The sequence below is a fragment of the Pteropus medius genome, unplaced genomic scaffold, assembly GCF_902729225.1.
Source record: "Pteropus medius unplaced genomic scaffold, Ma_sr-lr_union100, whole genome shotgun sequence".
Taxonomy (NCBI): Eukaryota; Metazoa; Chordata; class Mammalia; order Chiroptera; family Pteropodidae; genus Pteropus; species Pteropus medius.
Window position 1 is genome coordinate 507847 of NW_024346062.1, and position 72089 is coordinate 579935.

The 72089-nt window shown below is 39.4% G+C and overlaps 2 protein-coding genes and 1 pseudogene across 2 annotated transcripts in view; 1 reads left to right on the plus strand and 2 right to left on the minus strand.

The window, feature by feature from the left end:
* Positions 1 to 2206: 2206 nt before the first annotated feature.
* On the plus strand, positions 2207 to 2325 carry LOC120612701 (uncharacterized; annotated as a pseudogene).
* A 10791-nt stretch (positions 2326 to 13116) lies between these two features.
* Positions 13117 to 22750, minus strand: OTP (orthopedia homeobox). Its single transcript, XM_039875190.1, has 3 exons — positions 22552 to 22750; positions 20887 to 21296; positions 13117 to 15179 (listed from the first exon to the last, which is right to left on the minus strand). Exons 1-3 carry the CDS (start codon positions 22586 to 22588, stop codon positions 14649 to 14651), a joined length of 978 nt encoding a protein of 325 aa, XP_039731124.1. The 5' UTR covers positions 22589 to 22750; the 3' UTR covers positions 13117 to 14648.
* Positions 22751 to 61810: 39060 nt separating this feature from the next.
* The window catches only part of TBCA (tubulin folding cofactor A), a 61864-nt gene continuing 51585 nt past the window's right edge, over positions 61811 to 72089 (minus strand). Inside the window, exons 3-4 of the mRNA XM_039874888.1 lie at positions 64058 to 64144; positions 61811 to 62077 (exon numbers count right to left, since the gene is read on the minus strand). Coding sequence (XP_039730822.1) covers positions 61997 to 62077; positions 64058 to 64144 — 168 coding nt within the window. The 3' untranslated portion in view covers positions 61811 to 61996. The remainder of the gene's footprint in view (positions 62078 to 64057; positions 64145 to 72089) is intronic.

Below are 72089 nucleotides of genomic sequence, written 5' to 3' on the forward strand. Positions count from 1 at the left end.
GTTGTCTCTTTACCTTGTTGATGATTTCTTTTGCTGTGCAGAAGCTTTTTAGTTTGATGTAGTCCCATTCATGTATTTTTGCTTTTACTTCCCTTGCCTTTGAGGTCAAATTCATAAAATCCTCTTTAAGTCCAAGGTCCTTGAGTTTGGTTCCTATGTTTTCTTCTATGCATTTTATTGTTTCAGGTCTTATATTCAGGTCCTTAATCCATTTTGAGTTAAATTTGATGTGTGGTAATAGACAACAGTCTAGTATCATTCTTTAGTAGATGGCTTTCCAGTTTTCCCAGCACCATTTATTAAAGAGGCTTTCCTTTCTCCACTGTATGTTTTTGGCTTCTTTGTCGAAAATTATTTGCCCATATAAATATGGGTTTACTTCTGGACTCTTGATTCTGTTCCACTGGTCCATGTGTCTGTTTCACTACCAATACCATGCCGTTTTGATTACTGTCGCTTTGTAGTATAATTTGAAGTCGTGCAGAGTGATGCCTCCAGCTTTGTTATTTTTCCTCAGGATGGCTTTAGCAATTTGGGGACTTTTGTGCTTCCATACAAATCTGATGATTTTTTGTTCTATTTCTTTAAAAAATGCCAATGAGATTTTGATGGGGATTGCATTAAATCTGTGTAATGCTTTAGGTAATATGGTCATTTTAACTATGTTGATTCTTCCAATCCAAGAACACAGATATCTCTTCATTTCTTTGTATCTTCTTCGATTTCTTTTAATAGGGTCTTGTAGTTTTCATTATATAGTTCCTTCATACGTTTTGTTAAATTTATTCCTAGGTATTTTATTCTTTTTGTTGTAATTGAAAAAGGAATTATTTTTTCCACTTCTTTTTCTGACACTTCATTATTAGAGTACAGGACCGCTATGTATTTTTTAACATTGATTAGTTACCTTTAAGTCACCATTTGAAACTTCAAACCATTTTATAAACCCACTCTGTATGTTGTAGGGGGTTTTTCAGGGGGCGGAAGGTGAGGGCCAAAGTGGATATACATATTTTTTTCTACTAACTCAAATCTCTATTGTATACTTGCACTGCCCAGGTCATGAAATAAATCCGTCAGCATTACCAGTAACTAGCCTGTGAGAAATATGCCTAGCACCAAGGCAATGGAGTCAGGCCTTTTCAACAGTTTTTCCTTTGTGCACATCTGCAAGCTTTCTATGCACATCTGCATACAGAATCTACAGCTATGACCTGCATTATAATTAATATAACAGCACATCTGACCAGTACCACTGGGTTTTGATTTATAACTGTTTTTGAGATCTGCAAGGGACTGAGGATGCCCTGGGGAGAAAGTACGGCTAATTTCAGATCAGGCACTGGACAAGCTGTAAGTGGTAAGACACTTGTTTTCCTGAAATAGCTATGACATAGCTGAAAGAAAATCTTAGTGTGTGTATGTGTGTGTGTATGTGCGTGTGTGCGTGCGTGCGCGCGCATGTGCACGCTTCAAATCATAGTTTCTCTCCTCCTGCACTCATCACCACATCCCTCACAGCCACTCTAAATGACCAAGATATAATCACAAATTTACATATGAATCCAATGTTAAAATCTTATATAAAAAGCACTCTTTGGCTACCACTGACAGAGAAAATCACTGAAGCGTCAATTCAAGTGATGGTATACAGCAAGTACAGAAATATTAGACTTGAACTGTAGATCTCTTTCATTCTATAGCCTTGGCAGTTAAGATCTTCTTCCCCATAGCCCTCTTATTCCCATTTTTTTTTAATTTTCTTTTACTTCAAAATCTAGATAGAAATCCCAAAGCTAGGTAAGTTCTTACATGCGTTTCTTCAAAGGTTCTCAGGGGTACTTATTGTCCACTTACATTGTTCAATTCCACAGCTACAGCACAGAGTGAAGTGCCATGGAACTCAGCAAGAAGCATATCAACTTGGTTCTATATCTCCCTAGCCTAGAATGCTGAGAGTCAGAACTGTCTGATAATGATACCCAATACAGTAGACACTAGTCACATGTGGTTTTTGATCACTTAAATTGTGGCCACTATGACTGAGGAACTGAACTTTTAATTTTATTTAACTTAAATAGCCACATGTAGCTAGTGGTTACTGTATTGGACTACATAGCTACAAGTGAAAGACTTTCTTTTGTTGTGTTTTCACTTAAGACAATTGTTATACACAAAAGTTTTCTTTAAAATAATTATCTCTTAAGTCTATGGCCATGCCACCCTGAACAAGCCCGATCCTGTCTGATCTCGGAAGCTAAGCAGGGTCGGGCCTGGTTAGTGCTTGAATGGGAGACCACCTAGGAAGACCAGGTGCTGTAGGTGTAAAAATAAAAAAAATAAGGGATTGTAAGCTGACAAGTTCCTTGCAATCTGTGAGGTCAACCAAGGATTGCCTCACCTAAAAAAAATAAAATAAAAATAATTCTCTCTTATCTACGCACATACACACATACTCTCATAAATCAAATCTTAATAGTGCTTAACTGGGTGAAGGGGCCATGGAGTCAGACATTCAAACATATTTTAATGAATAAATATGTTTTCATATTTAACAATTTTTATAATAAATATTTATAATCAGAAAAAGCTATAAACTAATACTTTAATCATTAAAACTATAGATATGAAGACATGCCCCCAAATGGAAAACACACAGAAGCAAAATACAAACTATCTATTTTTTGGTCACAAATATTTAAAAATTAAATAGGCATATGTATAAGGATTAGAAGGGACCAAAAACCAATAAAAATAACTAGATAAATGAAAGGATTATAAGTAGATTTCATTTGCATTGAGTTGCATTAATGTTTGTATATAAATAAAGCATTAGAAAAATAAAATAAGGTTGAAGAGCAATAAGATCTATATGACTGAGCATAGGAATAATCTCATAAAACCTGAATGTTGGAAGATGATTAATCTATATCGGCAGCACCTAGAGGGCTGAAAATAAAGAGACTGAAAAAAACTCAAGTTATATGCTGTGGGAAGAAGGCGTAACTAGAATTGAGAAATCCATAACTAAGAGAAAGAGGGGAAACTAAAAGCTTGTAAATGAGAATAAGAGAGCTAATGGGGGTCAATGTTAATATTCAACTAGTAAAAGACTTAAAATAGTTTCGAGGCTGTTGGCTGAGAGGCTAGAAATGCTCAAAACTGCCTTCTATGTGTGATGCATTCCTGAAATTAGCATCAATTACACTTAATTCACCTGAACAGTTTTAGTGACTGAAACAGTGATTCTCAAACTTCAAAACCTCTAGAGACTGAGAAATATTGATTTTTTAAAATAACTGCTTTAAATGTCTGGGATCGGAAAAGGAGTAAAGACCCCCCTGATGCTCTTTAAGAATAAAATTTCTCCTATTTAATAAAGGTAAGTTTTTTGAGAACTCGGAAAACCCTAGCACTTTTGACTATGGCTCCTTATCTTTTCATAGATTTTAGGAAAGGAAGGGGAATAGAAAAGCTGTCTTTAAACATGTGAAGACCTGTGTCAAGCAATAAAGGATGCACACTTTTGTGGGACATTAAGGATAAGCCAGAGGGGGGATGGTTTCAGTTTGATATAAGAATATTTTAGAAGAAATTGAATCCAAGGTGAAGAGCTTCCTGTCTCTTGGAGATGTCTAAGCTGATACTAAATGACCATTTGGTCTATAATTTCTGTGAACAATTTAACCAGCAATAAGATTAGGTGACCAGTGACCTTCCTTCCTACCTTGATATATCCTACCTAACATGTAGTAGAATTTACCACTGTTACAAAAGAAAATTCCAAGTTCATTGGAAAGTATTTCATTTTACATATAATTGATTCAGTGCTCCAGGATAATTAGATAAGCAGCTCACATCGATATGACTTTTACTTTTACACTGCAAATATCTGACCCCTCTCTCACTTCTCCAGTACCTAAAATCAAAGTTCTATTTTCTCATTACCACCTCGGTATCATTTATTCAACAAATATTTTTTGCCATCTAATAAGTGTTAGGTACCATGCATTCAGTCCAGGAAATAGCTAAACTAATCCTCAATACACACAAGTGAAGAGACAAAAGTCCCAGATCTGGTTCTCCCCAAATTCGGGTTTCAATGACTCGACCTATCCCTGTTCTCCAGGTCAGACTTTCTTGTACTACAGTATTACACCCAATGAAGCCTCCATTTTTCCTCTTCCCCTCCCCCAATTATCTGAAAGATGTATGGGCAACATGTCCGGCTGTTGCTTCCCTCCAGCCCTGACCCCAACTCCAGGTGTCCCTGAGGCAGCAGAAATTGAGGCCAGAAGGATGAGGACTGCCTATCTAGAGGGAACAACAGGATTAGAGGAATAACAAGAAAACTCAGCAGTATATTACACAGTGAAAATGGGCTCAGGATTTCAAAGCAGAGGAATAAAAATAGGTGAGGGTTTTTTTTTTTTTTTCAAGGGCTGGAGAAGGGAGAAAGGACCACATCAAAGCCAGGAGACAGTTAATGACCAAAGTGACTCTGGAGTCTAGGATTTCACCTAGGAGAAGCCAACAGTGCAGAAGTTGCCTCTGTGTATTTAGAAGCTGTTCGGCTATAAATCTCTAAGGGAAACAGTAAAATGTTACTCTAGAAAAGCTGATGTTTGAAGATGGGATACTAAGGGGAGGTGGGGTTTAGAACTGGTACTTTGGGTTTTTTCTTACTGTTAAATATGTCCAACAAACAGAGTACACATACCATTTGAAGAAGATAAAAAGTACCTGTGTTTCTACCTCCCAAATGAAGAGAATTTGTCTTTATTCCTTTTTCACAAACTTCTGAAGCATCCTTAAACAACTAAAGTAGATTTATCAGGGAGTGAGGGGCAGTCTCGGTTGTGGTACAATTTCCTTAAAATTCAGAATGCCCCTGTGCAAATGTTTTATCTCTAAAATCATTCTTACTTGCCTCTTAATGCTTTTTTTTTTTTTACCAGATTAATACATTCTTTCTACACTAAAATTAAAGGATTTAAAATCAATACTAGCATCTATTTAGTCAAACTGTACATGATACCAGCTAATTTCCTATGTTGATTGGGGGGAAAGGGTTTGAAACAGAAGGTCCTGATTCTAAAAATGTCAGGGAAGGGAAGAAAGCTGAAAGCTTCCCAAAAATTTCACACACTTCACCAGTTTTCCCTGGCGAATTATTTGCCTTCATCTATACATAAAAAGAAGTTATGAGCAGAGATACTTCCTTGGTCTGTGTACATGAGCTCACCTGAACAGGCACTAGGCTGCCTGTTCTTTTCATTCTCCCATGTGGTCTTATACTTGGCATTACCTTGACAACAGAATAAATATGCTGACACTGCCCCACACTAGCTTCTAAGTAGTTTTCCAGTTGCCTTTCTAACTTTACACAGGGAACTAGTGCTATCTGAATCCCATCAATACAACCCAAATTTACTGAGTACTTTCTACAGGAGAATATATCTAGGTTGTCTATTTTCTTAATTTCTTCTTGTTAGTTAAATCCATGGGATAACCATATTTCATTACATGATATATAAACTCCACAGCACTAATGATTTTAGGGATGAGGATTCTTTTGCACAGCCATATTTGTCTATGGAAAGTTAAATTCTTACATATTCCAATCTTTCTTTTCTATTCTGGAAAAGAATTCCAATGCAGCCCCACCCCGCTTCCCTGGGTTCTGTTACAAGGAGGCTCAGGATGTCGTCACTCTTCAGTAGCAGCAACTCTTCAGCAGAGCACTGACCTTATGCGCTTAACTTTTCACTTCCTTAACACAATGCTGACTAACTCAGAATTACATCCCCACCCCCAGATGAAAGAACACCACCATTAAAAGAAACAGATTAGATAAAGACCAGCCCAGGCTTCTGATTTACAGATATTTTTAAATTGACTTGTCTCACACTAATCAGCCATAGTTATAACATTATTAAAAATGGTTAGCATTGGGAAAGAACTTCAAATATCATATGACAAAATAGAAGCTCATAGCTGCTAAGTGACTGAATCGAGATCATACAATCAGAAAACGATGACCAAAGATTACGACTATGTTTTCCAAATCATACTGCATTTCTTCATGGTCCCCAACTATAGCAGAATAGGGACAGGAAAAGGAATGTTCATCTATAACAGAAAGAAAAAAAAACCTAGCCCCCTGAAAAGCAGCAACCTCCTACCTAATCTGTACCCAAGGTAAACCCTATCAGAACTTTAAGGTCCTGCTTTGGAGTTCTTTTGCCTAAGAAAAAAATTCTCATAATAACTCTTCAAATCTGAAATGTCTCATGACATACAACCATTTCTCATAGAAGCCACTAGGTTTAAATGAAAATGAAGCTCTTATGTCTTCCAGTGGGGAAATCTAAGATAGCCGGTTTCCCGGCAAGCAGGTGCTCCTCCCTCTATTGTGGGAAACAATCCAGTCACTGGAGTTTCTAAGAGTGGCATATTAACTCTTCCAAGATACCAGGGCATAATTTACTAAATTACTTTTTTGAAGACACTACATGGTACCCCAGTTCTTTGGAAAAGGTAATTAGCCTCCCATGGGTGACTAGCTTACTCCAAGTGAGCACTGTGCTCGCCATAGGATAAGGATGGTCTCTTTTTGTGAGAATGAAAATATTATTTTGCTTGTTATCAGGAGTGATGTTTATTTTTCACCTTAATAATCATGTAAGCCCTTTAATATGTTTTAAAATTGGCAACTACTCCCTTAGATATAACACAAAAGCAGCAAGTGCAATAAGCTGGGAGCTTTAACACGCACACATCTGACCTAAATTCAACTTAATAAACATCTATTGAGCACCTACTATGTGCCAGAGTCTATGTTAGATATTGGGGGATTATGTTGCTACAATTTTTCCATTTGGGGAATGTCAGTAACACTATAATACCACTGTATCAGATTATGAATGGCTATTAATGTATGGCAATTAGTCCACCATGGCTTGTTCTAGCCATTAGAGACCTGAATCTGATCAATGGCTCCAAATTTAAGAGGATAGTGGAGAATTTAGTAATGATATCAATGCACATACCAGACATACTTTATTGATCTGAAAATAAGATCCAAAAGGAAAGGTCAAAAGAATTCCAATAATGTGGAATTAAAGGAGAAGAAAATCCTACAGAGCGACACTGCTATCTCGTAAGGCCCAGCTCTTTCAGGAAGCCTTGCCCAGGTATTCTATCCCCAGTGACCTCCTGTTTCTTTGAATTCCCACTGTATTTATGATATGGATCAGAGTACTCAGTATATTATCAAGCCATTAAAAACTGCCTTGTATAGTTTTCTTTTTAAAATATATTTGCCTTGTCCTCCCAACTATATGGTAGGCTCCACCTCCATGCCTTGCCAACGAGCACAAAAAACTAGTTGTTGACTTATAAAAAACATGTTAAATAAGGGAACTAAGGGTATGTATGACAGAGAAAATAAGATTGTGGCAGAGATATTTTCTACTCAATGAATATCCATGTGCTCCCCTATATTTGTCAGCCCTCTTGCAATTAAGGGAAGGCATGTAACCAGTTCTTGCTTATTGGACCCTGAGCAGAAGTTTCTGGGCCAAAGCATTAAAGCCAATTCACAACCTTCCCACTCTCTTTTCCTCCCCCAAGGATGATGGAAAACCCATAATGAGGTGGTCAAGCCATAAAAATGAAAAGTTTGGATCACTGAGTTACCACGTGAAGGAGAACTGTCCTGGAGAATCACTTCACTCACTGTGAAATTTTAGTGAGCAAGAAAAAACCTTGATTGCGTTAAGCCAGAGGTTTATCCGATACCACAGCATAGCCTAGTGTTATAATGACTGATAGAAATATTAATGAAGACTAAAAAAGAAAAATCATTTCCGTACTAAGAGATGTGATGAAAAGCCCCTAATGAGGGAAGACTATAAAAGGAAGAATAGGAGGCAGACTAGGCTTAATAAAAGGAAGGACTTGCTGGCAACTGGGGCAATATTGGAAATTTCTTGTGTTCAGCCAGAATCTTCAAGCCTACTTGGCAAGAAATGGAAAAGGCATAACTGTGGTCAGAGAATTTGAATTAGGTGATTTCAAAGATCCCTTCAAATGCTAAGATTTTATGACTCTGTGATTGACAGTGAGTTTCTAATATGTGAAGGATAGAAAAAGGAGACATAGCTTATCCTAAGTTGTGGCTATTTAATTAGACGGAAACAATATCAAAAGATCCCCCAATAAAATCTTGCAGAGACAGACTAGAAACATATCTGAAGCACTGTAAGATTCAAGGATCCTCTCCCTGTGGATAGAGTTAAACCATTCCATCTCCATGGACAATTCCAAACCCCACCAAGTACTTCCAGAGCTAGCTCCCAAGTTTACCGCCACCTCAGCCCAGAGTTAGTATCACAAGGAGAAAACTCCAATGATAAAGATTCCTCAAACAACAGAGAGCCTTCTCACTGGCACACTAGAACTCTCTTGAATTAACCTCTAGAGACAGGGTAAAGTTCAGGAGGTAAGGAGTGTTTCCAGACTTAAAACTATGTTTAATTTTAATGCAGCTATCGTGTCCCATCAAAAAGCATCTGTCTTATTTAAAGAGTATACTGTTAAGCTTCTAAGTATGGGAAGTTTTTTAGTTTTCTTCCTGAAATATTTTAATAAGAGAATGTCTACATGTCACATACACAATGGTATTGCTGAAAAATCTGAAGACCTGACTTAAGAAAATGATCTCCGCCACTAACTAGGTATGTGACCTTGGGCAAGTTACTTAGCCTCTGAGTTTTAATTTCTTCATCTATAAAATAGGGATTAAAATATTTACTTCATAAGGGTGCTACAATTTAAATGAATAATGTGCTCTGTAAACTGAAAAATGAGGTTTGAATGTAAGGTACTGGAGGGAAAGTAATAAACACCCTCTGAAAATGTTATTTCTGAAACCAGTGTCGGAGTACCTAATAGATTAAGCATTGTGATGATTAATAAAGCAAGGGCAGCAAAAAGACCAGTACAGCTTCACTGAGCTCATTCAGAAAAATGCAATTAGAAAATCTAGAGAGAACTTATTTTAATTTCGGTATACTTATGTTTTGTGTTTTACATTTTAGTGTTTTTAGGTTTAATTCCCTAAGAATTGCATATAATTTTTTCAGTGTTAAGGGTTTCTAGAGTTCTTAATCTGACTTTGTTTGAGTTTATCTAAAATAGATTTGATAAGGACTGTGAGCAAAAGCATGTAAAGCCCTGTGACATTTCAAAGAATAAGCTAACGAATGTGCGTTAATTATATATTTCCTGGCATTTGCAAATTTCTTCAATGCACAACTGAGAGGGATTGTGGCTGCATGAGCAACTGCAACAAGTGTATCTCAAATCCAATGTGGCTTTAAAGATGGAAACTTGGATATACGGGATATTTGATCATGTGGATAGAAGATGCAGTTTAACTGCACAAACTGGTTATGCCTGCTTAAAGACGAAATATGACATTGTCAAAATCAAAAGAGGGCCCTCTTTGTTTAGCTCATGCTTGAAATTACTTAAAAGCATTTTCTAATAAGTCTTATAAAATCCACACCTTGTTCTGATAGAACATGCATGAGGGAAAGCAAAAGGCACTGTTCTGTTTCTCCCTGTAATGACCACATGCTCAGTGGGCCCTGGTTCCTGTACCAAATGCTCTGCACTGGTGAGCGCTAGCAGAGGGCCACGCAGGTGCCCCCCCTTCCATTGCTGCTTTCATTTTTTAAATGAATCATAATTTCTGCATTGTATATGAAGATGGGTTTACAGCTATTAGCTATCATATTAATAATTTAGAAAATACATGCCCAATCACTTGTGTTCTTTCAATTCCCTATGAACACAGCTGCAACCCACATTAGAAGTGAGGGCGAATGGATATTTTTCAGATGAGATATTTGGGCTGAATTATTAGGGTATCCTGTACTACAAAATTACTAATAAACATTGCTTCTGGCTCAATTTAGCCTGAACTCAGTGAACCTATCCAATGGTGACAAATCAAAAACTCCAAAATGCCTGATGAATGAATCTAAGTAATCAAGAAACCCTGTAGGAAGTAGATGCCAGGATTAATGAGCCAGTAGTTTCACCATGCCATGCTGTTATTTCTTCACATAAATGCCCTCAGATGAGATTACCTTTATGTCATGAAAAGGAGAAAAGGAAGGTTACATTCTTTCAACTGACAGGTTAACTACGGCCATTACTGGAAGACACATCTTGGTGGGCTGTTTTTCCTTGATCCTAAAAATTCAAATGTAAAGACCAGGACACAAATTAAAAACATTTTCATTTTAAGGGGAATCAGTCACTGAGGGCTTCAAACATAAATTACACCAAAATCAGGATGTCTTCTGTATTCTCCATTCACAAATACCTTGATTTACTCAAACTGTTCTGCGTCTAGTTTGTATTCAATATCTAACATCATCTTTAGCAGGTTGAATTCCTACATCCTATTTATTCCGCCATCAACAAAAGGTAAACTAAGTACAACATCATTACTATGCCATCACTTGTGTGCCATGTATGATATTTAGCACCAATATTAAGAAAAAAATAAATATACAAGGATGAATATGTATACTCAAATAAATCAATCATATAGTTACATCATAATAGACTTTGACTTCTAGCTAGCACTGGTGACAGCATTCAATGCCAAATAGGCTACTCAGCATAAAGTACAATTCATTAGAGGCAGGACATCTACCATGTTGTACTTATCTACCTTGCATTCTGGTATTATTCATCATTATTGTCTTTGTTCCCTTATTGAATGTAATTAGTTATTATTACAGTTTTGAGTCTGAATCACTGCTAATAAGGAGTAAAAAATAATATGAAGCATTATTCTGTTGTTAGGTTTTTTCTCCCTCAAACTGCAGATATTTTTCAGGCCTCTGATTGAGATTCTCATATTCTGCTTTTCATAATTGCTAAACTGTCAACTTTAACAAAATTTAGGCCAGTTTGCCTCCCCTTATGCAAATCGTACATATGACATTAAAATGTTTAGCATTCTTAATACAAAAATCTATTGCCATAGAAACAAATATTATTCTGAAGTCAGGTCAGGTGAAAAATGTACATTTTCATTACAATATTGATAAATAATCACTATAGTATGAAATATAAGTATCTTTGAAAGCATATATCACTTCAGTTGATTTGTAATTTCTCATCAGTGTTCTAAGTTGGCCCATTTTTTTTTCCAAATGAAAAATCCCATTTCCCTTGCCTTTGAGATATACAATTTTTAAAGATTCCATTTAGCATCCTTTATTGCATTCCTACATCATAAAGTTATGCTTTATTGCAGCATAAAAAAGCTGTAAAATTAGCATCCTTGTAAACAATCTTCCATGCACACTGGTGAAGCAATATGTGATTTGTACTGATCTCTTAAATGTGACTTGAGCTTACAGTATCCATGATTTCAAATAATAAAAAAAAAAGTACTAACCTAAGACAAGGAAGAATATGATAACAAGTAAAAACAAGTATTTTTCATCTACAGATATTTTAGAAATTTGATTATTATGCTGCTAAATTCTAGAGTGAGCTCTAAAATACAGAAATATTCTATTTTTACATGAAATCCCAAATGAAAATGGTTTTATCGTCTTACTTTAATATTTTAACATTACATCAATAATACCCTTTAGAAAATGCAGTGTTGAAATAGTCTGTGAACCCACCACCAAATTTTACTTTTAATTAAAATCCCTAAGGTAACACTAACATGTGACTTTTCTTTATCATAGAAAATCATGTTTTGTGTTTACCTTCGAGAAGATTCCATCGTGTTCTCTTAGTGGAGTAACAATTACAACCGTCCCTAAAATTCACATGCAGCCCACTAGTTCGAAACTGTACTGTGGGATGAGTGTTTTTAGGGTTTAGACTCTGTGGCAACCAAATCAGAAATCTTCCCATGGGAAAAGGTGCACTTTCAAAGCCTATAATGACCGTTAAATTTCAAACCACAAGATGGATTTTGGTTAGTCTTCCAAAGAAAGCCTGTAAATTGATTCACCTGCAAGTTTAAAAAACACCCACATACTAGATTTATTGGGGGGTGATCACTTTGTAAGGTATATAAACGTCTAATCACTATGTTGTACACCCGAAACTAATAAAATGTTGTATGTCAACTGTTATTGAAAAATAATTTAAAAAACAAAACAGAATAAAACAAACATCACAACCACAACCTTCCCTCTCAGACTACTGAAGAAACGGTAATTTTCACTACTAGTTAGTTTGGGGAAGTCCCTCAAGCGCGTGCCTAAATTTAAGGTTAGCTTGAACCAAGCATGGACGCTGAGAAAACCAGAGCAGCCCGGCGGAGAAAAGCCTGAGAGGCGGCCATGTGGTCCTGAGCTCGCTTCTTCCGACATGCCCTTTGCCCCCACCTGGGAGGTCTCGGGGATCTGAAGCCGAGCCTAGGCCTGGGGACACAGAGTCCGGGTCGTCTCTTTCGGACGTTCGCCCGAGACCTAGGCCCTAGGGACAGAAAGAACCCGGGCCTTTCACGTCCACTGCGTACCTGAGATCAGATGGCAGCTCTGGGCGACCCCTGCGGGCAGAGCTCCGGGTCCCCACGCTTCCTTCACGGTGATCTTTCCTCCTTGCCCACAGCCTCGCCGTCACACGCACACAGCCGCGCAAGGCTCGCCCTCCACTCCTTTGTCGGAGGGAAACCGTTCACCTGAGCAGCTTATCATCTCTCGGGCCCTGCAATTAGCGCCCGCAGCTGCGCTGCAGGCCCATCTCGGGCCGGAAGCCCCCGGCCGGCCCCCGGCCAGCGCCCAGCCTCGCAACGCCCCAAGCTCGCTCCAGGAGCCTGCGGCCCGGCCTGCTCACTTCCAGTCTGAAGGAGTGGAAACTGGACCTCCCAGTCCCGAAGCTGTGCGGGAGAGCGCTGCCTTGCTGGCTGTGCAATCCGGAAACTGAACCCAAGCCTACTGAAGGGCGAACGAACCCTAAACGCTGGGAGCCTGCCAATTGAGCGCGAATTGAGAACCCTCAGGACGAGCCCTCTTCCCGTCCCCCCATCCAAAGTCACACCAAAACCCACCATTCTCCATATCACATACCGAAAATGATTTTATTTTATCCATTTACATTTAACTTGATATAAACTTGTCCGGAAAAGTCAATATGCTTTATATTAGCTCAAACATTTATTAAGAAAACCAAATTCCATAAATAAGCACAGACAATAAGTTAAAACATATCACAAATTGACCAGTATGTAACAAGAATGCTTTATCTACACAAAACATCCTATTTAACATGTTTGTTCATTCTTCGAAAGCGCTTCTGTTCTCTGGGTTTGGATTTGACCAGCACATGCAGAAAGAGCTGATTGTGTTTCTCTGTACAAAGTTGCAGGGTTGTGGATGTCCCAGTGCACCCATCGGCGACCTGCAGGGGCCAGGGCGGTGGCCGAGGGGCACGAGGGACGACATGACGACCACAAAACAACCAAGGGCACAGAGCAGCGAGAAGAAACTGAAAAGGAAGCAAACAAACCCCAGTCCTGAAGGATCCAGAAAAGAGATGTGGCTTTTGCTTTTACAAAAGGAAAAATTTTCTTACATGTTTATTTTATTCTTCCTTATAAAGACTTATCAAAATGGGTAAGATCGCCTCTTCGTCATATGACTGCTTTAGTCTACTCTAGCCACCCAATCCACGGGCATGTCCCCTCCTGAGAAGCCTTCCCTTCACTACCCACACACAGTTGTGCTTAAGAAAATAAACATAAGGTGAAACAAAAGCATTCTTTTGCAAGCCAAGAAGGTTGCCTGGAAGTGACTGGGTGAACCCGGCAAGGGTAGGGTGGTGGAAGAGGAAAGAAAGAGGAGTTCGGAGAAAGAATATAAGGATAAATCAAATTTTATCAGTGGGGCCCTCAGATGAGGCGGTTGGTAGCAGATGCTTGTCCTCCTTTAAGACAAAAATCCCTAACATTGTGCTGTCCCTTGAACACGTCCATGTGAGACCTAGGTGCACTGTGTATGTGTGTGTGCGTGTGCGCGTAGTGTTTGAGAGTGAGCGAGAGTGCGAGTGTGTGTGTTTCTGCCCACAAACCAGTCCATTGATGTCTGATTTCAGATCCTGAGTCGACTCCCTGGTAAGTAAAATGGCGGGAAAGATGTTTTTTGCAGGGCGCGGGAGGAAGGGCGTGAGGCTTGGGAAAGATGGGAGCGGGAAGGAGGCTGCGGGCGAGGGGGTCGTAGATGTCGTGTTGAAGGTGTGGGTGGGAATGACGCCAGTCAGAAGACCGGGAGGAGAGCGCAAGCACGACAAGTACGAGCGGGGAGGCCGGGGTAGCGGAAAGAGTGGGGTGAGGCTCAGAGATGGGTGGAGGAGGAGAGTAAGTGTTAGAAGGGCTCTGGGGAGTGGGGGCGGCAGGGCAGCGGGGCGACGGGATCAGGCGGAGGGGAGGCCTCGCGGGCCGGGGCTTGGGGTGAGCCCGAGCGAGCGGAGGAGAGAGAAGAGGACAAAACAAGACTTGGCGGAGGCCGGGGCCGGGGCAGGGAGTGGCGCCCCGGGCGCCCGCCCGAAGGGCCTCGGGGCGGTGCCGGGGGCGGAGCGGGCCGGGCGCGGCTGCATTAAGTGAAGCTCATGGAGACTGTGTGCTCTAGTGCCTTGCGACGGAGGGAGGCGATGCTCGTGCCCCGCCACACGTCGCTGCTGTCCGGGGAGCTGCAGAGCTGGGGCGAGCCGGAGACGTTGCTGGGGCCGGGGAGGGAGGCGGGCACCATGCCGGGGAAGGCGGGCTGGTAGAGGTGTGACTGCAGCCCCGCGCCGTTGGAGCCCGCCAGGCTGTTGGACAGGCCCATGGAGTTGGGCGGCGGCCCTGCCGCCAGGCTGCACTGGGACAGCGACTGCGCCATGGCTTGCTGCCTGCCCAGCGCCGGCGGCAGCGGCAGCTGTGACACGCCCGGCATGGCGGCCGCCGCCCAGCGGGTGTCGTTGGCGTGGAAAGAGCACAGGCTGTCGCCCATGGCGGCGGCGGCCGCGGCGGCGGCTGACGGGAACTGAGGCAGGCCCGGCGTGGGCAGCAGCGTGCCCGGCGCGCGGAAGACGTTGGTGGTCTTCTTGCGCTTCTTCCACTTAGCGCGCCGGTTCTGGAACCAGACCTGGAGTAGGCGGGGCGGGAGAGAGACAGGGTACCGTTAGAGAGCCGGCTGTCAGCAGGGGCAGGGGCTTAAGTCCGAGAAACCCGCGTCAGATACACCCAGTCAGCCCCAGGCCGAACAAGTGCCATCGGCCCGACACGCCCCCACACCCAGCCAGAGATCCTGCTACTTCACCAGCTCGAGTCAACTGGTGCCCCTTGCACCCACGAAGGGCCGACTCCCAAGGTCCTGAACAATTGTACCCCCGAGGGCTTACACGTAGTGCAAACATACCACCGTGTGCAGTGTACACCACGGCCCTGCACACTGGAACATTCTATGCACGGCTTAGATGCACAGGTCTGCAGGCAGGCATGTGTCAAGACTGGACACACAGGTGCACAAATGAAGATAAACATGTGTACCCATGTGGCTTAATAGCGTGCCTTATGACACTGATGGGGTATAGAATTTTCAGAAACGCTGGAAATTTGGAAATTGATGAAGAGCCGTGCACGACATACCCAGTTTCAAAATCGAAAGACAAAGGAAAACCCTTAACGCCACGGATGACAGAGCGGAGAGGTTAATATGGTGATCCATGTGGGAAAGTGAGCGCCACTGAGCTACAGCGTTGTTTGGGTCGCCACCGTGACTTTCTCATAGCGATAGGCACTACTGACACAAGTCTCCGTGACTCGCTGGCAAACCTCTCTGAAGGCACCTTTATCTAGCTGTGCAAGCGTGCTGGATGGAACTTGCTGCCAGAGCCCTGAGCCCCAGGGCCTTCGAGTTTATTCTTTTGAAGAACTTACAGTATCCCAAATAACAAGGCCTCCAATTCTCTCAACTCCTACCCCCAAGTTTCATCTATAAACTAAAAGCAAATATTCTGACCACTACAAATTAAAGCAGGTCAAGTTTAAAGTTTGCACTAGTTATGAGTCCAATTAATTTTGCTAGAAAAAGCCATGTGTCTTTTTAAAGGAGATGTATTTGATAAACTCCAAATAAACATATGCCTCATACTGGGTCTTTCTTACCAGTGACCCTGGAATTTCAGACCTTATCCAACAAATTTGCCTATGGATGTCAAATTCACTACCACTGGGAAGGAAAGGGTTCTTCCTGAAAGATATCAATAAGTCGCCTGACCAAAATAAACTTCCATCTCTCTGTATTTTAATTTGATTAAAAAAAAAAAAAGGCCAGCATGCCTACTTAGCAGGCTCGCAGTTTAACATCTACTCAGTTGGAGGTTTACTTTGCATAAATATAAATGATGTGGGGCACAGCTCAGGTACTGATTGAGTTTCCTCTTAGAATTTGGCCAACCTTGCAGTTTGACCACCATATTCGTAGCCAAAAGGTTATTCATCCGTTAATCCAAGCTCTTTCGTGTTTATTCTGCAACCTAAAGTATCATAAGTAAAGAAGTACCTGACCCCGGTTTTCGGTAAGCTAGCTATGCACAGCGGTGTGTACACACACAGGTGCAAGTGGAGACACACTCTCCGCTTACCAGCCTGAATGGCATTTTACAATCTAGAATTCTGCCTGCCTTTGGGCTGGCCCTGGCCTCCTCTACCATACCTGCGCCAACGTCCGCTTTCTCTTTCTCTTTTTTCTACCCCATTTCCCACATTTCTGTTTACCCCAGCGTCCGCATCGGGTAAAGATGCCGGGTCCCTTCCTCGCTAAAGCCCCTTGAGCTGGTGGCACGGTGGATTAATGAGGCAGCAGGGCCCCACCGCGGATTGAGCTGTTAGCGGCCTTGGGCAGAGGGTAACACCCAGGAGTCAAAGAAAGCACAGCTAGTAGACTTGCGGCCACAGGTCGCTTTGCATTACCTATCCAAGGCTGCACTGGGGGGAGTAGACTCACTCGATGGAGCCATAGACAGGGACGGTGTCTGTATCCAAACGGTCCCCAAACCTCACACCACATCCGGATGTATTTCTAAAGATATCTACATTAAAGACCGGTCCCTATCACCCTCCAAGTGTCAGTGAACCCGAAATCTTTCAATGTTTGGGGCTGACAAGGGTGGAGAGTGAAGGTGGTGGACTTGTGTAAAGGAATGAGGAAAGAAGCAGAAAATAATAATGGGGGGGGCGGGAGGGAAGGGGGATTGTCCCATAGAATTTCAGAAGCAATCATACCTGCCAGCAAGATTTCTGAATCTCAGGCACAGGCCGAAAAGAACAGTTGTCAAAGAACTAAATACTATAGGAATAATCAAAAAATTGTGTTCAATCATGTTTGAGGGTTAGTAGTCAAATGATGGCTACAAAATTTTTTATGTTTCACGGCTTACTGGGGTTGGGAAAAAAAATCTGCATGGGGTTTAAGCACCTCCGTTTCAAGCTATGATGCATATGTTTTTAAAATGTGAATGTTTCCACTTGAAAACTAGAGCATGACGGATTAAAATGCAGGCAAAACCTAAGGGAGATTTTGAGAATGCACAGATGACAACTCCAAGAAATATATTAACCACAGCCATGGGCCAACTTTGTACTCAGTTTGAAATGCAGCTCCTCTCAGAAAATGCTTAATACAACAGTGAGAATCTAATGGAGGTTGGAATTTAAAAAACCACTTTTGCGATATCTGCTGTTACAGTAATATAGACATACTGTAAATGTATTTTAAAATATATAGCCCATTTAATTCATCACCTATAAATGGCTCAGAAATAGAGAAAGAGAGGGAGAAAGAGTGAATATTACTTTTCCTCTCTCAAGCAAACGCTTTATGAAGATCTCATTGGAATCCAGCAAATGATTAATGTGAAGATTTGGGAGGAAATCTGGGGAGCTGTATTAAAGCCTAGATCTCAGGTTCATTTCGATCAGCCAGCCGTGAACTCTGGGCCGAATTCATTACACTTTAATAGTGCTGGGAGAGGAAGAAAATGCAATTTCTCATTCCATTAGAAAACTAGAAAATACTCTCAGCTTGTCCCCCTATTAAGATGTGGCAGGTGACAGGGCCATTCTGGGGGACACGGTCAATGGAATTACAGCACATTATTTTTGTTCGTATAAAATATTGAAAGGCAAGCCTGACTGTGCAGAAGTTATTTCACTGATTTGGTTTTTATGTAAATAAAATATTGAAAGTTAATTAATCCGTGCTAGAGACTAATGATTATGCTTATTATATTGCATTTGATCGCGTAATTTGCATGATTCTCGCATTGCTGCTTAATAAGCCATCCCAGGTTATAAATAATTCTGAAATTGGTTTCTAATAATGGCATGCTATAAAAGGAATGGTTTTATTACACTAGCCAGAAAAGGGGAGCAATATCAGACATGGAATTGGCCTCTATGTGAATGGAGGTGCTTTAATAAATACTTTAAAGTATGATATATACCAGACATAGATAAAAATAAATATGTTAGATCATTTAGTCTTGAATCAGAAAGCATCTTTAAAAACATACAATTGCAATAAATTAAATATTTAGATCATTTTTAATCAGTGCAGTGGCCCACATACTAAAGAGAATGTGTGGCAATCTGTTAACGATAAAGAAATCTATGAAGTACTCATCATATAAGAACATAAACCAATTACTATTTAATTTGAATTTGGTCAAGGAGCAATGGTACAGTGAATTGTGAAGTAAATACATTTTCCATAAATTATTTTGCATTACATTACATAATGTTAATCATTTTGAAATGTTAATTAAAAAGGTTATGTTGATCTGATTACTTTTTAAACTATGGAACATTATTTTTAAAAATATTGAAATTGCCATTCTATTAAATTGTTCCTATCAGCAGCCTAGAGCTATTATCTTTGGTTGAACATTATGCTAGAACAATTAAAGTACTTTGTCTCTTTCTTCTTTATTATTCTTTTATGTACTTTTTGAAAAAAAAAACTTTCTATTACATAGTTTGTATTTTATTTCACTTACAACTTTTTCTATTAAAAGAATCACTGCATTAACCTTCGGAAGATCTAATAAAGTTTAGTAGACCTCATTTTCTTTTTTCATAAAGTCAGTTGTCCAATTATATTTTATTTGTGATTCCAAGTTTTATTTCAATCTAAATGAATTACCAGTCTGTCTGGGTTAAGCAACAAAATTTTACTTTTTAAAACAAAAATTATTAGGTAGTATTTCTCTTGAGGGACAAAAAGCAAATTTATGAATTTTGAAACTAAAAAATTCTAACAAGCCAATATTATCATTAGCAGTAATGGAAGTTTTAAAATTGTATATTTCTGTTAAGGTTTCAACTAAACTTCAGACTTAAAAAGAGATGCGAGGTAAAAATTTTTAAAGAGCATTACTAATATATATCTGTACACTGCAATTAACATTCTTTTGGTGCTCAGTATCAATGGTCCATGGTTCAGGGCTTCTAGAGTTCACTAACGAAACCACCTAGACTTATATTGAATAATATTATTAATCTATGTTATAGCCTGAATATTAATTTGACCACTTTAAGTCTCCAGTTACATTCATTTGCTAACTATTTAGAACAGAAGCATATACAATTTTTCCAGGTTAGACTATCTTTAAAATGCTCAATGGGGATCAAAATATTCAACACTGTGATTATGGACACCCTTGTCTCTTACTTCTTAGGTCAAATGTAAAGCAACTAAAATCTTTAAACTTAATTTAAACATCCAGAGCTGAGGCTGACACCCGGGATAACGTACAGAAAATACCACGTACAAGACAGGAAAGAAGATTTTCAGCACCCTGGAGAGTTCGAGATTAAGTGCCCGTCTTGGAATCTCACCTACAGCACCCCACACTCATGAAATATTTGATACGTTTTCATCCTTTTAAAAATCGGGCGTGGGGTGAGATTCACTGATTTTATGCTTTTATTCTCCGGTTTTCAGAAAAGTTATAGGAGTGATTTTCTAAGTTATATATAATTTACAATTTGGAGGGTGGTTGGACAAGAACAAGGAGTCAGTAATGATTTTGTCTACTACTTGTCAATCTTTCCTGCCCTAAATGTCCTGTCTTCGGATCGGATATCCAAAACAAAAAGCCATCATTTTTTCTCAGTTTCTTTAGGGGAAAACCAAGGCTCATAGACTGTGGGGGATTGCTATTGCCGCCTCCAGTGCATTGGTTGACCTCCAAAATTCGAATCCTTTGCAAACGTCAAAGCTAGGAGTATTCTGCCTGAGCAGCAGGAAGGTGATATTCAGGAGAATAAAGCTACACCGTGAAACCCGGGGCGGGGGGATCTGTTTTAAAAGGCCCTTATCGCGCCTTATTTTTTTCCCTTTTTGTGTTTTCTATGTAGTTGTTGCATTCCCCCGTTCATCCAGACGCTTAACACAAACTCATTAGGGGGTAATGAAATACTTGTCGATAACGCAAGCTAACGTGGAAGTGAGCGCTCGGCTTACAACCTGGGAGAGGCGAAGGCTGGAAGACTTGAAGATTCCCTTCTCAGGAGGAAGGAGTTCCTAGCAGTCGAACAATGCCGGCTTCGCTTTTGAGGAGTTTCTGCTACGCTATGGCTATAGCGGTGGGAGATGGATGCCCTGCCTGTCTATAGGGAATGGCGGTCGGGCTCGTCTCCAGGCAGAGGGGCTAACTCCACCTAGGAACGCGTAGGCTTCTGAAGCTCAGCCCAGGATCCCGGCAGGGCGAGGAAAGATCCCCGCTTCCTTTGCCCAAATCCTCTCGCTCCCTCCTTGTGTTCTGCCCCGGCGCCCACGCCCGGCGTACCTGCACTCGGGACTCGGTCAGTCCAATACGCAGCGCCAGCTCCTCGCGCATGAAGATGTCGGGGTAGTGAGTCTTGGCGAAGCTCCTCTCCAACTCGTTGAGCTGCGCGGGGGTGAAGCGCGTTCGGTGGCGCTTCTGTTTCTGTTGGCCCTGCTGCTGGCCGGTTTGGCTGGGGTTCGGGCCTCCTTGAGGCCCCGGCTGCTTGTCCGGGTCCTTTGCGCTCACCGCCAGCGAGGCCGGCGTCGAGCCCACAGTGGTGATGTCCTCCCCGGGCAACAGAGTGGCTCCCTCGACTGGGTCGGAGTTGGACGCTAGGTCCCCCGGATGGCCCCCGGGGTCGGAGCCCCCCACGCCCAGCCTACATTTCACCGCCTCCCGGTGGCCCAGAAGCTCGGCGGCATCTTTCATACCTGAGGAGGCAAGGGGATCGCGATCACTACCTTCCTAGCGATGCCAGGAAAGACAGTCCTTTCCGCGCGCTCCTCCTGCAGCCCCATCCTCGGCTCCCTCCGCGCCCACGTTCGCCCAACCGAAGAAACTCCAGGAGTGGTCGGCTGGGTTCCCCAGGTTTTGGACAGCCAGGCTGGAATCCCATCTCCGGGCCCTTTCCCCTCTCTCTGCAGCTGGCTTTCGTAAGCAGCACATGCTCTCGTCTCTCCCACAGCGAAACACTCCCAGTCCCGACAATGAAACATCCCTCGGAATCCCTTTCAGGAACGGTACCCCGGGCGCCCCAGAAACCCGAGGCCATATCCGAGAGAGAAAAAGGAAAGAAAAGAAAACAATGATTCCTAGGTTGCTGCCCCACCTGCGTGCGCTTAGGCAGCCTGACGAACTCTACCTCCGGCCCTCAGCCGATTCCCACTCACTTTCGGAAGACGAATATGTCTCCAAGCCTTCCACCCCCCGAAATCAACTGAAATCAGCTCCGCCTCCCTCTCAAATCAAGAAAGTGTTTGGAAAATGGAGTCACATCCATCAACAAAGATTCCCAAACCAGAAACTCAGACAGCTTTAAAGAAACTCGAGTAAAGTCAGTAGACACGACAGTGAATCAAACTTTAGAGAATTCAACTTCTCTTTCCGGAGAAATAAAAGGCGCGTTCCTCACAGCCATTGGCAATGCCGAGTCTTATGCAGGCGAAGATGCCTGGGAGGACGAATTTGGCTTTTCTCCTTTCTCAATGAGCACACAGCAAATCCGCTTCTGTTGCAATGGCTTCTCCTTTATGCCAGATTTTTACAAACTCAACCATACTTAGACCAGAAGGAGAGAAGGAGATAGTGAAGAGAGAGAGAGGAAAAAAAGAGGAGAAAGAAATCTCAAATTAAAGCAAACAGAAGGGGAAAGAGAGAAAGAAAAACACCTCCAAACAAATTATCATGAGGTAGATCGCATTTCAAAAAATAATAATCATAAGGGGGAGGGGGAAGAGAAAAAAAGTAGGAAAAACAAAAAGTAACATTTCCCAACTCATTTTTCTGATCTACATATTCCATGGATTTTTTAAAAAGACGATATTAAATCAAATTAAACTTTAATGCAGCACAATTACTTTTAAAGAAATTAGTCCATTTAGGGCGCATTAAGGTAAAATAAGGAACAAATTGACAATTTCCTGCCCAGGCTTCTCCTGGCTGCCCGGGCGAGAGGCGCGCACTCACCTAGCCTGGCGTCCAGGAGGTCGGCGTGAGACAGCATCGCGCACCGCTCCAGGGCGAAAGCTGTTCCCCCCCAAATTTTAGCGGCTTTAAGTTATTTAAAATAGATATAAGCTATAAGCTATACGATATAGACATATAGATCACCTAAATGAAAGAAAATTCGGTTTGTGGTTAAAAAGGGGGCTTCTTGCATTATAATGTCCTTTAGAGAGACGGGGAGGTGCTTAACAGTTGAATGAACCCGTGAGCAGCTCGGCGAGGGGACCAATCAGGAGGGCAGCCTGCAAATGTCAGCGCCCGGAGAGTCCCCCACTCCGCCCGCCCGCCTGCGCCCGCCTGGAGGAGGCGGCGGTGGCAGCTCCGGCGGCTCCAGCCCCGAGCAGCAGCTAAAGCAGTGGCGGCCGCCTCGGTCTCGCCCTGGGCTTCGGCGCCCGGCCTCGGTTAGAGCTTCCCTGCATTTTCTCCAGTCACGCCTTTCCTTCTCCTCCTGCCCTGCTCGCTCCAAAGGCGCAGCTGTCTCTTTGAGCTAGGATCTTCCTGAGGCAGAGGCAAAGCAGGGGACAGAGCAGGACATGACCCCCGCGTGACCCGAGATTTCCCCGCCCGCGAGCTCTAGGCGACACTGACTTGCCTCTGGCGACGCGGGCCTGCCAATCCGGAGCATAACAAGGGCACACGGCGGCCTCAAGACCGTGCCTAGACTCGCTGCTGCCCAGCAGGCCTGGGCCTAGGGTCCAAACGCCCTGGCTGGGACCCCGGGCCTACTGAGTCCCAGCTCCGCTGCAGGCCTAGAACGCAAAAAAGAAGTCGACTCCATGGGAGCTTCCCGGGCTTGCGCGCAGTGTGGATTCATGCACCCTGCACGCACCCTTTCCGCTCCGCTCCCGCTCCTCTACCCAGCCCACGCTTGCATCCTTGCCCATGGCCCGCTCTTTTGGTCAAAGTTTCTAAGTTCTGCTCGGCTCTCAACTCCACTTAAGGCTGTAAATAAAGTTAAATGCTCTTTATTTTCCTCTTGAATATGTTAAACTACTTGAACAATTTAAAGTGCTTTGCACAAGTGAAGCGAACCATTTCTAATGTTCTGATTTTTCAGAGCCAGCCAACAACAAAGTTTAGATTAGTAATATATTTCTAACCAGAGTAATTTTCAAGATCATTAGGCATTTATGTAATTAGTGCCAAATCTATAAGCTTTTATTACGATTATTAGAGTAAAATCAGTATAAATTTGTACTAATTTACTACTGTTTAGACTTGGCTGTCAAGCCCAGAGGTTCTTATTGTAAATGATAACTGAGGAAATTAAGTGCAAAATTCTGTACCATTTCTGATCTGCTCCTAAACAATCCGTTTCAATTGTATTTGTAGCAGAACATAATGCCCTTTTAAAGTTATTTGACTTGTATTTTTATTCGCAACACAAGAAAAATGCCCTCTATCCAGGCACAATGAAAACTGATATTTACTGCTCTCAACTTGATTAACATTGATTTTTAATTCGAGGGTGATGCAATTAAGATTATTCATTCAGTGCAAATAAAGCTTCCACAAAAGGGTGGCCCTATGAAGTCTGTTTTAAATAATACCGAGCAAATGGCTTTTTTTTTGTTCGCCGTCCAATTGACTTACACAAAACATTGGAAATGCTGCCTGAGAGCAGATGCGAGAGGAATTGTGTGAGTGTGTGTGTGTGAGTGTGTGTGCGCGCCCTTAGCTGTGTGTGTGACAAGGATCGAGTAAGGAGACAAAGGAGGCAGCAAGGCGAACTCTGGGGCAGTTCTGCTTCCTCCTCCGTCTCTCCTATAGCCCGTTCCCCTCCCTCCCATGCACATACACGTGCGCGCGCACACACACATGCACACACACGTGTGAGTGCCGGGCATTTGCTACACCGGTTCCTTCCGAGCTGCGGAGACCATTTCCCCCGAAACTCAGTGCGGGGCCGAATTCAGCGGCCGCCGCGGCTGCTGCCAACGCGGCCTATGTGAGACTGGAATGAAGGGACTGTGGGTTCCAGCTTGGCGGAGGCAGCGTGTTTGCGAGCCGCTAGGGTGTTCGAGAAGTGCCTACTGTACTTTCGAGAAAGGGTTTGCTTGGGAAAAGAATGCTTAAACCTAAAGCAAATAGAGTCCCTGCCATAAAAGCTTTCCTTTCCCCAAACAAAACCCCAAATCTAGACGCTACAGAGCCGGGAGCGTGCGGCAGGAGGCAGGACCGAGGCCCGGAGCAAGGGGGCGTGCGCCTTGGACGTGGCCCTCGAGTGCGCACCTGGCTGCACGTTCCCGTGGACACGCAGGGGGGTTGTGTCCACTTGGGAGGGGCTTGCAGGACATCCATGACCGGGACGCAGGGGTGGAGGTGCGAAGAAGTGTCAAAGGACGAGGCAGGAACCCTGACAGAGGCACCGCGCTCCTCTAAACCAGCAGGTCCGCTGAGGCCCGCACTGCGGGGGCTCCGCACCGCGTGTGGTGGGAGGGGGAAGAGGCTGTGACCTGGAGAGAAGGGCGCGGCACCCCAGTCTACACCAGTGTGCACGCCAGCGCTCGTGTCCTTATCCCACAGCCGCCCGCCGAAGAACCATTGGCCGTGCAGCGTCCTCCCACACGCACTCGCTCGTATATTCTGTTTTGTTGTATCTTTCAGGTCGATAAATAAATGTGTAATAGTTAATGTGAAGACACATCAGAGTAATAACAATGGGACGAAATCAAAGGATTATCCATCTCTGTTAGTAACCGCTGAATAACAATGTTGCGGCGTGATTGATAGCCCGCTTCATTTTATGACTTTTCTATTGGTCTTGATTTTTATAGCAGTATAAACAAACTAAATCACTTCTTCCACGACTTCAGAGCATAAGCATGGGGGGTGGAGGGGAAGATAAAGGAGAGGGGAAAAAAGGAAATCTGAGAGTGGGAGGGGGTAGGAGGGGTGGCGGTGGGGGCGTCGAGGTGGGGAGGGCTCAAGCTGGAGCTAGAGCCGGGAGCTGGGAGCCCGCTGCCAGCAGGCGTGGCGAAGAAAACGACAATAGTCTGGATGTAAAATGCTCGCCCCCACGCGGGTTTCCTCTCGGCAGCTCGTTCTGGCCAATGTCTGAATACACCTGGGCAGCGCCTGAGATGTATTTACCAGAGTTTTATTCCCCGTCATCTTCCCACGTTCCTGGGGCAGCCAGGAAAGTGCCGGTCAGGCCCATCGCTGTTGATAATTTAAGGCATTTCCCACATGATCATGGGAACTGAAGTCCCTAACAAGGCGAGGTTTTAGCGCAATGGCCCCCAAATCTTCGGAATGACAAGAATGTCTTTAGAAATCACTTCAAAGCAAAGTAAAAGGATTTTCTATGACGGATCCAGTGATTTTTCCTCAATAAATAGGTTTTAGATTGTTACACACACGTAGAAGTGGAACAAAGGGAACTACCAGAAAATATATTGGTTGCCCCTAATAAAATTCATTTAGACAGTTTACTTCTCATAAAAAATAGAGATTGAATTTTGTACAAGAGCCTGCCAAGGGGCGATGCACAGGGAAATCATTTTTTTCTTTCTCCCTTTCCCCCTTCTCTTTTTTAACAAAGCACAAAAAGCACTTAAGGCCAAGGACCCGCTCCCGCTCCCATCGGGCCGCGCGCCCAGACCGAGCCAGAGAACTTTGTAGTTTTAAGAGAAGTCGGCTTTCTGGGAGATACATTTTTTAAAAAAAGAAAGGAAAGGAAAGAAAGAAAAGAAAGAAAAAAAAAAGGAGAGGAGAGGAAGGGAAGAGAGGGGGGAAAAGGAGGAGGAAGAGGAAGGGAAGGAGAAGAAGGAAGGAAGGAAGGAAGAAGGAAGGAAGGAAGGAAGGAAGGAAGGAAGGAAGGAAGGAAGGAAGGACAAGAAAAAGAAAAACCCTCATGGCTGATTGTGTAAACTACAAAAACACAAACTACAAAATCGGTGTCTTGCCTCCTGTTTTGCCATCCTGGTCCAGAGCAAGATTTAGAAATATGGTGAGGCTGGATGGGGAGATGGGTTGGGGTGGGAGATCCAGACAGCAAGTGATTTAAAGATATATGCTGATTAGATTTGTAATTCTGATTTTCTCCCTAATTGTGTTTCTGCGTTTATTGTTAATTCTTTGTAGAGACAGAGAGACAGAGAATAAAGAGAGAATAAAAATATATACCGGGTGCTCTTGAAGAACTGGGTAACGTGGCCAGCGCCCTAATTGCTTTTTCCACTTACAGAAACCTCGGATGTTTATTAAATGGAACTTTCGGCTGCTGGGGTTGTTTGTAAACTGCTCTCTTTTCTGTGCAGACAGTGGGCTGAAATATGGCGCGTTATTATTCACATTCCTCTTATTAAATGCTGAATTGTAACATTGTTCCCTTTAATGAGGAGGGCCTCCCTCAATAATTAACGATCTCACATTTTCCTATTTTCTTGCTTGATGAAAAGAATCAATTTTAATTCGTGGTAAATTACAGCCATGCTTTTGGGTATTATTTGCTTACAGAAAACAAATCAAGTGACTTGAACACTCCTGTTTACTTTTCCAAATATGCAATAACCCAAATGCTATGGCAAATCAGATTGTGTTCCTCAGGCCTATGTTAGAACCTTAGAAAGAATAAAGGGTGGGGGCAAATACTCCAGGAAAACAAACAAACAAAAAAACCCCAGAAAGCTCTCAAATCCATTGCATTTGAAACTATGGTGACTACTTTTGCCCAGATCTTGCCCCAGGTGCCAGAACCTATTCTCCCCGAGTCCCCACCCTCTCCTCCCCATCCTCGTTTTTGACTAGGGTCAGTGGTCCACACCAGAGTTTGGGATTGCTTGATGTATGGTTCATTTGGGGGAAGTCGATTTGAGGGTGGAGTGAGTGGAAGGAAAGAGATCTGGGAGGGCAGCCAAGTCTCTGGGAAGGGGTGACAGGCGCTTCCACACTTCTCTGCATAAAAGAACTCTCTTGAGGTTCCCAGCAAAAGAGACCACAGCCAAAGAGGCTTTAGCTGAGTGCTCCTGTCCGCCACTGTGAAAGCCCCCTCCGCTCGCCTTCCCGCAGCGGCTCTCTAGGGCTGAATGAGTGCCTTTAACCCTAGCCAAACAGGACTGCACCCAGCTCAAATGTGCATTCTCCAGGCCTCTCCAGGGCCAGGGGCTGCTCTCAGCCAAGCTGTCCCGTTCATGTCGTCGCGGGAGCCCGTGGCCCCAAAAACTCCTTGCCTAAAGTACCCTGATCCTCAACCTGGAACCTAAAAGTTAAGGGCCCAGATTCCAGGAAATTTTTTTAATGCGCTGGGAGCGGGGGCTGCGTGTGCGTTTCGCGTATACATGCGTGCGCGCTTGTATGAGCCGTATGTGTCCACTGCCGGCTCACCCGAACCGCAGGGATGTGCGGTGGGTCGCGTAGGAGTAGAAAACTCGCCCCTTTCCGGAAGCCTGTGGCGATACACGAGCTCAACATATTTTTTTTCCTGCAGTAAATAGTTTCCCATACATTCGAGTTGGCAAACTATAACCATATAGTCCACTTGCACGGCTCTTTGTAGGCACCCGGGCTTGCTTATTTTTTAATATTTGTCTTCTAACAACTAACATCCGCGGCCCTCAACGCAGAAAGCTCAGCACAAAACAATGACGGATCGGTACACCCGCCCGCCAACTCCGTATCTCTTCTTTTTTGCTTCTAGCCCTGTAATTTTAATGGCCCCAATTAGCCACACGGAATATAATAAGTGACACAGAGATTTTGTTTGTATGTGTTAAGTTCGCTGCTTTTCTGATTTCTGTTTACTCAGGATAAATAATCATATATCAGTTATTCAGTTAGGTGACAAGGCTAGTAATTGGAATAAAAAGAAAAACATCTCATCCTTATCTCTTTCTATAACTAGATATAGCGCTAATAAGACTGCATCAATCTTATCTAGCAAATAAATAAAATAGACAAACAAACAAATTCGCCTCCAACAAGTTAATGCGGTGTATCTGAGTGGAAAGTAGATATTTTCACGCATTCTGGAGATGAGGAGTGACTTTTAATAAAATCACAAGAAAAACAAATGTAATTCTGTAAGCCATTTCTTGTAGCTGCCGGCGCCCACCTCCTCCCCCCTTGCTCTCTGCCCAGCTCCACCGTCTCAAGCTTTTTCTTTTCATAAGCGGTTAGTCCCAGTTTAGGACTGACACTGGGGCTAAGCTTCTCCAGCTACTTTACACTTGGGGCTGGGGGCGGGGGGGGGAAGGTGGGAGATATCATTCTCTAGGTAGTGAGCCTTCCTCAAATACAATGTTCTCTTTCCCTATCTTTTCCTCCTTTCTTTATCGTCCTGCACTTGCTTCTCCCTTTTGCTTCCTGTCCTCTTTTCTTTCACTCCATTTTTTTCTTCCTCTTATGCTCTCTTCCTTTTTGTTTCTTTTCTTTTCTGCCTTTTCGTTTTCCCACTCTTTCCTCTCATCTCTTTCCATCCTCCCTATCTTTGCCTCTGTCCTTCCGTCTTTTGTCTTCCACTTTTTCTCCTTTCTATTTCCCTCTTCCCTTACCTCTATTCCCCTTTCTCTCTTCTTTCTTCTCTCCTTCTCTCCCCCTACCCGCCCCCCCCACCTTCTTGCTCCCTCCCTGCGGCCAGTGAGGCTAATTCCGGGCGTCTATATTCCTCAATTAAGAAATCTTACCGAAGATCGATCTTCCATCTGCAGACATGCCAGCTTAACAAATTAGATTCTTGTTTCGTGCAGGTGATTTGGTGACAGTTGGGGAATTAGAAGTAATAAGTTGTTGTGTTTGAGCCCGGGCCCCCGCCCCTCGCGCGCGCCCCTCCCGGCCCGCAGGCCCCCCGGCCGCGCCCGCCGCCCAGGCACCCCCTACCGCACCCCCCCAGCCTGCCCGCGCCCGCCGCCGCCGCCGCCGCATCCCCCGCCGTAATTAGTGCTGCTGCCCTCCATGTGGGCTCGATTAAACCGTGATTTAGCCGAAAGAAATATAATTATGGCTGCAAATAAAATAATCAGCATTGAAGAGCGATTTCCTTAATGAGATGGAGCGGTTGCACGTCACGGAGTAAAGGGGTCTCATTAAGAGGTGGTAATGAGGCTTGGGTGGATGGTGCAGTTACAAAATAGCCCAACTCCTCTGCAGGCCCGGCCCGCCCGCTCGAAGTGGCCGCGGTCCAGCCTTTCCGCTGTCCCGCGGTCCTGCGGTCCCGGAGGGACACCCAGGCCTGTCCCGCCCGGCCCCCAGGGGGCGCAATGCCAGCTTCCCCGCCTCCTCCCTCCAGCAGGCGGTGCCGTCAGGCGGGGCAGGGCGGACAGAGGCGACGCAGCTAGGTGAGGGAGCCGATGGCTGCGCTAGGGCCCCGGCGGCCCCGCCCGCTCCGCGTCGCACAACGGGTTTGCACAAACAACTTCGAGGACATCGGTCGCTGGAGGAGCAGGTTGGAGTCAGGAGCCTCTGACTGGAGTGGGTGCTAAAGGACTGTCCAGGGAACCGCTGGGCTGTGAGACCCGGGAAGAGAGTGTCAACAACAAACAGGTGCTCAGAGGCAGGGGACACCACCGCGGGAGGCATCAGCGTACGGAAACACTGCGTCTTCACAACGGCTTAGAGTCCTGGTATGGAAAGGCCTCAGGGATTCTCATCGTCTCCATGTCATTTTCCAAACTTTAGTAAAGTACTGAAAAGGCAACAACTCTGTTTAATTGCCTTGTAGAAAAAAAAATGTCTTGGATAAATTATTCCAAAGATTTCTTAAATGGGTAGTTATGACCTTTTCCGTTTATTAGGTTTAGGACAGCCTATGAATTCCTTCTTAACATCAAGGTGTGTACACATGCATGTTCCCAATCTCCAGATGTGGTGATACCCGAGTATTTATTTCTAATTAGATTGTTAATCCTCTCCTTGGTTTCATTTGGAACCATTCTCATGTAATGCACACAAAGTGACTGATGAGGCAGCAGATACATTTCCCCTTATTCATCCAATCAATATTTACTGAGTACCTACTATGCGCTAGGCACTGTGTTGGACAGTAGGGAGGGAGAAATGAACAGAGGGACATATCCTTGGCCTAGTGGAACTTAAAATCCACCATGCCCTGCACTGAATTTTTCGACCATAGTGGTCCATGGCCATCGGGCATTTTGCACTCTGTGGGAAGCAAGGGGAAATCTGAGAAGTAGCTCAGTTTGTTTTGGTGTGCTCTAACCCTTCCACCTTCAAAATCAATATTCTTTTTCCACCCAGTTACCTGGGATCCTGAGGAAGAAAGTAATTTGATAAATTAACTTTCTTAGGTGTTAGGAGTTAATGTAAGACCCTTTATAGGATGTTCCCATTTTAAAAGAGGACAGCAAGAAGAGGCACATTAAATGACTTTTTCATGTCTTTCTGATGGTGGTGGGAGGCTCAGGAGAGGAGGATTGAGGGTTAATTCACTACTATCCAAAGTTATTGCTTCCCTCATTATCCTCACTAACTCTGATGGAAACTCTTGCATTTAAAAGAAAATTTTTGCTTGGGGAGTCACAGATGCGTTTGAGACCATGAAAGCTATGGACCTCCTCTCATTAAAATGTATATATTTGCAAACAACTTCAGGGGGTTCAGGCTTCTCATAAGCCCCAATTTAAGAAAGAGAGGTATCTAGGCAAGACTTTAATATTTGTGATTAAGACCTTCAGAGAAGAAATAATGCAAAGGGGTTCTATCAATAAATCTGAATCTGGGGAAGAGCTGGGTTATGAATGAAAAATAAACTTTCAAACCAACAAGTTTCAAGAAAACAACTGGTTAGAAGATGCATGCAGTCTAAAAAATAAATTTATAACAAATTCATATCTTTTATCTGACCCAAATATAGGTTAATATTAATCCAAACCTATATAAAAACATTCCATGTTGCAGTGAGTTGTCAGGAAACCCGCTTTGTCAGTGGGCAGCTGGCACTCTGGCTAGCGTGAGTTAGGGGGTAGCCTCACACAATGGTATGTCATAAATATGGGCAGACCTTACCCTGGATGGAGGTGCAAGTGAATGTGATTAAAATTCACACACTGGGACCACAGGGAGTGAAGAGTGATTAAAAGCCTATCTTAAGCCCACTAAAGCCCCCAAATCCAGAGCTTAAGCTAATTCTCTCATTCATTCCCCAAAGGCATTTTACACATTAGAGTCTGAAACCAAGCCCCAGAGCTGCCTTCTCCACCTTTTGATACTTTCTCAAGATGCTAACATATGGAACCAGGGATCTTTTCTGAGCAGAAGATAGTTCTTTCCTGGCTGCTATAGAACAGGATTTATTATCCCCCTCTTTCTTAATTTTAAAGAGGTCTCCAAGTCACCCATTAGGAGGCATATTGATTTTTCCATATACATTTTCTTGGCATAATCTTTTTTTCAGTCCCCATGAATCAGCTGCAGTAGGGAAGGGAGTATATATTAGAGTACATAGTAAGCTGCTGTAAGAGAGACCCCCAAAGAGAGTAGCTTAGAAAAGATGGAATTCTAGTTCTTTCTCACATTCCAAGGGTCATATGGCAAGGCCGATATAGAAACTCCTAAAGGTTGAGAATCCAGCCTTCTTGTTGTTCTGCCTTCCTCAACATTTGACTTCCATCTTGTGCTCTAAGATGGCTGTCCCAGCTCCTGCCATCACGTCTATATTTCAGGCAGCTGGAAAGAGAGATGAAGAGGGAGGCTCAACCCTTTCTTTTAAGGACATGGCTCAGAAATGCACCTCTCACTTATCGCAATGCATTGACCAAAATTTAGTCACATGGCTATACCTCAATGGAGACTGAGAATTGTAGTCTTTACCTGAGCTAGTTAAACATAAGAAAGGAGTCTTCATGGCCTTTCTGCTCCAAGAGGGACATAACTGCTATTTTCAACATGGAACCTCACTTATGACTTGGCCCTCACCCTCATGTTTCCCCCATATTATACTTAAAGATTAGTTTGCAGTAGCAGGAGGAGAGGAGGGTAGTGGAAGCAGAGAGGCAATTTAAAGTGTAACACAATAATCCTAGGGAGAGATGATGGTTGCTTGGACCAGAATGAGAGCTGTGGAGGAAGTGATAAGTGGTTAGAATCTAGAATTATTCTTAGGAAGAGCCTAGGATTTGCTTCTAGATGTGCAATATGAACGAGAAGATTCAAGGATAACACTATTCATGGGTCATATTCATTCATTGACTCTTCACTTATTCACTCATTTGCCAAATTATTTTTGAGCACTGACTGGCTACAGCCAAGCACTAGGCTGGGACCTGTGGATATGATGGATACATTTATGCCTTTACAGCTGATAAAGATAGAAGTAAATACAAACATGATATGTATAATAAAAAGGAAGTGCCAGAGGCTATGAGATAGTAACACAGAGGAAACCTAGTATAGGGGTCTGAGAAGTGATGCCTAAGCTGAGACATGAAGGATACATAGAAATTGGCCGGGAAATTGTCATGAGATGAGGGCTGAAGAGGAAGAATGTTCCTGCAAAGGAATTCTCTCCAAATCCTCAATTCCTTGCATGGCTCCATGTTACCTACTTGGGATGGCACATGAAAGCCTGGGCTATGAAGTCTAGCAACTTGAACTTAGGTCATGCTGTCTTTTTAAAGAGAAAATGCTTTTTGAAGTTCTATTCAAATTAATTCAATTCAATAAATATTTGTAGGTTTTGGGCCAGGTTTCCAGCCCACAGACAATGGTCCATGGAACCATTTAACTGAGAGCAGCTAATAAAATTGGAGTTGTTGAATTTTAGGAAATGCAAAAGCATCCTCTACAAGGTCAGACTAAACTTCAAAGGATATCAGCCTGGAAAGACATGCACTGAGGGGTGATATGATCAACATCTATTTTAGTAAGGTTACAAGAGAGTAAATGTGGATTAGGCATCAACTCACAATCTTCAAAACAAACAAAAGGAAGTCCTTTATACAGGACAAATTAAACTTGTGGAATTCATTCCCTCCAAGAGATGGTAAAAGTATTCTCTTTGGTGGGATGATAACTCAGTGGCTCTAAAAGAGACAAACAACAACAGCAAACACCAACAGTGGCTTAAACAAGATAAAGTTTGTTTCTATTCCAATTAATAGTTTAGATGTAAGAAAGCCAGGACTATTAAGACAGGTCTATGGTATCAGGGACCCAGTCCCTTCTATATTGTTATTCTGCTGCTAGGGTGTCCCTCTTATCCATGTTGTTCAGGATGTCTCACCACCATGTTACATTCTAGCCAGCAGGAAGGGAGAAGGGAGAAGAGGAGAGTATCCTTCTTCCTCTAAAAGAACAAGCCAGAAGTTGTACATGTCACTTCTACTCAATTCTGTTGACTAGAATTTGGTTAAATGATGACACCTAGCTACAAGAAAAAGATGGGAAACATTGTCTTTATACTGGATAGTCTTGTTCCAGGCAAAAAATAGGGGGTTCTATTACCGAGAGAAGAGAAGAACAGATACTGGGGGCGTCTAGCAGTTTTGTTCCACTAAGAAGTTTTCTTTCTTTCTTTCTTTCTTTCTTTCTTTCTTTCTTTCTTTCTTTCTTTCTTTCTTTCTTTCTACTTTTCTTTCTTTCTGCTTTCTTTCTTTCTTTCTTTTCTTTTCTTTCTTTCTTTCTTTCTTTTCTTTCTTTTTTAACTAAGTTTATTGGGGTAACATTGGTTAATATAATCATATAATTTTCAGGTGTGCATTATCATCTGACATCTGTATATTCTATTGTGTGTTCACCACTCAAAGTCCAGTTTCCTTCAGCTACCATATATTTGATCCCCTTTACCCACTTCACCTTCCCCTTATATTTGACCCCCTTTACCCCATGTACCTCCCCCCATCTCCCCTACCTCACTAGTAACCACTACTATATAGTCTTCTGATAACTACTACTCTATAGTCCATGTCCATGAGTCTGTTTGTTTGAGGAGTTTCTTGTCTTATTCAGAACTTCCAAGGTGAGCACTGGAAAGAACATTTTCAGGAGCGTATGTGCAGGTGGAGGGGTTGGGAGATACCTCTGAACCACGAGTCTCCCTTTCCTCTTTGGGTCCTTTCACTTGAGTTCTTGCTATCCCCCAGGTGTTGCTGCCCCCTTAAAAATCCTGGTTCAAGCAAAGATCAAAACTTTTCCCTGGGTTCCCTTAGCCAAGAGCTTTCAAAGAGTTTACTACAGGTGTCAAGAGAACAAAGAAGAAATAAACACAGAAAATATGAGAAACTTATGAACTTCCTAGTTACAAATTCCACTGATCTATTAACTACTTTATTCTTGTCTCAGTGGTTTAGCCTAACTTCTCCAGCACTTTGACCCTAGCTCTCATTTCCTGGTTACCAACTTATCTCTGCATGAAGGATGCATGTTTTAATATTCATTATTCAGGAATCTACAGTACCTCCCTTATACCTGGGCAAGCAGGTATCCTTTGCCTTGGGCCTTTGGATAGTTTCATTTGTACCTTCTCCAGCCTCAGCTCACCTAGAGCCACTCTGTCCCCTCTAGACCACCTGGAGTTCCAGAATTCCTAGCCCAAGTCCTGCTCCTGCTTGCAGTGCTCTTCCCATGTTAGTGCATCTGCAGTATGCACACCCCTAGGCCTGAGGGTGGTTGTTTGTGATGGTGTCATGGAACTTGGACAAGTGGGATAGGATGAGCACTTGCGCCTATGGGAGGCCCCTTGCTGCACTGGACGCATCTGGTTGGTAGGAAGAGAAGAAGGGGCAGGCCCAGAACTTGGGGGCTAGGACCCCCAAAATTATAAATTTGAGCTTAAATTCCCAGGTTGTTATAAAGACACATTTGTCAAGGTAAGACAATAGAATATATTTTAAGTAACAATTTGTTAGCTTGATTTATAATTGTAAAATATTTAGACATATAATATTTGGTCCTCTATTTATACTCGCGCTCTAAGTCCTATAAACTTTAGGGCTAGGCAGTCCTGGCTGTCTTGCCATATATTTAAAGATGTCTTGTCATCTTTAAAATGCTATTTCAAACAAATTACATTCAGAAAAAAGCGGGAGTAATGGTGCTAATATCGGACGAAATAGACTTCAAAATAAAAAAGGTAAATAAAGATACTGATAAAGGGAATTATGCACCAAGAAGACATAACACTTATCAATATCTATGTTCCTAATCAGGGATCCCCGAAATATATAAAGCAATTACTAACAGAAGTAAAGGGAGAAACAGACCAAAACACTATCATAATAGGGGACCTAAATATACCACTGTCGGATATGGACAGATCATTCAAACAGAAAATCAATAAGGAAATAACATCCCTAAATGACGCATTAGACCAGCTGGACATAATTGACATTTACAGAGCCTTCCATCCCAAAACAGCTGCTTATACATTCTTCTCTAGTGCACATGGAACATTCTCAAGGATTGACCACATACTGGGACACAGAGACAGTCTCAACAAATATACGAGGGTTGAAATCATACCAACCATATTCTCTGAAGCTGGAGATCAACTGTAAAAAGAAAGCAGGAAGAACAACAAATACATAGAGATTAAACAACATGCTACTGAAGAATAACTGGGTCAGAGAAGAAATAAAAAAGATCAAGAGATACATAGAAACGAATGATAATGATAGTACAACATATCAAAACTTTTGGGACACGGCAAAAGCGATCATAAGAGGAAAGATCATATCACTGCAGTCCTACCTCCTAAAACAAGAACAAGCCCAAATAAACAACCTAACGCTTCATCTTTAAAAACTAGAAAAGGAAGAATAAATGAAGCCTAAATTCAATAGAAGGAAAGAAATAATCAAAATTAGACCAGAAATAAATGAAATTGAAAACAAACAAACAAAAGCCAATAGAAAAAATAAATGCAACAAAGAGCTGGTTCTTTGAGAAGGTTAATAAAATTGACAAACCCCTGGCTAGACTCACTATGGAAGAGAAAGGACACAAACAAAATCAGGGATGAAAGGGGAAATTACGACTGACACTGCAGAAATACAAAAAGTATATAACACCAAATTTAATAACCTAGAAGAAATGGATCAGTACTTAGAAAACTACAATCTTCCTAGACTAAATCAAGAAGACTGGAAAATCAAAATAGACCAATGAGCAGTACGGAAATTGAAACAATCATCAAAAACCTACCAAAAAGTAAAAGTCCAGGACCAGATGGCTTCACCAGTGAATTCTACCAAACATTCAAAGAAGATTTAATACCTATTCTCCTCAAACTTTTCCAAAATATTGAAGAGGCAATACTTCCAATTCATTTTAAGAGGCCAGTATTACTCTGATACCAGAACCTGGTAAAGATAACATAAAAAAAGAAAACTACAGACCAATATCTCTCTTGAACACAGATGCAAAATTCCTAAATAAGACACTAGCATACCTAATACAGTAACATATTAAAAAGATTATACACCACAATCAAGTAGGCTTCATCCCAGGGGCACAGGGGATGGTTCAACGTTTGCAAATCGATAAATGTGATACACCACATAAATAAATTAAAAAATAAGAATCATATGATCATATCAATAGATGCAGAAAAAGCCTTCAACAAGATACAGCAACCATTTATGATCAAAACACTTAACAAAATCGGTATAGAAAGAAAGTACCTTAACATAATAAAGGCCATATATGACAAACTTTCAGCCAACATTATACTTAATGGTGAAAAATTAAAAACCTTCCCTCTAAGATCAGGAACAAGGCAAGGCTGTCCACTGTTGCCACTGTTATTCAGTATAACATTGGAGGCTCTAGCAAGTGCAGTTAGATAAGAGAAAGATATAAAAGGCATCCAAATAGGAAACGAAGTCAAACTGTCAATATTTGCGGATGGCATGATTCTCTGTATAGAAAACCCTGAAGACTCCACAAGAACACTACTAGAAACAATAAGCAAATACAGTAAAGTCTCTGGATACAAAATCAACATTCAAAAATCTATAGCTTTCCTATACTCTAATAATGAAGTGTCAGAAAAAGAAGTGGAAAAAACAATTCCTTTTGCAATTGCAACAAAAAGAATAAAATATTTAGGAATAAATCTAACAAAACGTGAAGAACCTGTATAATGAAAACTATCAGACCCTATTAAAAAAAGAAATTGAAGAAGATACAAAGAAATCGAAAGATATTCCGTGTTCTTGGATTGGAAGAATCAACATAGTTAAAATGACCATATTACCTAAAGCATTATACAGATTTAATGCAATCCCCATAAAAATCCCATTGGCATTTTTTAAAGAAATAAAACTAAAAAATCATCTAACTTGTATGGAAGCACAAAAGATCCTGAATTGCCAAAGCCATCCCGAGAAAAAAGAACAAGGCTGGAGGCATCACTATACCCGACTTCAAATTATACTACAAAGCGACAGTAATCAAAATGGCATGGTATTGGCAGAAAAACAGACACACAGACCAGTAGAACAGAATCAAGAGTCCAGAAATAAACCCGTATTTATATGGACAAATAATTTTTGACAAAAAAAGCCAAAAACATGCAGTGAAGAAAGGAAAGCCTCTTCAATAAATGGTGCTGGGAAAACTGGAGAGCCACCTGTAAAAGAATGAAACTAGACTGTTGTCTATTACCACACACCAAAATTAACTCAAAATGGATTAAGGACCTGAATGTAAGACCTGAAACAAAAATTGTATAGAAGAAAACATAGGAACTAAACTCAAGGACCTTGGATTTAAAGAAGATTTTATGAATTTGACCTCAAAGGCAAGGGAAGTAAAAGCAAAAATAAATGAATGGGACTACATCAAACTAAAAAGCTTCTGCTCAGCAAAAGAAACAATCAACACGGTAAAGAGACAACCATCCAAATGGGAAAACATATTGCAAGCAACACCTCCAATAAGGACCTAATATCCAAAATATACAAAGATCTCGTACAACTCAATAACAACAAAAAAGCAAATGATTCAATCAAAAAGGGGCAGAGGACCTGAACAGATACTTCCCCAAGAAGACATATAAATGGCCAACAAACATATGAAAAGATGCTCAACATCACTAGCTATTAGGAAAATGCAAATCAAAACCACAATGAGATACCACTTCACACCTATTAGAATAGTTATTATCAACAGGACAAGTAATAGCAAGTGTTGGAGAGGATGCGGAGCAAAAGGAACCCTCATACACTGCTGATGGGACTGCAAACACTGGTATGGCCACAATGGAAAACAGTATGGAAGTTCCTCAAAAAAATAACTGATCTACCATATGATCCAGCAATCCCTCTGCTGGGTATTTACCCCAAAGACTTGAAAACCCATATCTGAAAAGATATTTGTATTCCTATGTTCATAGCAGCATTATTCATGGTGGCCAGGACATGGAAGGAACCAAAGTGTCTTACGATAGATGACTGGCTAAAGAAGCTGTGGTACATATATACAATGGAATATTAATCAGCCATAAGAAGAGATGAAATACTGCCATTTGTGACGACATGGCTGGACCTCAAGATAATCATGCTAAGTGAAATAAGCCAGACAGAAAAAGTTGAAAACCACATGATATCACTTATATGTGGGATATAAACCTAAAAGCAACAAAGGAATAGGACAAACGGAGACTCATGAACATGGACAATAGACTACTGGTTACCAGAGAGTAGAGGGGAGGGTGGAGGAGGAGGTAGACAGGGGGTAAAAGTGGTCAAATATGTGGTGACAGAAAGAAATCTATAGGAGGGGAACACACAATGCAATATATATATACTGTTAAATTGTACCCCTGAAACTAAATTGCATTAACCCATGTCACCAAAAAAAATTTTTTTTAATTAAAAAAAATAAAGTCACACTGTGTGAGATTCCTTTTCTGCAGGTTATATTTCTAATTTCCAATTTATAGGAGGCCACTACTGATATACACACATGCTAGCTTCTTGTATCTCAGATTTGCCATCATCATTCCAGCCTGGGGCCATGGTACCTTGCTGTTTGTTCCTTCTTCCCAAAATACACATCTCTGGATCTTCACCTGATTAGATCTCTCTCTACATCCAGGTCTCTGCTCAAATGTTATCTCTGCTTTCCCTGAATTCCCTCCCTAAACCTAAAAAAAAGTCCCTCTCGAAGAGTTAAATATATCCACCATTCTTTATCCTTTATCTCTTACCTTATTTTTTCAGTATAGCACTTATCACTACCTGCAAGTATGCTACACACTTAGTTGTTTTTTGCCTCCTTCCCTGAGTAGAATTCCAGCTCTATGAGGGATGAAACTGTATCTTCTTATCTCAGTATCCCTAGAGGCTTGTGTAGCGCCTGACACATAATAATGTTCAAAAAAAGTTTTTGTTGAATGAATGAATGGAAGGAAGATTGAATAAATGGCCTATCTGTTCAATAGCAGCTTATTACGCAATCTGAATTATGAAGGAGAGTTTATTATTTTTGGAATGTATGTCTCTCATTCAGGATGGAGTTAACTTGCCAGCTCTGTATAGAGCAGTTCAGAATAAGAGCACGCAATTACCTGATGGATGGGTGTTAAGATGACTGTCATTGAAGAGCCCAGTGTAGCCTTTGCAAGTGAAGCCAGGCTCTCCCTTTCAAGCTATGTGCTCAGGTTTAAGCCCTGGAAAGTAAGCCTAGTGCAGGGACTGCCATGTAATTTATTGCGACCCAGTGTTTGGACAAGGACTGAAATTTGATGTAGACAAAATAGGGGATGCTGCGATGAAGGATCTTATGCTGTTGGAATAAGAAAACTCCTTAGGAATTAGTGCCTAACTAATTTTCATTTTTAAAGATGAGAAACTGAGGTCCAGAGGATCCAAGGCCTCATCGCGGCTAATGGAGAATTAGCTGGGGCTCAGGTCTCCCAGATCTATTTCCACTCTCCTGAATAAACTGTGCTTATTCCCAACAAGCATTAAGTGTAGTAACTCTTATTAAATAAATCCCTATTTGCAAAGCTTCCTACATAATCTGTTAAATGGGGGTAATCAGAGTACCCACCTCATGAGGTTGAGGTAAGACTTACTGGACTTAATGTAGAACATGAATCCAGCAAGTTCTCTTTCAGTGATAGCTATGGTGATGTTTGTTATTTGCCCTTTTAATCCCCATCTATTCGTGCGCAAATCTCCCATGTTCTTGCTAAGAAGTTGTATTACTGAACATAGTAATTCTGGAAACAACAGAATTGGCCCCTGGAGCCCAGTTCTAATCCAGGGTGGAGGTTTGGGGGTGTCCATGAGAGGTGAAGTTCGAACCAGACATGATGCCCGAAGCCCCTAAAGCAGCTCCCATAGGTCTGTAAGTGCCCCAGCAGCAGGAGCACCCTGCTGTGCCAGGTAGGTGCCCCAAACCACTGCAGCAGCTACTCCTCAGGGAGCAGGGAAGTGCCAAGGCAGCAGCCCTTTGAGGTTCTCATGGTTCCATTTTCAATTTGGGTCCTGTAGCTAGAGGTGAATTGAGAATATTGATCAGCTTCATCAGCTCACCATTAAGTTGTTCTTTTTACTTCTGAAATTTGGTGTAATGCTTGTGATAGATAGAGGAACAGCTTTCCCACACAGTGACTGCACACAGGTATTCAAGCCACTTCCAGGTTCCCATGTCCTCAGCCCGAGGTTGGGAACTCTTGACTTTAATATTTTGCTGTTGTTCTTTCTCACTTACCAACGGCCATCAAATTTTACTCTTTCTCATGCAGGGATGGTGTAAAGTGGGCTGATTGCAAGTTAGAAAATTTGCTGTGAAAGGGCATCCCATGAACACTGTCAATGAACTCCAAGTTGTACGTCTTCCTGGGAAGCCAAACAATCTGGAAAAAGGGAAAGTTGTTCATCTCAAGAAAAGACTGGGGACCTAACTTCAGAAGAAAAAGGAGGGTGGTGGTGGAATATCTGTTAGGCTACTTCTTGGCAGAATATCATGCCTGCCCCCTTTGTTTCCAGAATTCTGAGGCCAAGAGTCATAAAATCACAAAACTTGAATCCCCATTGCTCTCCAGAAATACACACACACACACACACACACACACACACACACACACTTCTCACACTAGCCTATAAGCACCTCTCTTTGCTGTACTACATACCAGCCACCTTGGCCTCGTGGAAATTCATAAAAAAGTTTTCCTCCGAATTCAAGGCCTTTACATGTGTTGTTTCCTTTCCCTTGAATGTTCTCCCCCCATTTTTCACATAGCTGGCTGCTTCTCAGCTTTTAGAGCTCAGTTTAAATCTCACTTCCTTACTCCTTTCCTCATGTAGTTACCTTCCATCCTGGCACCCTATTAATGCCTCTCACCCCTGCCCTCTGAGTAGTATCACTGAGTTTAAATAAACACTTGTTTATTGTCTGTCTCTCCCATTATAGGGTGAGTTCCCCGAGGGCGAGGTCATGTCTGTTCTGTGCTCAGAATACAATAGGTGCTCAAGAAATATTTACCTAGTGGCTCAAGACAAAAAAATTGAAGTCATCCTCAAGTTGTACCTTGTTATTATCCTCATATCTAATGTAGCGGCAAACCCTCTTGACTCTACTTTCAAAATATATCCTCAAATCTGCCCATCTCTCACCACCACCATTTGGCACCGTGGATAGCATCTTACCTCCTCCCTGACCTCTGCCCTTGCTGTTCCCAGGCTACTTGCCACATAGCAGTCAAAATGGAAGGCCAGTTATGTCACTCTTCTGCCCCAAACCTCTTAAGTCTTTTGCAGGCCAGAGGGATTGGCATGATATATTCAAAGAGATGAAAAGCACGAATCTACAACCAAGATTACGCCATCCAGCTATGCTATCATTTGGAATCAAAGGACAGATAAAGAGCTTCCCAGATAAGAAAAAGCTAAAGGAACTTATCACAATCCAAACGGTATAACAAGACTGTTAGAGGGACTTCTTTAAGAAGAAGAAAAAAAAATTATCAAAAATATGAATAATAAAATGGCAATAACTATATATCTATCAACAATTACTTTAAATATAAATAGATTAAATGCTCCAATCAAAAGATAGGGTGGCCGAATGGATAAGAGAACAAGACCTTTACATATGCTGCCTAAAAGAGACTCACTTCAAATTGAAAGACACAGACTGAAAGTAAAGGTTGGAAAAGATATTTCATGAAAATGGAAATGGAAAAAAAAATCGGGGGTGGTAATACTTATACCAGACAAAATAGACTTTAAAACAAAGGCTATAACAAGAGACAAAGAAGGACCCAATAATCCCATTTCTGGGTATTTATCTGAGGAAATCCAAAACACTACTTTGAAGGGACATGTGAATCCACATGTTCATTGCAGTATTATTTATAGTAGCCAAGATATATGGAGGCAACTTGGGTGTCCATCGATAGATGATTAGATAAAGAAGAGGTAGTATATACATAGAATGGAATATTACTCAACCATAAAAAGAATGAAATCTTGCCATCTGCAACAACATGGATGGACCTATAGGGTATTGTGCTGAGTAAGTCAGAGAAAGACAAATGCCATATGATTTCACTTATACGTGGAATCTAAGACACAAAATAAATGCGCAAACAAAACAAATAAACATATTGATGGTTGCCAGATGGGAGAGGGGTTAGGAGATAGTTGAAAAAGATGAAGAGATTAAGAATTATAAATTAGTAGTTATAAAATAGGCATGAGGATATAAAGTATAGCATAAGGATTATAGTCAATAATATTGTAATAACTATGTATAGTGTCAGACGGGTACTAGATTTATTGGGGTTATCACTTCATAATTATATAAATGTCTAACCACCATATTGTACAGCTGACAGTAATATAATATTGTATGCCAACTGTAATTGAAAAATAAAAAAATTATTAAAAAATAAATAAAATAAAAATTGAAATCTTTAATCTATTTGGACTTTATCCTTAGTAAGCTATTGGTATGAATACAACTTTGTTTTTCTCTATCTCTCATTGCTGTGGAATTGTCTCCACAGCTCTAAGTGATACCTGATATATTACATAGCTATGTGTTTACTTGTTTTTTTGTTTATTACAAGATCATAAACTGCACTAGAGCAGGGATCTTGGCCATGCTTGTTTTTTTGTCCCCAATAACTAGCAAGTCCCTGGGACATATTAGGTACTTGATGAGCATTCAGAGAATAAAAGAATGAATGAGTGGGTGTATCTGAGAGCTACAATTACAATAATGCTTCACGACAAATCACCTCAAAACTCAAAGGCTTATAACAAGAAGCTTCTATTGCTCGGTCACATAAAAAATAATCCTGATACCTGGGCCTTCCTCCCAGAGATTCTGATTTAATTGTTCTGGGATACAGCCCCAGCACTGGATTTCTCCAACCCATCCCCCAGCCCCCAACTCCCTAGGAGACTTTTATGTGCAGCAATGTTTGAGAACCAATATTTTAGACAATGTTCTAACAGGTTATATTAAAGTTTTGAGTTGTATGATTATGATGCTACTGTCTGAAGCATAGTAATGAGGAAACAGGCATTTAGAAAGTGAAGTGGAAGTGGATTATGTTTACAAAGAACAAAAAGGTGAAAATTTTGGAAATACACAGGGATTTAATCGACATAAGCAGTCAAGCTGTAGAATTCAGGTTCCAATGTGAATAATAATACAACAGTTTAATCTCATGGAGAGGGGAGGACTCCTTGTTAAATGATTCAAAGCTTTAAAATATTAAGGACTTATAGAAAGTTCATGTCACAATAATATATATTGTCAAATATTTGAGGAGGAAATTGTCCCTTGAACTTGTTACAAGATACTCTCAGGACAACCCTGTAGAGTTAGCTCAAGATCATCTGGAGTATCATCTGCACTTTCCTTCTTGGGGGCAGCAGATGAAATTAAAAGAGGGTGATGATTTATCTATTACTCTTTGGCAAAGTGTCGCCAAGGTCCCTGGACTTTCCCCCAAAGACGGTCTGTATTAACAAATCCCTTGCCTAAAGCTTCTTTGTTTAGAAGCCCTACTTGATTGATCTTCTGATATATCGCCTTTATACATAAATTGGGGAGAAACTTCTCCCTTTGTAACTCAGGTAAATGGAAAGAAATTTATGATTGGATATCACCATCGGGCCACAATTTCTGCACCAGGGAAGGTTATAAATGAGAATTCTCCTCCCTCACCACTGGAGCAGCCACTCAGTTTTCACACAGGGCTTGGCCAATCTCTGGAGCCCAATACTGATTCCATTGAAGAGTAGATAATATAGGCCATTGATTGACATTGTGAATTATAAATAAAGGGAGAGAGAATCCCTTTGGTCAGTATCTTTCCTTTGGGTCCTGCAACCATCGCATTGTGATCAGAAGACCAAAAGTGCCATCTAGCCAGAGGAGTCATTGCTAATCACGGCAAACTAAAATAACTGTGTGTTTGGAGTGGCATCTAGCACTCAACAGGCACTTAATAAATATTCACTAATAACATTAGACCACTCAGTACCAAGCAGGAAGATAAGGCCAATTTTTTTTTATACTTGGGTAATTGATAAAAATAATTGCAAAGCTTTAAATGTTTAGCAGTGATTAGCTAAAACTATCACCTCAAAGCCCTTCCCACTTTGATAAACTTGTTCCCATGAAAATACTCAGAACCTGAGGAACAGCAGGGAAAGAAGCCAATAAAAGCAGCTCAAAGAGTTTTACATTATCTCCATAAGCTATCCAATCTAGCCATTTTGAATGATCTATGTAAATTAATTACGCTTTTTAATTAGGTGGTCTTTTAGCTTGCATATTGAAGTTTACCACTAATTACTGCAAGGTAGGAGGTCACTTGATTGGTATGGGAAACAAGAGGCCTTTATTTCATTGAACTGAAACACAGAACGGTTAATGCTTAGGGAAAAAAACTATGAAATTTATGCCAGTTCTCAAAATTCAAACTGCACAGCTCTTGTTCAGTTTTTACTTATTTATTTTTTTCTGACTCAAATCCCCTTCTATGGCTCACTGGGTATTTTTGTTTGTTTGTTTGTTTGTTTTTATAAATATCAGAATGACTTCTAAATACTCACTGACTCAAAACTGTTATAGTCTTGCATCCCTAATGCCAGGGGGAGAAAAACCTACCCTTTTGATATTAATCACATTAAATGACATTTAATTGCTAGTGCAGCTGTTTCCAGATGTGATTTTATTTTGTTTCTGCCAGTCTGTGATTTTCATTAGCTTCATCATTTAAACAACAAACCCCACAAAATCTAGAGTTGTTACTTTATGCCAAGCAGAACAAAGTATTCTTTAGTCAAAAAAAAAAAAAAAAAATACAGTGATCATTGTGAACAGACTGCATTTAATATATTTTAAATATTTCTGAATGACATATTATGGCTCTTTCCCACATCTAATCTTACATCATGCACCAGAATCCCAAATTTCCATTCTTTTCCCACATTTTAGTGACCCATGCTATCCAATAGTGGATCAGTGGGTGGGGAGTTATGCAAGAAGCATTTGCTGATTTAATGCAATTCTTAGAAAAATCAGGATTGTTAATTAAAAATCACAGAGTGAATAAAAGTCTTGACCCAGAGGAATTCTATCTGCTGCTCAGAGGGGCCCTCATTTTCATGCCAGCACACACATATTATCACAGTTCTGGGAGTTCAGTTAATCTACTGCTGGTCGGGTTTTCTCTTGGGCCAAGGGCTACGCTTCTGTGAGATGGCCTGCCCATCTCCCCAAAAGGCAAGGGCGTATTGTTCTGGCTCTTCATCCAGCTTTGCATTTTCAAATCACTTCAGATAGAGAAGTGTAATCAGAAGGTCACCAGCTTGAGGAAGTATGGGCTCCAGGCCTGATTCTCTTTACAGAGAACTAGGTGACTGTGGCCAGCCCCTTCACTTAAGGCTTCCACTTTCCTTATCTGTGAAATAAGGAATCATTTGTACTCATGCTCTCCCAAGTTCCTCCCACTTCCAATAACTTCCTGTATTTATCCACACAGATGAAAAGCTCTTAAAAGTCAGAGATCAGATTTTATTCTCTTTCTTGACCCCCCCGGCACCTAAAGACTGAACATTGTAATAGTGCAACAAATATATTTTGAACTAATGGGACTGGAAAAATCAAGACTATGAAGTACTATATTTTATTAACAACATTAGTAGTAGTAGCAGCAGCAGCAAACTTTTTTTTTTTTGAGCACAACCTATAAGCTAGGCATTATGCTAAAAACTTATACAGTTTGTCTCATTTAAATGAAGAAGCCAAGCTCATATTTCCTTTTTCCCCCTGTGGCAGCCACTGCTAAATATAATCCATTCATATACAGTTTTGTCCTTACCAGTAGAACCTCAATTTTGTTTGAGACAGCAATGTAAATGTTAGGAACAGTTACATTCTCCCCCCAGCCCGCCCCTCCCCAATACCCTTGCTTCTTGGGGTAAACCATGTGGCCTGGTTCTGGCCAAGGAGATATAAGCAGAAATCTATTGGATAGGACTTCCAGGAAAGCTTTTTATCTCCCAGATAAAAAAATGGGAAATGTCATTTGGAATTTGCCTTTTGTTATTTCATCTTCTCTTACTTCCAGCCAGGGACTTAGACTCAATGCCTGCAGGCAAGTGGATCAGTTGTCCTGTTACCATATAGACAAAGCCACAGGTTCCTGGTGAAACAGGAAGTGATGTGGAGCCTGGCACATGGCTGCTTCCTTGTGTGGCTATATCAGCCCTATGCTGTGCCTCCAGACTTCTGGTTATATGAGAAAGCTAACTCTCCTAACTAACATATTCTTCCTTGCCTACACTCCATGATGTCACTACAATGAGTAATTTCCCAAAATGGAGCATTCTTGACCTTTGTTTTTATAAGCTCTGGCTTACTCATACTTCTTCTACCAAGAGCCATGTCATTCCTGCATCATGGAATGCTTATGACTCTCTACCTCAACCTTTGTTTGACCACTTCTTTATTAACTATATTTTCTGATTTTCTGTATTTTTGATGCTCTGGCATCTGGGGCCTCACTGACTAGGGAGAGACTGCCCCTCCCAGGGCTAGGCAATTTTTAGAGACTGTAAACAACTTATCAGGAGGAATGCCTTTCAAATGCAAACTAACCAATGAAGAGCCCTTTCTATGTAGCTTTTACACTCGTATTCTTCTGCCCTAATCACCCCAAGCCGGGGTATTGGACAGCTATGGACCACCCCTACACCAAAACCCACAGAAATTATTTAAATTATTCAACCCTATGCCTACTCAGTTGCTTACCTTGCCCCAACCCATTCCTTCCCACAAAAACCACAGTAAAGTCTTGTGCTTTCCCCTTATTCCTTCTGCCTCCTGACCCAGCCTACTACTTCCTTATGTAGTCCTACATGGTGTGGCACATTCCTTCTTGGGAACTGTAAGTAACGCACTATCTTTTCGGTGGCAATTGTCTCCTGATCTGTTGGCCTCATCACACCCAAATAAACCCCAAATCCCAGGTAAATTTTAAACGACTTCCAGAAGCTTTACCCTACCTTCCTTGTTTATCCTCCCACACCACACATCAAGACATATGCAGCTAAGACAGGAAGAAGGTCCTGATTTTATTGCGCTTGCTATTCATATTCTATCTCCGATACTGCTCTTGATCACTTTATTGACCATGGGTTATAAGCCCTCTAACTAGGAGTAATTATAGCCTCTCTTGAGAGGTTTAAAGTTTTTCCCTTTGTAAAATGTCTCTACCAGTCTCTACAATGTTAGATGCCCAGTGATCATATAATATATACCAGCAAACAGTGAAAACTCATAAACTGGACACATGGATTCTTAGAATGTTAAAGCTGAATGGGGCCTTTAGGAATCGCTAGAGACCAGAATCTATTCTTGTCTAAGATCTCTTGTGACCCCAGAGGTAAAGTGACCTATCCCTAGGCACGCAGGTAGCCAATAAGTTTCAAAGGTATAGATAATTTACATGAGTGACTTCCTTCTCTGTTGAGCACTTAGTACATACAAAGTCACATGTATTTGCTAGGAAGAGAGTGGGAGTGGGTGGGGATAGAGTGAAAGAAAGCTAACCTTGGTCCTGGCTTCTCTAGGAGGAGAAAACAACAAGCAGTAAATAACTAGAACTCAGGGTACAAATAGGGCTCCCAGGTAGAGATGAGGAACTTGACTACCTGTCTTGACCTCCTCTTTACTAAAACTCCACTAGGAAAATACTGCATAATTAAAAATGAATTAACTCATAAGGACAATAACAGGAGAGGAGATAACAGTAGATGAAAGATTTAAACAGTTTATAAAAATGAAAAGCAGAAAAAACAGTCACTGACTTAGCAGAATAGAGAAAGTTACAACGTAAGTACTTACTGAAGGCAACAAAGAGAAGTTAGGCTTTTTGCCCTACAGCATAATGTAGGAACTCAGCGCTGGATGAAGTATACCCTCTTTCACACTCCAGGTACCAAGAGAGAGAAGTTTTATTCTCTAAATGACTGGATTTGGAAACATCAGAGAGGCCAGGGATGAATATGTGCTAAAAATAGCGGAATTAAGTGAAATGCGGACACTTGGCTTCCAACATCTCTCTCCCTTCCCTCAACTACTTACCAAGCAGCCTTCAGAATTCTTCTTTGGAGAAATAAAAAAATACCGGAGAAAAAACATCCACAAACTAACACTTGGTGGTGGAGGTGGTGATGGGTGTCTCTCCAGGGAAGTTCAGCTTTCTACTTCATCAACCCACAGTAGAAACTGCCAGCCAATAAGCCGAATGCATGCAGAATTTCTAGGCAGCTTTGTGGTGCCTCTTGACTATGAACAGACACTTGAGGAAAGCCTCCAAGGTGAAAGACAAAGACCAAAGAGAATGAAGAAGCTTATAGGAAACTGGAATAGTGCAGATAGTGGAAAAAAAATGTCAGTAGAGCTAGAATTATAAAATCAGAGAGATGAGAAACTTGAGCATTTGAAACTATGAATTGTCCAAATTGAGGTGTGCTGTAAGACTTCGTATGAAAAAAAGACTGTAAAATATCTCATTAACAACTTTTATATTGATTACATGTTGAAATACTAATACCTTGGATTGATTGGGTTAAATAGAATATATTAAAAAAGTGAAATGTATTATGTAAAAGGAAGACTAAGAGATCAACAAAATGCTCTTGGAAATTAAAAAGATGACAGCTGAAATAAAAAGTTCAGGAGAAGGATTGAGAGGTGGAATTGATGAAATATCCCAGAAAACAGAACAAATAAAGAGATGAAAAATAGAACAGAGAAGATAATACATACTAGCGCACTGCTATCCAATAGGAATATATTATAAGCCACATTTGTAATTTTAATTTTTTTTCTAGTAACCACATTCAAAAATTAAGAACTGGCAAAATTAATTTAAATAATATATTTTATTTAACCCAATAAATCCAAGGTACTACTATTTCAACATGTAATCAATATAAAAATTAGTAAAATATTTTACAATCTTTTTTTCATACTAAGTCTTATAGCACAACTCAATTTGGACAACCTATATTTCAAATGCTCAGTAGCCACAAGTGGCTAGGGGACACCATATTGAACAGTTGAGATATAGAAGCTCAATTCAGAAGGTCCCATATCTGAAGAATGAGAGTTCCAGAAAGAACAAAAAAGAGGAAGACATAAGATTCTGGCAACAGGGTGCTCAACACACGAGCAAAGCCAGAGGACATCACTAGGAAGACAGGCATGTGGCAGAGAGCTACCAGTTCCAAGCGGAGCTAGAGGCTGGAGGCTCCAGGAGGGAAGGCACCACGTGAAAAAACAAATGTAACACATTTTACAGTTTGGAAAAATTCACTTGCAAGTTGACAGGTTTGTCAAAGCATTTGCAAAAAGTTAGTGATGGATTTATAAAAACTAAACAAATAGAAAGATACTGAGGCTATTATTAACTACTAGAAAAATAAATTATTGTGGGGGAACATTAAACATATAATTGAACTACATTAATTGCCTTAAAAGAAATAAATCCTCAGCTACCATTATGGGAAGTAAATAAATGCTGTTTTGAGAAACCAACAATCACAGTATAAGCCTGTTACTTAGAAATATGGAAGTAAATACCCAAAGAAGCAGATGAAAAAGCTAAAACTGTTTCTAGGCAGTGAGACAGGGAGGATGGTGGGAGTCTGCTGTGTTTTGTAATCTTTTAATATTTGATTTTTAAAAACTCTGTTCACATATTATTAAAAATAAATAATTACAAATACATATATAAGTAAAACATTACTACAGGTAAGTACGAAGAGCGTTAAGAGAGTATATACTCCAGAAGGAGGAGAGTAAGGGAATGCTTTTTAGAGGAGATGGGATTCTCACTGTTCCTTAAAAGGTTTGTTAGAGTCTAGTAGAGTAATATCCACCTCTAATATCCAGTTCCTTAAAAGGTTTGTTAGAGTCTAGTAGAGTAATATCCAGGACTGCAGAGGTGTTTAAATAAGTAAAATATATCTATCAGTTAGGAAAACTGACATGTAGACAGGTTATAACCAGTGGTTCTCAAGGTGTGGACCAGCACCTTCAGCAATATCTGGAAACTTGTTAGAAGTTAGAACTGGTTAGAACTTGTGAATTCTCAGGCCCTACATCAGACTATTGAATCAAAAATTCTGTCTTAACAAACCCTCTAGATGAGTCTGATGCACACTTGAATTTGAAAGCTATAGGGTTAAACTATCATCCCAGGGTAGCAGTGGTAAAATAGAAAGCTAGATCCAAAAGAAACTTTACTCACCATGTAGTCATACTTCTTATTTTATAGAAAAGAAATAGCGACCCAGAAAATTTAAATGACTTGCCAGCCAGGATGGCAGCGGTCATCTTGTTACCAGAAGGAAGACAGTACTTATAAGTTGAAAATGATAAAGCCAAAAAGATGAAGAAAGCCTGAGCTCTAAATACATCTTTAAGCTGTTCAGAGCTCAGTACCATCCACTTTCAGACTTTTAGTTGTGTGGGGCACTTGATAATTTTTGTCGTTGAAATCAGATTTCATCAGATATTCTGTTATTGGCAGCTGAACGCACTCTATGTCATCTGGGGGTCTTCTGAAAACGCTCAAGTTTTTTTTTTTTTTTCATTTTTATCTCCTACTTGAGAAGACTTAAACAGCTGTGGAGGCATATTTTATGAAATCTAAACTGAAAGGTTTCTGTTGGTCTCTTCCTCTGGGCTCCCAAAAGACCTTCTATGACTCCGATTCTGACACCAAGTTTGACGTATGAGTTTTTTTCCCCTATACCACCAAGCAATTCCCCACCACCAGCTGCATGTCCTACACTTCAGCTCAATTCTGACACTCCCTGGAAACGGCAACAGATCCACAGGTTAAAGGCTCAGTCTTACAAGACCCGGGTGTCACCTATGTTGACTAAACAGACTGGACATTCCAGTGCCCCCAACCTTGGGTTTAATTTTCTAGAGTAGCTCACAGAACTAAGAAAAACATTTTACTTACTAGATCACTGGCTTATAACTCAGGAACACCCAGATGGAAGAGGAGCATAGGGCAAGGTGTGGGGAAAGAGCCCAGAGCTTCCATGCCCATCCCAAGTGTGCCACTCTCCCAGCCCCTCCATGTATTCGCCAACCCAGAAGCTCTCCAAACTCTCTCTTTTTGGGTTTTTATGGCGGCTTCAATTACGTAGGCACGACTGATTATCATTGGCCACTGGTGAGCGATTTAACCTCCAGCCCCTCTCCCCTCCAAAGGAGGTCAGGGGGGTGGGACTGAAAGTTCTAATCCTCCAGTCACACAGAGGGTTGCCCCATCCTTCCAAGCTTCCCAAAAGTCACTTCATCTACATAAACTCAAGTGTAGTAGAAAGGACTTTTATCACTCTTATCACTTAGGAAATTCCAAGTGTTTTAGGAGCTCTGTGTCAGAAACTGGGACATGGAGACCAAATATATACTTATTACATATCGCAATATCACAGTGAACCTTATTAAAGCACTTGGTCCACTGCACTGTAAGGATTAGTTTTGGGGTCATGAGCTTCTCAACTTTGTATTCCCAGAGCCTAACATGGTGCCTCCCAACAGTGGTGCTGAATGAATGGCTGTGTCACGAATGGATGAAGAATGAGTTCTCCGTGTTCATGTTACAGATCAGTGTGTGGCCACTCCTCCTTTTTTATTTGGTCTACAGACCCAGCTATTTCCCCACCCAAAGGTTTTCTAACTTCAATTACATAGGCACAGTCTATTTACAAATAATTTAATAATTTAATTTTCAACATAGCCTCTCTCCTAACAGAAACATGCAGCTTTTGCTCTGAATCATAATTTTCCAACCACCCCTGGGATGTCCATATTTCTGTCTTTGGTGGAACTGGATTTGAAAGGTGAATATTCAGAAGAGAGCAACCCCTAGCTGGAATTAACCTGCGAACTAAACTATGTTCTGTCAAGAGTGTGGAAGGAACTGTGGGTCTGCAATGAGTTGGAGGGAGGGGCAGGTGGAGGAATTAGGGCAGGGCTGTTAGCATCCTGTGAGGCTGTGGAAAGTCTTTGGTAGGTAGGCCCCAGGACATAGCCAGGGCCAACCCAAGCCTAAATTACAATGTATGGATTCTTACACCCTAAATCTTTAAAAAGGAGGCCACCCAACAGAGGACTTAGAGAAGGCTCTCCTTTATTCTCCTCAGGGCTTTCTGATCACAAAGGAGGCTGTGGGGCTGATAGCTGCAGTCTTCAGGGAGAAGGAAGACATCAGCTTAAGCTGTGCTCTTCTCTCTGAAATCCTGCCCAGCTGTGGGAGCGGTCAGCGATCCGCTGGAGATCTACCCACTTGGGAAGTGAGGAGAGTAGATGGTGGTTTGGGAGGATCTCTGTTCAGCAGGGGGAAAAGCTCTCCAAAGTGAGTGAGTGGAGTTGGCAAAGATACTGACAGGTTATTTTCCTCAATTTTGTCTTGTGTCCACTTTACCTCCATGACTCAGAACAACTCATTAGAAAACCATTTGCCTTCAAAAGGAGCAGAAGAGCTGTCAAGTGCTGTCGTTTTCCCTGAGATAAGCTAACAAATAACACTTTCCTGCAGTGTCAAATTCTCCAACTCAGCCTGATCCCTTTTGATAGACCCCCATCCCTTTTCCCAGGGAACAAGAGACCAGTTCCAGTTCTTGTAGGCAGACCCTACCGTGGTTCTAACTTCTACAGGTAACCCTACACCCTGGGGTCCACCAACACCTGCAGTTGCTAATCTCTGCTTGCTTCATCATCTCCTGTTTGACTTTCAGCTCTTCTATCATGTACAAAACTAAATCCCTGTATTAAATTCTCTTTAGAGTTTCTCTTAAAGTCTCTTTGAAACACTTGGTTTCTGTTTTCTTAGTGGGACCCCAACTGATAGAAGCAATAGTGTGCGAGGCTATTACGCACTGTCATCTGAGGCCCATACTGTCATTGCCATGTTTCTACACCTGTGGAAATTATTGTTGAAGTTGACATGGATCATAAATGAGAGTAGGGCTTAGAAGGCAGGCAGTGTCTCTATGTAGTGCGTTTTAAAATACAATATGAATAATCCGCACCCCATTTATGCAACTTTGGGGGTGAGCTTTAAGTGGTGGAATACAGGTGGTTTGCTATTTCCTCTGGGCAAGAATACTTCGGTTCTCTATTTAAATCTCACTTTCCTCAGGAAATCTCCTCTATTACCCTTAGTTGACATTGAATGCCCATATCCTTGTGTTCTTAAAGTCCCTAGGGCTTCCTTATTCTGTCTCCCATTTTGTTGTTTGTCTGCTATTGTCTTTCCTACTACACTGAAAGTCACCTGAAGCAACTCTCTCTCTCTCCTTATTCACCATTCTAGTCCCATTACCTTGGGATTGCCTCGCACACTAAGGATTAAATGAATAAATCACTCCTAGACATGAGGGACAGGGTTTTCACTCTGCTGCTTAAGAACCTTCGGGTCTCCTGGGTTATAAAGTCCAAGCTTCCTGCTTGGCTTACAAGAGCCTTCAAAACCCAGCCTGATTACCTGTCTAATCTGGCTTTCCACCATGATTCCTCAGTCCAGCAAGCCCTCTACTCCATGCTGACCAGTAACTTTGCTACTTCTCTCAAGCACCGGAGATGCACAGCACTAGGAGGCAACTGTCGGCACTGCTCACCTTTCCTACTTATATCCCACCATTCTTCAAGGCTCACCCTCCAATTCATCCCTAAAATGTCCCAGGTAACTAACTCTATGCCTGTCTTAAAACTCTTATCATACATATCTTTTTGTTATTTCAGCATCTGAATGCCACCCCTCTCCCGATGTACTCACATGTATTGCAGAGGGAGAGAGTTGCATTATAGAAACTAAAAAAAATGTGAATGCTTGTTTTCCCTGCCTTACTTGTCAAAAGGAGGGCATGAGCCCCTTACTTTGGCTCTACTAATCAGGAACACTCATCATAGACTTTGAAATAGGAGCTGCTGTTGTAGAGCAAGTGGGATGATGCAGTGCCTTCTCTGGTGGTGGTGGTAGCCAGATTGAGCTCTTAGGACAGCCATGGTAAAGAGGCAATTGGCTGTGATCAGCGTCCAGGGGTAGCCATGTAGACAGAAGTAATGGTTCTAGTGTCCCTACAGGACCCACTCTGCAGCATAATTTGGGGATTATTCTTAGTTGCAAAGCCCCGAGCCTGGTCTTCCAGTTCTCCCAATGACTTCGTGAGCTGCCCAACATCCTTTAAAAAAAGATTTAAAAATCCCAGCTTTATTGCTGTATAATTGACATATAATAAACAGCATATGTTTAAACTGTAAAATTTGTTGTCTTGTGAATAAACCTGTGAAACCATGATCACAATCAAGGTAGGTGAACTTACACATCACCCTCCAAAGTCTCCTCATGCCCCTTGTAATCACAAATGCCTGTAGCCACTTTAGCACTGGGAAAGTTCTGAGATGAAAGAGATGAACACAAGCCTCTTGAACAGGTCTTCAAAGGAGACACCAGATAGTTCAAAACAAATCATGAAAAATTCACGTTAGTTGAGTCTACTCTGCTCCCTCTGGTGCTGGTACTAGGAACGTGGGCTGTTATTTTCAAGGCTACCATAAAGATGAGTAGTAGAATATGGGGCCAGGGTAAATTAAAATGCCACAAAACTCACTGTTCTGAGACTTAGCCAGTTTTTTTAGGACAAAGTGGTGACTTCCAAGATCCTTACATATGGAACTGGAAACATTAACGTTCTAAAACCATTAATCTCCTATCCCAGTTTGTTGTTCATCATCTAATTTCATTTTATTTTGAAAGACATTTGTTTTGTTTATCAAAATCAATCTTCTTTGTATACTTAGACATCATTTTCACTCAGTTTAAATATTAAAATATTCTTAGCTTTTTTTTATTTTTTACATTTAACTCTGTACTATTACAGTAGCCTATCTCAGCTTTTACTTTTGCTTCCTATGACTCAATCTCTACAGAGCAACGGAATTTTTAAACAATGCTATTAAATCATGTCACTCCCTGTCTTAAAGTCTTTGTGGACTCTCATTAGAGTAAAACCTTAATTTCTTTCCTTGGCTTACAAAACTTACTACTTTCTCCATCACTTACTTGGCTCCTGCCCCAAGGGTTCTTAGAATTTACCTAGCACCTTCACCTTGTGTTTCACACTAGCTCTTGTTTTACTTGCGATGCACTTGTTTGCTGAGTTTCTGATTCAGAGCTCAGCTTAAATGTCTCTTCAAAAAGCCCTTCCCTGACTGCCTAGTTCTATATCAAAGCATTTTATGTTAATTCTATGCACATTATGGCTATTTTATTATTATTTATTGTCAATCTCCAGGAGTTGTAAGCTCCTTAAGAGATCTTTTTCTGTCCTGCTCACAATCGCACCCCAGCTCCAGAAAAGTGCCAGGCGCGTGATAGTGGAGGCTCAAGAAATACATGTTACATAAATTTAATTCTTTAATCTATTTAAATGATTTTGTTGTGTAGGATGAGATAGAAATCTACTTTTATTTTTCTCAACAGGTAACTGACTTTCCTAATTCCATTTATTATCCATCCTTTTACCACTAACTTGAGATGCCACCTCTATCATGTACTTATATATTGATATATAACTAAGGCTGGTTTGAACTTCCTAGTCTGACAGTTTAAGCTTATGCTGGTTTCACTATTTAAAAATTCAGTAGTTTTAAGTTTCAATATCCAGCTGCACTACCTCCTATTCTCTTCCCCTAATTCTCCATTTTCAAATTTTCTTAGTCTCACCATTTATTTTTCTCTATCTCTATAATTTTGATAATTGTGGCATTACATTTATATATTAATTGGTGGAGAACTGCCATCTTTAAAATGGTCTCACCAACAGTGTCTTAGATATCTTATTTCCTTATACTCACTGCATAATATCAATTTAAAATTCTTTGTTAATCTATTAGTTTCACTAATGTTATCTTCTAACTTTTTCCCCCTTTTATACAGAAATTTTTTACTCAATTAAAATTTATTTTGCCATGAGAAGTGAAATAGGGATCCAGCTTTATTTTTCTCCCAAATGGTTTGCTAGTTATCTCAATATGATTCAGTGAATAATCTACTAGGGGTCTGAAATACCCTTTATCACATACTAAATTTCCATATACAAATTTGTGTTTGCTTCTGGACTCTATTCTCTTTGATCTTTTATCATATGTTTAATTATTGCAACTTGACAAAGTTTAATACTGAGCAAGAGTGAGTTACCCCTCATCACTATTTTTCACAGCCCCTCTTGCCTGCTAAAAATTTTTAATTTTAGAATACTTTTCTAAAATTCCCCTCCTCTCTCCAAACCCTGTTGTATTCTATTGATTACAAACTGACAGAGAGAAATCACATTTTGACAACATTAACTTCCCATATATAGTACAAGTCATTTTATAAACATTCCATTATATTTTGAATGTTGTTGGCATATAGAAAAGCTTTTGGATTCTATGTATTAGTTTATTATGACTGCTTTAACAAAGTAATGCAAACTAGGTGGCTTAAAAAAACAGAAATTTATTATCTCACAGTCCTGGAGGCTAGAAGTCAAAAATCAAGGTGTCAGCAGAGCCACAGTCTTTCAAGGGATCTATTCCATGCCTTTCTCTTAGCTTCCGGTGTCATCTTGGTAACCCTTGGCTTGTAGCTGTACAACTCCAATCTCTATGTTGTCATATGACCTCCCTATGTCTTCACATTGTCATATTAGGATGCCGGTCATATTAGATTAAGAGCCTACCCTATTCTAGTATGACCTCTTTTTCACTGACATCTGCAAGTACCCTATTTTTAAATAGTCATATTCTGAGATGCTGGGGGTTAGTATTCAACATGTCTCTTGAGGGGACATAAGTCAATTCATTAACAGTTCTAGATATTCATTTTGAAGCTACTTACTTCAATTTCCTCATTGCTTCTAATCAGTTTAAGGACTCGCTTCTATTTTCCTGATACATGTTTTATCAAGTGCATATGAAAATAATGCTTCTTTCCCAATATTTATTTCTCACTTCATCCTTTATCTAATTTCAGTGGCTAGTACTTTATCACATAGCTAACAGGTATTCATCTTTAAAAACTGTGCTTGTTTTTAAAATTTGAATTTGATTACTGCTAAAGAGAAATATTGAAAAAAATTATCCATTTGCATTTCTTCTGTGAACTGTGTATTTCTATGCTATTTTTTATATTGTAAATTTTTTAATTTGAAAGGGTTCTTTATGCATTAAAAATACTAACCTCTTGTGATATATACGCACCTTGTCAACTATCCAGCAGTCAACAGAAAGCACAAAAGGTACAGATCTACTGTAACATAAATTAATTATACCTTTCTGTGCAACCGTCCAATACATGAATACCTCTCATAAGAGCAGTAAGACGAATAGTGGAGTGCAATGTAGATTTTTATGAAGCACTCTTGAAAATTTCAAGTACACTAATACTTATAACTTGTTTCATAGTGTACTGTTTCTAAACCATTAAATTTCTTTCCAGCTAAAGTACTCAAAAGAGTCTCAAGGACTAAATTATCAGATTAACTCTTTAATGCCAATGCTTAACAGCTCTTGCTCACATACATGTCAAGTTTACACTGACATTTAAAGGCCCTAACTTGCCACCAAAGAAAGGATTAATCTGTCCTTGTTTTATCTAAATGACCAAATAATAAGATTTAAGTGATAACCAGCTGTAGGATATGTCCTTATTAAATTTGATAGGACTTTTTAAAAGCCAAGTAATGTAATGAAGTTTGCAAAGTAATTTAGATTAACCAGGTTTGACTGCTCAATTTGGAAGTGATTCAGTGCACAGGTATAGGCATAGAGACAATTTTTAAATATTAGGCTTTGAATGTTTCTGACCAGAAAGTTGAGAAATGTTAAATGAACATTACAATATAGTTTTAAACAGATTTCTTTACTCATAAAATAACACACGCTTATTTTAGCAGTGTGCTTTTCCCCGCCTCTCCACAAAGTCCATTCCTTCCTAAGGAACTGTTTACATGACTTACCCACCTTGTACAAAGGATAAAGGAAGAACAAAAGGATAAAAGAAATTCATGAGATGTTAATACTCCTTCAGAATATAAATGCCCCAAAAGCCCAATCAAAAAGCTCCTGTCCAGGACTTTGGGGAGTACTTTTATTTACTAGGACTGAATCCCCATTAGCCAAGAATGTCCAAGTGAAAATGTTAAAACTTGGAAATGCTCTTAATGGCAATAAGATCTGGTCACTTTACTCATTCCACACATTATATTTCTATTTCTTTATCTTATGCACATTCTGACTTAGTAATGATGTGCTCTTTGCTGTACAGAATACTATAGAAAAGTTAGGTTTACTACTCTATTCTGTCAATTGTATGTCTTTATTTTGCCCATTTACTCATTGGAAGCCATTGTATTATTCTGTGCAAGGACTAAGGGCCCCTAACAAATGTGAAAAGATTATACTTTACCATGGCACTTTATCCTGCAATGTGTATTACTTTGCACACATTCACTGACACAACTGCTCTGAAACCTAAGAGGTTGATTTTATATATATATATATATATTGGTGGTCATGATCATTATTAAAAAATGAAACAGAATAAAAAACATGGGTAATTGTACATATTAAAGATACTTATTGTTATATATATATATAGACCTTCATATGTATGTACTGGGTGACAATGGAAAATGTGTTTCTTAGTGTGGTTTGTGGTCAAAACAGTTTGAAAAGTTCTGTATTGTGTTTGTGATGTGATAGAATCCTTCATGGCATTCTTCCTCTTACTCCAGAGGTTAGAGATGTTCTTGCTTTTCACTTATCCTACAAATGTTTACTGAGCAACTGCTATATGTTGGTTGGGGGTCAGTTGGTGGCAGCAGTGAGAAAAAGACAACATTACTTTGGGGAATTTCTGCCTATTGTTACACAGATGTAAGATTTTAAATAAAAGCTTAAAAACAAGTTAATGTTGAATTACTTACAACTGTTCTTAATTTAATATATCTCTTGGCCATGAAAACATAAGTGGAATGTCAAAACTTCCCAGGAATAAGGCTTCACAGAATGTTAAGGTTCTTATCAGTATCTGGAGAGAGATCTAGTATAAAAACCTTTGGTTGAAATATGAATTTTTTTCACTTACCTTACTGCTGACTTTTCTTAGGCTTTTTGGCAAAAAAATACTTTCCAGCAAGCAAGATTCAAGTTCTGGCTGCAAAACTTTCCCTTCATTATTACTTTTCTCTTATTTCTAGTGACCAATACTTTTTTTTTTTGGATGGTATGTTCACTTCAAGCTTTAATTGGTCAGGAAACGATGTGCTATGAATATATACGTATTTATGTATTTGGCAAAAGCTGAAATGAGATATTTTATATTTTAAAAAATAGTCAAATACTTTTTTTAAATGATATCCTATTTGGAAAATTAAATACATCAAAAAGCCAACCTGTTCTGGTACTTAATACCATTCACAAAATTAAGTTTCAATTCTCCTGGTACCCAAATCTCTAGTATTGAACCTTAGAACAAAGTTTTACATTGTATAAAGTTTTACACTGTAATTATAGTTTTTATTTCTTCACTCTTCTCCCCCTACCTAAAATACTTTTCCAATGGCATGTAATATTTACGATGATGAAATTTCAATTTAGAAATGCTTCTGATGTATGTTACTCTCTGAAGCAATTTTCTGCATGTATATAAAATTTTATTTTATAAATTACACATTCTGTGCTTTAAACAAAACAGTGGCCTTTAGAAATAACATTAGAAAAGAATAGTATTCTTTTTCTATAATCTTTTTGACATATTTGATAAATGTTTTGGTTTCTAATGATGATTTGCAACCTTCAAAATCAGACCAACCATGCTATATGTATTTTATAGTAGCAAAAATTCAAGTTTTATTATTTTTTCAATTATGAGTTTTGAAGTTTAAATGCTATTATTACTATTTGGGTTGATTAGATCACCGCTCATAACAGCCTGGTGATATATAAAGCTCATACACAATTTCCAGAAATAGAAGAAAACTCAATGAGTTGTCATATATTTTTAGAAAATAAACTCAAATGATTAGGTAAGTAGGTTTATAATTGCATGGAAAAAATATCTTGTGAAAATGCGATCCTCTTTTCCAGTCAATCAAGATAATACAGGTTTGGCTATGGCCAGTGTATACTAGAGCTGGCTTATATCTTTCCTACTCTGTATTCAGTGATGTCACATTAGCAGTTTGAAATCAGTCACAGTGGTAGTTATTTGTATTACAGAAATCAGTAAAAGCTACAGATCAGAGGTTACTTTCCCATCTTAAAGAGCCATTAAACATTTTCCATCATACCAATGGCAATAGCCATTATTCCTTTAAAATATAATTCATTTTTTTATTGTTCATAAGAATCTTACTTGAAGATCTCAATGGTTGGTGTTTTCTGTATAAATCTGTCTTCCTGGAAAAAAATTTAAATGTTTCCCATTAGTTATAGTAACAGAAATGTTAGACTTCACTGTGAAAGGATAAATATGTGAGGCCTTATCCATAGAAAAGTTCCTCTTTTCTTATCAAGTTGTACCCTATTCAGAATAAACTGCTCAAAATTTGGATTTTTATCTAAAAAAATAAAATGGTATCCTATTTTTAACTCAAACCATGCTTATGAAGCAAAATATTTAGACTTCAAATAGAATCTAACAGATTTTAATTCTGTCAAAAATGTCTATTTCATAAAAGGTTAATTAAAAATATTTTGTAAAAAAGTATAAAATAAACAATTTTATTAGGCGAATTCATTTATTTGACACATTAAATTAGGCAAAGAAAAATATATGCAACTGCATAAAAAGAATCACATTCTCCTATGACTTGAACACACAGCAGTGGTCAAAAATAATGAATTATGGAATGAATCCCAGGATTAATGCAAAAACACCCTGTACAGAAAAACTTCAGGCTTCTAACTTCACTGAATCCAGTACTAAACGTGCTTCTTTATATTCCTCAGCTTCTTCCAACTCTTTTTCACTCTCCTGAAATAAAATATAATAAAGAGATTTATCCTTCTCAAACTTCAGTATTTTATTATTTACTCAAATATTACAAACCACCAACACCTCAAAAATTAAAAGAGAAAGGATCTCAAGCCTCATCTAAATAGAGTGTAATTCCACATATTTTCCATAGTTTTGTTCTTTCTTTACAGGGAAAAGAAATAGGTTTGATTTGGTTTCACTGTGTATTCTCATACCATAAGTGAAAAACATGGTCATCAAAAGCTATTGACACTTATTAAATAAAAACTTCAGAAAAAATTTAAAATTTATTCTTATTTTGTCAACATATCACCATACAAAAGGATTATTAATTATAGACTAAAAGTAAAAAATGACTTATTATCATGTTACATATACGATAAAATTCAGACCAAAATAATCCCACTACTCACAATGACAAAGAAGACTACTGCTGTCACACCAGAGTTAAGAACAATCTTTGAATTAGAAAAGTGAACTGCCTGCTTGTTAATGAGTATTATATACCTTACTATAAGGAAACAAAATACTAACATCTTTCCTTTTCTGATATTTAAAGACTGATTTTTTCCTTGATACTTTATACACAAAATTTTTACTAATATATTATAATGGCAACAGATAAATGAAATAGTGTCATCTAAGTTGTTATGCATAAGAAATTTTGTTTGATTTTTAATAAATAAATGAAGCTATCTATGGGCAGTAATTCATGTCAGATCAATAAAAGATGGAAATATACAAGCAGTTACAGAGCATAGGGAATAAAGTGTTTGTGTTCTTCTAATGAAAACTTAAAGCAAGAAGACGAAGAATTTGCTTAACTCAGACTATAGGTAAGAATTTCTTAAACTTCTGCATTATACCTAAACATGTCTTGTTCTCTGTCAGTAAATATAAGCTCTTTGAGGGTAGAGATATTGTTGAGTACATCTTCAGACACAAGTACATCATCCAAAGACAATATATTTTTCAAGCAAATTCTATTACATTCTCAGCAACTAGATTCATGAGAGAAAAAACCACTTAAATTGTCAGAAAATACAAATGGTTCTTCTGTCTTAGATAGTATTTTAATAGAGTAATTATTTCCTGTTTTCATCTATCTTTTATTTTAAAATCATAGCTTCATTTTGGCTGTCAAGAAGTTATCCTGCCTTAAATGATTCCTATAAATAAAAACATAGAGTTCTGTATCAAAATTAAAATGTGAACATTTCTCTCTTCCTACAGATTTAGTCCTAACATTATTTTTGTGGGAAAAACAATCTCATTATCTTTCAAAGAATACATATGATCATCCTGAAAAAGTGTAACATTATCTTTGTTACACAGGGAACTATGAATCAGGAGACAGCTGTGTAGCTAGTAATTAATATTAGCTCAAGAAATAGAAATATGATATTAGTAAATGTTAGAATTCATCAAATTATCATCAAGCAAAAATAACAATTGGCTTGTACATAGTATTATGCTTTTATCTCTATATCAGTGTTATCCAGCTCCAAGTTAATGAGAGGACAGCCTATATTACAGGGATTTTTTTTCTCTGCCAAATTAATTTAGGTTTGAATCTGAGTGAATTCTAGATACTTTATTTATAATGGCCCAAATTCATTTAAAACATTTGGATCTTCTAAAATTTTAAACAATTTACTCATTTTAATGTGTCAAAAAAGATCTTTATATATGAAACCAAAAAACTCAATATATTGCTGGATAATATTAGTACTATGACTACATATCATATTAATGCAAATATATTTAATTAACTTAAGTTTAAATAAAAAATAAACATACTAGACATAGTACTTTGGAGGCATAACTTAAAATTAAAACCCCATTAATTATTTTAAAATATACAGGTAAACAAAGTAAGTGAACAAAATCTGTCACCAACTAGTTTGCAGTGTGAAATATTTAAATTCTATATATTAGATTGAAAAACTTTTAAACATAAGACAGGAAAGTACTTACTAATATCTGCAGAAGATCGGTATATGCAGCTTCCAACCTGCGCTGGCAGTCTGGGATCATCATCCGGGACTCTTGCAGGATCTCGGCCTATAACGAGAATCTCTGTGAGATACGAAGAGATGGTAGAACTTAATGTGTGTAGCTTATACCTCTGGAAATATCTAAAGTGATTTAGAGGAATCAGAAAAAAATTATGGTTACAAAAAACGGTTCAACATATTTTAATTTAAATTGTGCTTATTAGAAGTTAGAAAAAATGACTATCGTACTGTAAAATAAACAAAGTGTAAGTTTTAGATATAAACCTTTCTAGTAATCACCTTCTTGTACTAAGTAAAAATTAACTGAAAAGGCTTTTCATAGAATATTTATTTTAAAAGGCTATTTAAAATAAAGGATTTCTCCTGCTGTCACAAAGCACCTTTATCCAAAATGGGATCAGCTGGTTAGCTGGTTATATAAATATCTCCTGCATCTTTTGAGTAATAAAGAAAAACAGGGTTCAGATAATATCACATGGAGATAATTACTGCATGAAAAAAGTTATTGAGTTATTGATCACATCGTGTGCACACTGCAGGAGGTTCTCACTGAAAGACAGAGGTAAAGAAAAATGAAAAGCAAAGACCAGCAGGTTCATATTTTTGATGCTTATCATGCATAAAAAGTTATTACTTATCCTTGTACTTCATTTTAGGAGAGAGATTATTCTCCCCATGCAGTTTGAGCCAAATTACCAACCTGGCACCCCTCTGAAAGTGAACTTCTGCCTATTCATCCCAAAAACAGACACTACAGAATTAAACACAGAAATATTCATTCTGGAAGATATTTCTGGTCTTAAAATCATTCAAAACTGGACTGTAACATATCAAATCATAAAAGGGGGAAAAAATCAAATCAATGACTGAGAAACCCAATCAAAAAGAGGATAAATAATTTAGTTTCAGATGTTGGAACACAAATAAGTTTTTTCCCTAAGGTAAGTAGGAAGCTTTATTTCCTTAAACTATTCTCATTAAGAGACACAGAGATCATTTAAACATTTATTTACAAAAACTCATGTCTGGTCAAATACCTTTGGTTAAATGGGTATAAAATCTGAATTTTTACTAAGAAGCTTTATTACCTAGCCTATATAAAATAAAAAAGAAAGAATTTAATGGTAATCATACTATGTTTTAACAGAAATTTTACTAAGTCTCAGTACCTTCCTTCTTCCTTTCCCCAACAGTTCTGTCATAGCATACACTGTAAACAAAATCAGAATTATAATATACAAGAATGCTCTCTTTCCACATTTTCTTAGGTGAAAATCTATTCCTAAACTCGTAACTTTTTTACTAATATGACACAGGCTGAAATTTCAAATGTAGGACTTTATTTCGCAGCTAACCAGGCTATGCCTAGATATTTAATTACTGCTGCTAAACTATTTTTGTTTATCTGATTAGTATGAATACATGTAAAAAAATCAGTGACAGGCCTATTTCATTGGGTAAGCGATTCATATTTCCTCCCCTATGGACGTTCCTTTAGAATAGCCTATAGGAATTAACTGAGATAAAATGAATATAAAGAATTAGGTCAAACACATGATAAGCCAAAATGTATACTTGTAAGCTTTTTTTTTTTTTGAAAGCTTTAGTGTTGTCAGTGAAATAAACTTTAAACAATGCTCTCCAAATTAACTTCTATTTGTTATTATTATTATATCATTATAGAGCAAGAATCCTTAAGTAGTCTATCAAAATAGGACTCTGAGCAACATGGGGCCAAACTCCAGTCTCTCCTGTACACCAGGGTCCAATTCATTCAATAAGCTTACTATGTATTTGCAGGATGCCAGGTACAGGGGATACAAAGATGAAAAAGAGAAGGTCTCTGTCATCCAATCTGGTAAAGGAGCATAAACATAAAAATAAACATTTGACACTTCTTTTACAAGACCATGCCATGGGGAGCCAAAGGCATACAGTACAGTGATGACTATGATTTGAAATCCATAAAGCATATCTCTATCAAGGCCATAAATCATACACTTTACCTTGAAACAATGAGTTATAACCATCAGGAATAAATTAACAGACAGTACATAAGGTGTGATTATATAGTAAAGACATTCCTCAAAATACTTTCACTACACTAAATGAATATTATCTTTCAAAGTGCTGCCCTTGGGAGGGAGTCACTCAAATGATACCTTTGTTTAAAATATCTGAATAAACTGTCAGTTTATTCTAAGACTGACTATGACAAGACTGAGGTTAAATCAGGATCTTGGCACAGATTGGAAGGTACAAGGAACCTTAGGAATACAACAGGATGCAATCCTATTGATGTCTTCTTGTTTTTGAAGCAAGTTCTGATTTGGGGGGAAGTTATTCAAATAAAATGAGTTAGGAGAGGCTTAGAAAGGCTCGGATAACAACAATGAATAAACTATTAAACTAAAATCTGATAAATTTTCGTTAAAATCGAACACATATAAATCAAAAAGGAAAAAGCCCTAATTGGCAGATCTTCATTTCTTTCCAGAAAGAAGAGTTCTGTGAAATGATCTAGCTAATGTCCAGTTCTTTTGGTATTGCTTGATTGTGATAAGGTTTCTAAGTTCTTTAATGATGCTGTTCATTCACCCAAGGCTGGTTATACCTATAATAATCTATAGACACTCTACTATTGGATATTGTCTGCTTCTGGAACCAATGGTAACTGCATTAGTTCGCCAAACTGAGATCTACAGAAGTTCAGAGGTTATGGGAACAATGGTTAAGTCTTTCCTTTTACACGGTGGTAAAACAGTCATGTGCTAATAAACATGTCAAGAAATCCACTTGAGAAAGGAAGAAAATGGCAACTTATGTGAGGTGATGAATATGTTAAGTAGTTTGGTGAATATTTTGCAATGTTTACATATATTAAATCATCAGGTTGGACACCTTAAATATACACAATTTTAAACTGTCAACTATACCTCAATAGAGATACTCTGACTGAGAGACAGGTGGAGAATCACAGAGTCAGAAGGGATACAAGCAGTCATTTAGTCTAGTCTCAATTTGCAAAGGAGAAAGTTGAGCTCCAAAGTGCTTAGCTAGTTGACAGGGTCTGAGTCACAGCCTGTGACTCTCTGATTTCAAATCTAGCATATGAATTAGTGGTAGTGGCAGCCAATCACCAAGATGACCCCCAATGATCTTCACCCTCCTGGAATTCCTGCTCTTGTGCAGTCACTTCCCATATTAAATTTGGGTTGGCCCTGTGTGACCACTGAAATGTAGAACAGGTGAGATTCTGGGATTTATGATGAGGCTAAGTCTTAAGAAGCCTTGCAGCTTCCACATGGGCTTCTTGAAATGCTCACTTTTGAGAAACCCTTTAGATAGAATAGATAGGTAGGTAGATAGGTTAGTAGGTTAGGCAGGTTAGGTAGGTTATGTAGGTTAGGTAGGGTGGGTAGGTTAGGTAGACAGACAGACAGACAAAAGAAGAAAAAATTCATTTGACTTGTGTTTGTGGTTATTGCTGAATGGTTAAGGATGTAAGAAGAATCCCATGAGTCAAAAATAATCTGGGCCCTTAAACCCTAATATAGCAGTAATTACTTTAAATAGAAATGGTCTAAATTCACCAGCTAAGACAGACATTCACAGATAGGACCCAAATTTTTGCTGTCTACAAGAAACTCACCTCAAACATAATAAAATAGACAGATTAAAAATGAAACTATGGAAAAAGATATATCATGCAAACATGAAAATAAAGAGTGGCACTATTAATATTGGATAATTGGACAGCTTTAAAATACATAAAACAAAACATGATAAAGCTAAAAGGAGAGACAGACAAATCCACAAATATATTTTGGAATTTCAATATCCCCTTCTTAGCAACTGACAGAAATACCAGAAAAAAAATCAGCACCAGCAACCAACAAGATCTAATTAACATTTATAGAATACTCTACCTAACAAAAGAAAATACAAATATGTGAAACATTCGCATCAGTACACAATATACTAGGTCTAAAAACAACAACAAAAACAAAACAAAAATAAGTGAAGGACAACAGGAAAATCTTTAAACTCTGAGAAATTAAACAGCACATTTCTAAATAACCCATGAGTCAACAAGTCTCAAAGGAAACAGAGAAATATACAGATAAATGAAAATGAAAATATAACGCATCAAATTTTGCAGGGTTCAGCTAAAGCAGTACTGAGAGGGAAACTTATGGTACTAAATGCTTACATTTAGGATAGAAGATCCAAATTAAAAATCTAAGTTCTTAGTTCAGGAATCTAGAAAAAGAGGAGTAAAATAAACTCGAAGCAAGCAGAAAGAAGGAAACAATAAGATCAGAAATGAATGAAATTAAAAACAGGAAAACAAGAGAAAAATCAATGAAAAAGAGCTGGAGTTTTTTGGGTGGAAAAAAAGATAAACCTTTTTAAGACTGACAAAGATAAAGTGAGAAGGCACAAATCACCAATATCAGTAACAAAATGGAGGATACCAATAAAGATCTTGCAACTATTAAAAAAAGAAAAAAGAAATACTATGAAGAATTTTATAATATTGTTTATAATGCTCATGAATTCAACAACTTAGAATAAATGGACCAATTCCTCAAAAACTACAAACCACTAAAATACACCTGATAACCTGAATAGTTCTATAATCATTAAAGAAATTGAATTAGTAATTAGAAAGTTCCTGAAAAAGAACTCTATAGGCCCAGATGGTTCCACTGGACAATTTTATCAAATATTTAAAGAATCAACACCAGTTTTACACAAATCTTTCAAGAAAAGAGGAGGAAACATTTCCCAATTCATTTTATAAGACAAGTATTATTAACTTGAAACCAGACATACACAGTATAAAAAAAGAAAACTGAAGATTATTATTTCCCATAAACTTAGATACGAAAATTCTCAACAAAATATTAGCAAACTGAATCCAGCAACGTATAGAAAGAATGAAATACCATGATCGATTGATTGAGAAGGTATGCAAGCCTGGTTCAGTACTTGAAAATCAATCCATGTAATCCACAATATCAACAGGCCAAAGGAAACTCAAATGATCTTATCAAATAACACAGAAAAATATTTGACAAAATCCTACACCCTTTTATGACCAAAAACACTCAGCAAACTAGAAACAGAAGGAGCACTTCGTCAACTTAGAAAAGACCATCTACAAAAATCCAACGGCTATTATACTCAATGGCAAAAAACTGAATGCCATCTTCTTAATATTGGAACAGGGATGTCAACTCTCACTACTCTTACTCAACACAGTACTATGAATCCTAGCAAAAGGCAATACAGCAAGAAAAAGAAATAAAAGACATGCAGACTGAAAAGAAATGAAACTGTCCCTATCTGCAAATGACATGATTGTCTATATAGACAAGACTGCCCATACACAGTCATTGTATTGTCAGAAAGAATCTACAAAAATACCTAACACTCATAACTGAGTTCAGCAAGGTCACAGGTTATAAGATCAACATACAAAAAATTGATTGCACTTCTATATCTAAAAATAAGTACTGTATATGGAAACTGAAACTAAAAACAATACATTTATAATAGCTTCAAAGAAAATGAAATACTATGTTATAAATCTAACAAAACGTGTAGGATTTGTATGTTGAAAATTACAAAATGCTGATGAAAAAAGCCATATCTAAATAAATTGGAATTTACCATGTTTATTGATTGGAAGGCTCAGTGTAGTAGAGACGTCAATTCTCCTCAAATTGATCTAAAGGTTTAACACAATTTCTACCTAAATCTTAGCAAGGTGTTTTAAAGACACAGATAAGATTATTTTAAAAATTTTACGAAAAGGTAAAAGAACTCAAATAGCTAAAACAATTTTGAAAAAAAAAAAAGTGAGAGGACCCACTGTTAAGGCTTACTATATAGCTACATTAATCAAGACAGTATGGTACTGTTAAGGATTGATACAGATTAATGAACCAGAAGACAGAACGCAAAATAGACCCATATAAATATGTCCAACCGGTTTTTGATAAAGGTACAAAAACAATTCAATGGAGGAAGGATAACCCTTTCAACAAATGTTGCTGAAGCAACTGGGCACCCACAGGCAAAAAAAGGGAACCACTAACTAAACCTCATACCTTATACAAAAATTAACTCGAAATTGATCAAAGCCTTACGTGTAATATATAAAACCACACAACTTTTAGAAAAGAATAGAAAATCTTCAGGACCTAAGACTAGGCAAAGGGACCTTAGATTTGAGATCAAAAGTATGAGTCACAAAAAGGAAAGTAGTATTAGTCGTAAATTAGATGATTTTCAAAATTAAAAACTTGCTCAGTGAAAGACCCTGGTTAAGAGGATAAAAGGACAAATTACATACTAATAGAAAGTATTTACAAAACACAAATATTCACAGCAGCTTTTTATATAACAGCCCAAACCTGTAAACAATCCTTTAATGGTTTATCTGTGGTACATCCATACCATGGACTACTACTCAGCAATAATAAGGAACAAACCATTGGTACATTCAATGATTTTGATGGACCGCAAAGGAATTAAGCTAAGTAGGAAAAGCCAATTTCAAAAGGCTACATATTATATGATTCCATTCCATGTTGTACAACATTCTTGAAAGAGCATTAATTAGGATTTAGGGATGGAGAAAACGGGCTATAAAGAGGTAGTACAATTCTCCATCTTGATTGTGGTGGTATTTACTCATACTACACATGTGATAGAACTAAATACACACACACACACAAACGAATACATGTATGATTAGTGAAATATAAATAAGCTCTATGGTGTATCAATGTCAGTTTCATGGTTTGGATATTGTAATATAATTATGCAAGATGCTAACACTGCAGGAGGAATGGTAAAGGGTGTATGAGACCCCCATGAACATTTTGTGCAAATTCCCTTGAATTTATAATAAAAAACAAAAAGCATATGTACAAATGGAATACCATTTATAAACCTGAGTATATGTACTGAGACAATAATATTTTCTTGCATGACTGGAAGTTATTTTAAATAATATTTTCATTATTGAAAAAAAAAAATCTGGTACTTCTTGCAGAATCAGCCCTATGAGAGACCCCTGGTTAAAATCCTCTTTTCAGACTGAAGCCTACTATTATTTTCCACATATTTAATGAAAAAAATTTCCCCTTCATTTTTAAGAATATCATATTGTGAATGTTAACTCATGTTTCAAGTAAATCACAAAAAAACTGTGTGCATCCTTCTCAAAAAGCCAAATTTCACATTTCAATTACATGTAATAATTGCAGATTTTTTTAAGAAATCTTGGTTGAAAAATTGTACCAGTTTATCTTTTTAACATTACTTCTGAAAAATAAGAAATGAGTCATGCCTTAGGTGAAACAACAGAGATATGTTTGATTGTGATTATTGCCAATCATTTCTGCTCCAGGATAAGTTAAAAAAAAAAAGATCAGAATATTTTCACTGGCTGAAGGCAAAATCATCTGTATCCATCCCTAATTGAGAGATGAGGGGAGTGAAGAAAAAAAGAGGTATCTCATAAGCAGAGATAAAAGCAATTTGGGCAATATTTGAATGTTGTGTAATATTAATAAGCCAGAAAAGAAAAAGATAGCAGAATAACTCTTTGAATGACTAGTATTTTGGCCTCTTAGGGTCCTGAAACTTTTGCCTAGTTATGTGTTTTAAAAGAACCAAAATTAGGCATAGTCCAGGAGAAGTCAATCTGGACAAGCAATTTCAGGCAAGAAGTTTGGTAGGGACTGACAGACAGCATCATAAGTGTGTGCTGTAAAACAGGGCCAGTTCAGAAGATCCAGCAAAACTAGAGCAAAATGGATCCAAGTGAGAGAGGAGCCAAGGTAGTGAGAAGCAGCTGAGGAGAGCATTTAATTCAGAAGAGGAGAACATACAAGGAGAAGAGTAGAGAACCTGTGACATGCAGCAATTGGCTTCACTGATATTTTCTAAAAGGGGCACAGTAAATTTCAAGA

What these genes read in the sequence shown, in the direction of transcription:
- OTP (XM_039875190.1), bottom strand. Translation starts at nt 22,588, where the DNA reads ATGCTGTCTCACGCCGACCTCCTGGACGCCAGGCTAG. An exon ending in CCTCCTGGACGCCAGGCTAG is followed by an intron (nt 21,297 to 22,551) that starts GTGAGTGCGCGC and finishes TTGCCTCCTCAG; the next exon opens with GTATGAAAGATGCCGCCGAG. An exon ending in TGACCGAGTCCCGAGTGCAG is followed by an intron (nt 15,180 to 20,886) that starts GTACGCCGGGCG and finishes CGCCTACTCCAG; the next exon opens with GTCTGGTTCCAGAACCGGCG.